Here is a 54,622-nt window from a genome sequence, read left to right on the forward strand (position 1 = left end):
TGGGGATCGAGTCAAAACCCCTGGTAGGTGCCCTGACCGGGAAGCCAGCTGCGACCTCCAGGTTCCTAGGTCAATGCTCACCCGCTGAGGCCCCGGGCCGGGCCTGAGGGGCCTGTGAGGGGAGGCCTGCAGGGAAGAGCCGAGGGTCACTCCGGGCAAAGCCACCGCCGTCCAGGCCACGCGCCGGGCGGGGGGGCCGTGCTGGGCCCGCGGTGGCTGCGCAGGTGGACGGCTCATGCGTGGGACGTGCCTGGCGCGGGCAGTGGGCGCGGTGCTGAAGCGCGGCTCCCACCGCCTCCCGTCAGAGAGGTCCGGAGGCCGCCAGCTCGCTCTCCCCTATCCCGGCCCCCCACTCCCGTGACCTTGGGTGGGTGGCTTCCCTCTTTCTGGTTCCACATCTGGTCCCATCAACACCCCCCCCACACACACATCCCTGCTCGAGTCCAAAGAGCTGGTCAGGAGCGGCACAGCCGGCCCAGGCCTGGAGGTGGGAAGGGAGGGCGGCTGGGCCCGGCAGCTGGCTGAGTGGCACAAGTATTTATGGAGCTCAGGCCGTGCCAGGCACGGTGCTGGGTGTGGCCAGATAAGGCCCAGGACTTGGCCTCGGAGGCTGGATTCCGAGCCTCCCTCCCAGGAGCCCGGGAGGAGGGGGGCTGGCGCCCTGGGCTCTGCAGGGGACGTCCGTGGGCAGGCGGCCGCCCCTGGGGGCCTCAGAGCCCCTCGCAAATGGAGGTGGGCGCCCGCCCGGCCTGGCTCAGTAGTTGAGCGTCAACCTAGGAACCAGGAGGTCATGGTTCGCTTCCCGGTCAGGGCACACGCCCGGGTTGTGGGCTCCATCCCCAGGGTGGGGCGTGCAGGAGGCAGCCGATCTGTGATTCTCTCTCATCATTGATGTTTCTCTCTCTCGCCTGCTCCCTTCCTCTCTGACATCAATAAGAATACATTTAATAAAATAACAGGCCCTGCCAGGTAGCTCAGCTAGTTAGAGCACCGCCTCATTACGCCAGGGCTGTGGGTTCAATCCCGCCAGGGCGGACGTCCCGGCCTGCGCCGTGGGGCGTGGGGGACCCCGGCCGGATCCCGGAGCAGAACACCAGCGTCGGGGGAAGTGAGTGAAGTCCGAGCGCAGGATGCACCTGGGGGTGGCCCTCTGCCAGGGTCGGCTTCTTGGTTTGGCCAGGCGGGCACCTAACGGAGCCGGTGACGTTAGGGGGCCCTGGATGAGGGGTTCACGGGTCCATTGGAACCTCTTTATAAATCTAAGTGATTCTAAAAGGAAGGGGTTAGCCGAAACCGGTTTGGCTCAGTGGATGGAGCGTCGGCCTGTGGACTGAAGGGTCCCAGGTTCGATTCCGGTCAAGGGCGTGTACCTTGGTTGCGGGCACATCCCCAGTAGGGGGTGTGCAGGAGGCAGCTGATCGATGTTTCTCTCTCATCGATGTTTCTAACTCTCTATCCCTCTCTCTTCCTCTCTGTAAAAAAATCAATAAAAAATATTAAAAGGAAGGCGCTAAAGGGCCTGGCCTGGTGGCTCAGGGGGTCGGAGCGTCCCCCCCACACGCCAAGGCTGTGGGCTCCATCCCCGTCCGGACACAGGCAACATTCACCCAACGAATCCGTGGGACAAGCTACCAGTCCTCTCTCCTCTCTCTCTCCAGTCAGTAAGTTGTTTCTTTTAAAGGAAGGGGTTACTTAACACACAAAGCCGGGGGCGTAAGAGGACTTTGCCCTGGAGCGGGGTCCGGGTTACTCGGTGTCGGTACTTCTCGAAATGCACCAGATGGGCCCTGGCCGGTGCGGCGCGGTCGGTTGAGTGTCCTCCTGTCAGCAAAAGGTCACGGGTCCGACTCCTGGGCAGGTCACGTACCCAGGTTGTGGGTTCGATCCCAGCTTGGGGCGCATAAGGGAGGTGATGTTTTTCTCTCCCTCTCCCTCACTCCTCCTCTCGTTCTAAAATCAATAAAAACATATTTTTAAAAAATGTGTTAGCCTTAGCCGGTGTGGCTCAGTAGATAGAGTGTCGGCCTGCAGACTGAAGGGTCCCAGGTTGATTCTGGTCAAGGGCACAAGCCCGGGTTGTGGGCTCCATTCCCAGTAGGGGGCGTGCAGGAGGCAGCTGATCAATGATTCTCTCTCATCATTGATGTTTCTATCGCTCTCTCCCTCTCTCTTCCTCTCTGAAATCAATAAAAGAAGATATATTTTTATTTTTATTTTTTTGTTAAAAATATTCTATTGATTTTTTACAGAGAGGAAGGGAGAGGGATAGAGAGTTAGAAACTTCAATGAGAGAGAAACATCCATCAGCTGCCTCCTGCACACCCCCTACTGGGGATGTGCCCACAACCAAGGTACATGCCCTTGACCGGAATCGAACTTGGGACCCTTAAGTCCACAGGCTGACGCTCTATCCACTGAGCCAAACCAGTCAGGGCAAAAATATATTTAAAATAAAAATAAAAATAAAAACAATGAGGCAATGCCCTAGCCAGTTTGGCTCAGTGGATAGAGTGCCGGCTTGCGGACCCAAGGGTCCCAGGTTCGATTCCGGTCAAGGGCACATGCCAGGGTTGTGGGCTCCGTCCAACGTGCAGGAGGCAGCTGATCAATGATTCCCTCTCATCATTGATGTTTCTATCTCTCTCTTCCTCTGTGAGGTCAATAAAAATGGATTAAAAAAATTAAAAAAAAGAACGAGGCAACAATAGCAATGCCCTCCTCCCAGAGTATTCTCCCCTCTTCTCGAAGTAACTCATTCATTTATTATCCATTTATTATTATTTGTTAATCCTCACCTGAGGACATGTTTCCATTGATTTCTAGAGAGAGTGGAAGAGAGAGGGAAAGACAGAGAGAAACATCCATTTGAGAGAAACACATCGATTGGTTGCCTCCTGCACGAGCGCCAACCAGGGCCGGGCGGGGGGAGGAGCCTGCAACCGTGGTACATGCCCTTGACTGGAATCGAACCCGGGACCCTTGGGTCCGCAGGCCGACACTCTATCCACTGAGCCACACCGGCCAGGGCCCGAAGCAACTGGTTTAATCCGAGAGGCTCAATGGATGGCGGTGGCTACAGGACCAGTGGCTCTGAGCTGGAGCCCTCAGTGTGCCCGTCCTATCCGTGGGGCCATGACTGCCCCCCTCGACGGCTCTGCGCTTGGGATCGTCTGAATGGCTGGCCGGCCCGGTGGGTGTGCACTAACTGGGCCCACATTTGCACGTGGCAACAGGGAGCCGCTGAGGGGTCTTGGGGGGGAGGTGGCTTTGAGGTCACGAAAGCATAACTGGGCCCCAGGCGGAGCTCCGGCTTCCTGTAGGGGGGACCCGGTCTCGGTGGGCACCCCTCGTTTCTGTGTGCCCGGATTTTATTATGTCCCAGCTCCTCTGCTGGTCTGGCAGCTCCCGGAGTGGCGGGGGGGGGGGGTGCCCAGCTGGCCTTACTGCCACTGCCCCCACCTCATCCCTGGGTGAGGATGAGGAGGATGATGGCCCGCGTGCTGAGAGCTCCCTGCGTGCCGGGCACCGCGCCCAGAGCTCAGCGGGATTCTGAGCGGCTCAGGGTGATCACCCCCCTCCCCACTCCCCTCCGCCACCTTCCCGCTTCCCTCCCTCCCTCCGCTGCCCCCAGGGACGCCGCCCCTCCCGGAGCCTGGAAACAGGCTGCTCCGGCCCTCTGCCCCGCCTGACGGCTGACAAGGTGGAGAGAGAGCCGGCCGGGCGCTGGGGAGGCAGGGGTCTGCGCAGGAGGCATGAGAGGGGTTTCGGGAAGACGGGCCACAGCCTTCTCCTCTCCAGTTCTGGGGCACACACACACACAGACACACTCACACACAGACACACACACACCACCCACACACCATACACACACACACACACCACATACATACACACACACATACACACACACACACACCCCACACCCCATACACACACACACACACACACACATACATACATACACCACACACACTCACACACACACACACACACACACTCACCACATAGTCACACACACACCCTATACACCACACACACACACCACATACATACATACACCACACACACACACACACACACACACACACACACACACACCCACACCACACAACACACACACACACACACACACACACACACCACCACCACCACCCGGTCGGCATGGCTCAGTGGTTGAGCGTAGACCCATAAACCAGGAGGTCACAGTTGGATTCCCCGTCAGGGCACCTGCCTGGGTTGCAGGCTCCATCCCCCCAGTAGGGGGCGTGCAGGAGGCAGCCAATTGAGGATGTTTCTCTTTCATCAATGTTTCTATCTCTCTCCCTTCCGCTCTCTAAAAATCAATCAAAACATAAAAATATATATATATTAAAAAAAAACACCACCCAGCCCTGGCCAGGTAGCTCCGTTGCTTAGCATCACCCCGATACGCCAAGGTTGCAGGTTCGATCCCCGGTCAGGGCTCACACAAGAATCAGCCAATGAATGCATCCATGAGTGGAACAAGTCAATCTCTCTCTCTCTCTCTCTCTCTCTCTCTCAAATCAATAAATAAAAATTTAAAACATAAACACTCAGAGGATTTGTAGAAAATGACCGTCTCCACCCCAATTGCTTTCTTTCTCTAACATACAGAGCCCGCCCCCTCACGGCCTTCACCCAGGCTGCCCGCCCCCCCACATTCAGGTCAGAAACTGACCTCAGCAAGCCCCGCCCCGTTTGTCCGCGCCCAGCCCTGCAGGGTCCTGGGAGCCCCGGTCCGCACCTGAGGCTGGACGGCCCATCGGTGGCCATCTCAGCCGCCTTGTCCTGGATGACGGAACGTTCTGAATCCGGGCTGTCCAACAGCGTGGCCCCGGCCACGGGGGCTACTGGCGCTCGCAATAATGCGGCTGGGGACCTTTCCATCTTACTCCGTTTTATTTTAAACTTGTTACCCGGCATTGGAATGGAGACAGCCACCTGCGGCTCGTGGCTACACCGTCCCGGACAGAGATCTCGGCTTCCGGCTCCACCCTGGCCGGGTAACTCAGGTGGTTAGAGCATCATCTCTCTTTTTTAAAAAAAAAAAATATATTTTTATTGATTTCAGAGAGGAAGGGAGAGGGAGAGAGAGATAGAAACATCAATGATGAGAGAGAGCCATTGATCGGCTGCCTCCTGCATACCCTCTACTGAGGATCAAGCCCACAACCCGAGCATGTGCCCTTGACCGGAATCGAACCTGGGACCCTTCAGTCCACAGGCCAACGCTCTATCCACTGAGCCACACCAGCCAGGGCTAGAGCATCATCCTGATACACCCAGGTTGCAGGTTCGATCCCCGGTCAGGGCACAGACAAGTCAATCAATGAATGCATCAGTACGTGGAATAAGGGGATGTCTCTCTCTCTCTCAATCAATAAGTTTTTTAAAATTAGAATTCCAGCCCCGGCCGGTGTGTCGGTTGGCTGAAAGGGTGCCAGTTCAATTTCTGGTCAGGGCGCATGCCCAGGCCTCCAGCTCGATCCCCAGGCAGGGTGCATGTGGGAGGCAGCCAACTGATGTTTCTCTCTCTCTCTCAATCAATAAAAAGATATTTTAAAAATATTTTTAAAAAACACAATTCCAGCTCCTCTGAGAGGGTGGTGGCTTCGTCTGGGCATCCTCCGAGCTCAGCACTGGGCCGGGTTTGCTGAAGGAGAGCACATGCCGGATTCCAGGGGGGCGGGGGGCTCCCCGCAGCTGCCTCCGGGCGATGGTAGCCGTCTTCACCCACTCCCGCGTCTCCTTTGGCCAAACTCTGCATCCTTCCCGCGGGAAAGCCACGTCCACAGACTGTGGGCCGGACCCTGGCTCCCCCAGCCCCTCCCCCCACGCGCCCCCCCCCCCCCCACAGACAGCCTCACTCTCCTTCAGGAACTCACATTTATTCACAGACAGACAGAGGGACAGGGGCGGACCTTTGCTCTCTGGGGACCCCCAAGGCCTGGCAGTTCCAAAGAGGTGACGGTGTCCAGTGTGTACAAACGGCGCGGCGGGCGGGGGTCCCCCGGTCTCCATCCTTCTGGCCAGTGTCCTGCCCCTCCTTTTCCAAGGGGCCCCGCCTCCGACGCGAGCTGGGCGAGCAGTTCCCAACCGGCAAAGGGGACCTGGGGGCGGGGGAGGGCGAGGGAGGGGCGCGCGCGGCCCCCCCTTAGTGTCAGGGCTGGGAGGGGCGGTGGGCGGGTGGAGGAGGGACCCCCTCCTTCAACTTCTCTCCTCCATATTGCAAACGGGGGGCCAGCCGGAGGGCGAGGGCGCGGCGAGGGTCAGGAGGCCAGGCCGCCCAAGCCGCGCAGGTGCGCCTTGCTGTCAGTCTCGTCCTCCTCCATCTCGAAGGCGGAGTGGTCTTGGCTGTCGAAGCAGGAGGCGCTGAGGAAGACAGGGGGGGCCGGCGGCGACCGGGGCGGGCTCCCCGGCGAGGGCGGCTCCTCCTTGATGTGTGCGACGGGCAGGGGCAGCCCTTCCTCGCCGGGCCCGGCGGGCGCGGGCGGCGGGGGCGACGGCGGGGCCTGGGCCTGCAGCGCCTGCAGCGCGGCCGCCCTCTCCAGCTCGGCGCGGTGGCAGCGCTGGTGGCGCAGGAGGCTGTAGGCGCGCGAGAAGCGGCGCGGGCAGTGCGGGCAGGGGTGCGGGGCCGGGCCCCCCGCGTGCACCTGCGCGTGGCGCGCCAGGTCGGCCAGGCGCTTGAACTCGCGCTGGCAGCGCACGCACTGGAAGGGGCGCGCCCCCGAGTGGGTGACCCCGTGCTGCCGCAGGTGCGCGCGGCGCCGGAACCCCTTGCCGCACTCGGGGCACCAGAAGCGGGGTTCCCCCGCGGGCGGCCGGGCCGGGGCCGTGTCACCCCCGTTCTGCCCGCCTTCCCCCCCCTCCGGGCCGGCTCCCTCGCCGCCCTCGGGCCCCTTCCCCGAGTTCCGTCCGCCCGCGGCCCTGTCGTCCTTCCTGGCCGCCGAGGGCAGCGGGGCCAGCAGGCTGAGCGCGCCGTGCACGCGGCGGTGCTGGCGGAGGTAGGAGGCGAGGCGGAAGGCCAGGCCGCAGTCCGGGCACACGAAGGGGCGGTCGGTGGAGTGGACCAGCCGGTGGCGGGACAGCGACCAGGGCCGGGCGAAGGCCTTGAGGCAGATGGGGCACTGGTGGCGCTTGGGGCGCGGCGGCGGCCCGCCCTCGCCCTCCTGCTCGCCCTCGGGGCGCAGGCACGGGTGCGCCTTCAGCTCGCCCTTGGTGGCGAAGGCCTCGCGGCAGCGCAGGCACAGCAGCGTCCAGTCGGCCTGGAGCAGCACCTGCTTCTCCTCCTGCCGCCCGGCCGCCAGCGCCAGCTCGGCCCGCAGCTCGGCCGCCCCGGCCTCCGTCTCCTCCGCCTCCGACTCCGGGCGCTCGGCGCTCGCGGGGGCCACGGGCGCGGCCGGCTCCCCTGCGGCCCACGCGTCCGGCCACGCGGCCTCCTCCTCCTCCTGCTCCGGGGCGCCCGCGGCGGCGGGGCCGGGCTGCTCGGCGGCGGCGGCGTCGGCGGCCTCGTCGTCCTGCGGGGTGCAGGCGGCCCCGGCCGGCTCCTTGGCCGCCCTCTCGACGGCCAGCTCCACCTCGCCGCCCGCGTGCTCCTGGGCCAGGTGGCGCCGCAGCTGCGCGGGCTCCGGGAAGGTGCGGGGGCAGGCGGCGCAGCGCAGGGGCGGCTGCGGGCCGTGGCCGCGCAGGTGGCGGGCCAGGTGCGCGGGCCGGCGGAAGGCCTTGGGGCACAGCGGGCAGGCGTGGGGCCGGAGGCCCGAGTGGCTCAGCCAGTGGCGCGAGAGGTAGTAGGGGAAGCGGAAGAGGCGGCCGCAGGTGGGGCAGGGCAGGGGCGCCCGGGGGGCTCCAGCGGCCCCCCGGCCCCGGCCTCGGCCTCGTCCCCGGCCCCGGCCACGGCCCCGGCCCCGACCCCGGCCACGGTGAGGCGGGCTGCCCTGGGCGGGTGGAGGGGGCTGCGGATCCATGCCTGTGGGAGGAAGGAGAGAGATGGAGAGGTGGGGGCGGGGGGGTGCAGGGGGGAGGGGGGAGGGGGACGTGAGAGAGAAGTAGAGGCAGTGATGGAAGTGAAGAGGGTCAGGTATTTAGCCGGAGGGAGGAGGAGAGAGCAACAGAGGTGTGAGCCAGACAGACAGGGAAGTCGAGATGGAGAGACAGAGCAGGGGAAGCAGGAGGACAGGATGGGGGCACCCCCCCCACCCCCCAGAGCAGGACACCCCACAGGGACAGAGATGAAGAGAAAACAAAGAGGTTTAGACAGATAGAGACGTGCAAACAGGTCAGAACCATGGGGGGGGGGGGTGGGGGGCGGGGAGGGGAGACATGGAGACAGACACACAGACAGAATTGGAGACAGAAGGATACAAAGTCAGCGGCTGCTGCCTCCCCAGGGGCCCCGCCATGGGAGGGGCTGGGGGGCGGGGGTGGGAGGCAGAGCCGGGAGGCCCCGGAAACGGGGTGTGTGTGCCCAGGTGCTGGGCTGGGAGCGGCGGGAGGAGGGGAGCGCTTGGGTCTGAGCCCGGAGGGAGGGTGTTGGGGGCCTGACTCCTGGGCCTGGGAGGTGGGGCTGGGGCTGGGACCTGGGCTCCGGAGACGCCTGGAATGCAGCATCCAGCGCCCCCCCCCCCCCCCGCCCCCAGACGTGCAGGGCTCGGGGTCCTGGGCCCCAGGGGCTGGGCGGGGAGGGAGGGGGCTGGGCTCCTCCAACGGGGGAGAGGCAGGGGCTGGGGCCCAGCTGCCCGGGTTCTCCAGGGGGAGGAAGCCGAGGGCCAGGCCCCTGCACCCCGAGGGAGGCTGCCGGGGGTCCCTAACTCCCCCCCGGTGGGGGGCGATCTTCTGGCTGGGCCCAGCCTGCCGTCCCCGCAGGCATGATCTGCAGAATCCGGGCCCCGGGGGCGGCCGTGCAGACCCCTGAGCCCGGAGCCCGCCCTGGGCCCGATCGCTGGGCGCCCCGCGCTTACCTCGGCCTCCTCGGCGCCTTTCTTCCTTCCCCGCGGCCGGCCGAGTGGACGGTGGTGGCGGGGAGGGAGGGCCCGAGCGTAGCGTGGAGGGGGGCGGGTGGAGGAGGCTGGGCTCGGTGTCACCGCCTAAGCCTTCCCCCCGGAAACCCGCCTTTCCTCCCAGCCTGGGAGAGGAAAGACTGGCTGGGGAGCCGGAAGCAGGAGGAGGAGGGGACCCCGGGGGCGAGGAGGTGGGGTGGAGGGGGACTCGGGGGCCTGGCCTCTGGCCTCCCAGAGGGAGGAGCGCTCCGAGGGCCCGGGAGCCTGGGAGGCTGGGTGCAGTTCCGCTCCCCTCCAAACACATATTCATTCATTCCTTCAACAAACACACATTTATCGGGTCTGGTCTCTGCCAGGCTCTGTGCTGGGGGCGGGGGTGGCCGGGGAGGAGATGAATGAAGGAGTGACAGGCTCCAGGGGAAGTAGGGACACGCCGGACTAGAACCCGACTCCAGCCTCCCCAGCAAGTGCTTCTCTTCTGCAAGCCTCAGTTTCCCCCTGGTGATAAGCCGGGCAGGTCCACTCAGTCCTAAGTAACCCGTGTTAGCTGGCCAACTACTCTAGGCCGGCTCTGCATTTATTTTGCTACATGTATTCCCTGGACCGGAAGCCACCAGTATGGACTGAGCACCTACTGTGGGCTGGATCTGTCCTTGGTGCTGGAGCGACAGGGGCCCTGGGGCCCTGTCTGCAGGGAGCTCACGGTCTGGTGGAGGAGGCAGACACACAGCCGGTCACCCTCCCCGAGAGTGATCCCTGAGGGCTTCCTGGAGGCAGCCACCTTTCAGCTGAAACCTGCAGGGGAAACGCCGAGGGTTAGGAATAGGGAGGAGGAGCTGATGGGAACGCCCCAGCAGGGCCACATGTAGGTCCCTTACGTTGAGCAGAAAAGCCACCGTACCCCCCGCTGGACGCCTGGATTACATGCTCAGCACGATCGCTGGCAAGAGCGTGGGAAACAGGCCCTAGCTGGTGTGGCTCAGTGGATAGAGCATCAGCCTGCAGACTGAGGGGTCCCGGGTTCGATTCCAACCAAGGGCACATGCCCAGGTTGCGGGCTTAATCCCCCACTGGGGGTGTGCAGCAGGCGGCCAATCGATGATTCTCATCATTGATTGTTTCTCTCGCTCTCTCCCCCTCCCTTCTCTGAAATCAACTGAGTGGCCAGATTATTATGTGTTTAGAGATCATAATAATCTGGCCACTCGGTATATATATATATATTTGAGTCGCAGTGCATGAATTCGTGCATAGGTGGGGTCCAGCCAGCCTGGCCATGGGGAGGGGACATGGGTGGTTGGCCAGCCTGCCTGCTGGTCGAACTCCTGGTTGAGGGGACAATTTGCATATTAGCCTTTTATTCTATAGGATATACACGGAGTGGCCAGATTATTATGCGTTCAGAGATCATAATCATCTGGCCACTCAGCGTAGATATATATTAAAATAAAAAGAGCGTGGGAAGCAGGGCCTTGTTGGTGCCCGGCTTGGGGGAGTGTGATGTGGAACAGCCTTCACTAGCGAGCAGCCCCACGAGCCTGTCTGTGGGATGGACGCACTCGGAAACACGCAAACCACTCTCCGTGCCAGCTTTTCACCCGTGCAGTTTTGTGCATCCCCGCAGAAGGCCAGAAACAAGCTAAACGCCCCTGCGTGGGGATGTGGGTACCACATCGTGATCGGTCCACCCGGTGGAATGCTATGTGTCCATTCAGAAAGGATGAGGCCCTAACCGGTGTGGCTCAGTGGATAGAGCGTCGGCCTGCGGACTCAAGGTTCCCAGGTTCGATCCCGGTCAAGGGCATGCACCTTGGTTGTGGGCACATCCCCAGTGGGGGGTGTGCAGGAGGCAGCTGATCGATGTTTCTAACTCTCTATCCCTCTCCCTTCCTCTCTGTAAAAAAATCAATAAAATATATATTTTTTTAAAATAAAGGATGAGGACGCGCGCTGTGTACACACGTGGCGAGGCTCTGCGTGGTGGTGCGAAGAGGGGAGAACAGGAGGTGCCCCCCGCAGCCTGTCCGGTCCGTGCTGGTCTCGGGCTGTGTTGGAGGGCCTGGAGGAGGAGAGGGAAGTAGCGACCTTGTCTGACTCCCAGGACCAGCGCTCCCTGCGCTCCCCCTTCTGTACTCTCTGAGCTCGAGACCACGTGGAAGGGGCTCCCTGCTCCAAGTCCGGGGGAGGCCATGGTGGGTGGAGAAATAAGAGGAGAGGGAGGGGCCGCTGGTTCTGCCAGTGCCTCAGCGATGCAAGCCCCCTGTTCCTTCAGGCCGTACCAACTGGTCACGTGACCCTCCCAGCGCAGAGAGCGGGACAGTGAGGGGAGGCGCGGTAACCCAGGGTTCCCAGCCAGCCAGCCTCAGTCAGTCTGCATTTGGGTTGGGGGCTGGATCCCCAGTAGGGGGCGTGCAGGAGGCAGCCAATCTGTGTTTCACTCTCACATCAATGTTTCTTTTAAAAAAAAATCAATTAAAATATTTTTAAAGGGGGAGGTGGTAGGGGCTAGGAGCATGATATTTAAAAGCAACTGCTCGCCAAAACCGGTTTGGCTCAGTGGGTAGAGCGTCGGCCTGTGGACTGAAGGGTCCCAGGTTCGATTCCGGTCAAGGGCATGTGCCTTGGTTGCGGGCACATCCCCAGTGGGGGGTGTGCAGGAGGCAGCTGATCGATGTTTCTCTCTCATCGATGTTTCTAACTCTCTATCCCTCTCCCTTCCTCTCTGTAAAAAATCAATAAAAAATATATTTTTAAAAAGCACCTGCTCAATAATACTATTTTCAATTTTTATATTTCTATTGATTTCAGAGAGGAAGGAACGGGGGGGGGGGAGGGCAGTTCGCCAAGGGGGAGGCGATGGGGAAAGGGACAGGCTTGTTTCCTAGAGAGAGCCGTGCTCCCAGCGGAAGGCTCCTCAGCTCCCAGCTGTGTCCTATCAGGGTGGGTCTCTATTGATTAGGCCCCAGGGCTGGGGGTCATTAGTGAACGCAGCTGGTCCTGAGGCAGCCATGGCGTCGCTGCCGGGTTTTGCTGTTTCTCTGTGCCGGGAGCTGAAACACACGAAGGCCTAGCCGTACTGGATGCAGGTCAGAATGTCACTTTTGTCCTGGCCCAGTGGTTGAGCGTCGACCTGTGAACCAGGAGGTCACGGGTTCAATTCCCGGTCAAGGGCACAGGCCCGGGTTGTGGGCTCAATTCCCCAGTGGGGGGTATGCAGGAGGCAGCCGATCCATGATTGATCCATGATTCTCTCTCATCGTGGATGTTTCTGTCTCTCTCTCCCTCCCCCTTCCTCTCTGAAATCAATAAAAACATATTTTAAGCCCTAGCCGGTTTGGCTCAGTGGATTAGAGCGTCGGCCTGTGGACTCAAGGGTCCCAGGTTCCATTCCGGTCAAGGGCATGCACCTTGGTTGTGGTGCATGGGCCATGGGCCAGGTACTGAAGGTCAGCAAGGCAGAAGCCCTGGGTACCTAGCAACGGGCAAAACAAGAACCTTGCCCCCAGCGTGACCTTTCCTCCCCCGCATATCGCTCGCCTGTAGTCCAAACCCTCCCTGCCCTTCCTCCCCTGGCATGTGGCTACTGTGTAGGTTTGATCCCCCAGATGGGAAATGAATGGGGGGGGGGGCGCTGGAGAACAGTCCTTAAGCGTTGAGCCCCCAGAACAATGAGGTTCTTTCTTTAAAAATTTTTTTAAATATATTATTTATTTATTTTTAAAATATGTTTTAAAAAATATTTTTATTGATTTCAGAGAGGAAGGAAGAGGAGAGAGAGATAGAAACATCAATGATGAGAGAGAACCATGGATCAGCTGCCTCCTGCACGCCCCCTACTGGGGATCGAGCCCACAACACAGGCATGTGCCCTTGGCGGGAATCGAACCTGGGACCCCTCAGTCCACAGGCCGACTCTCTATCCACTGAGCCAAAGTGGCTAGGGCTCATCCCTCTTTTTTGGGCTGAATATTATTCCATTACTATTCCGATACTATTCCATTACTATTCCAATACTATTCCATTACTATTCCATTACTATTCCATTACTATTCCAATACTATTCCATTACTATTATTCCAATACTATTCCATTACTATTCCAATACTATTCCATTACTATTCCATTACTATTCCATTACTATTCCTATTCCATTACTATTCCAATACTATTCCATTACTATTCCAATACTATTCCATTACTATTCCATTACTATTCCAATACTATTCCATTGGGGCGAGCTACGAGCTATCTGTTCATTGGTTGGTGGGCATTGGGTTGTTTCTACCTTTTGGCCATTGTGAATAGCGCTGTTGTGGTTTCCGTCCTTACGTTTTTGTTTGAAGGCAGTTTTATTTTAAAAAATATATATTTTATTGATTTTGTACAGAGAGGAAAGGAGGGGATAGAGAGATAGAAACATCGATGAGAGAGAAATATTGACCAGCTGCCTCCTGTACACCCCCTACTGGGGATGTGACCGCAACCAAGGTACATGCCCTTGACAGGAATCGAACCTGGGACCCTTCAGTCCACAGGCCGACGCTCTATCCACTGAGCCAAACCAGGTAGGGCTGTTATTTTGTCATCCTATTTATTTTATTTTGTTTTATTGTTAATCCTCACCCGAGGATATTTTTCCATTTATTTTTTTAAAAATATTTTTATTGATTTTAGGGAGGCAGGGAGAGGGATAGAGAGATAGAAACATCAATGATGAGAGAGAATCATTGATTGGCTGCCTCCTGCATGCTCCCCACTGGGGGGATCAAGCCTGCAACCCAGGAATGTGCCCTTGGCTGGAATTGAACCTGGGACCCTTTGGTCCACAGGCCAACGCTCTATCCACTGAGCCACACCGGCTAGCTCTGTCATCCAGTTTTTAAAGGCTTACCTATGTTGGGAAACGAATTCAGGAGTGGAGGTGGCGGGGAAAGGGAATGCCAGGCATGGTGTGTGTGTGTGTGTGTGTGTGTGTGTGTGTGTGTGTGTGTGTGTGTGTGTGTGCTGGGGGATCCCAGGGCCCTGGGGTTGGGGCGGCAAAGGCGGCCAGAGCGGCCGAGAGGCCAGAGCTGCGGCTGTGCGGGCCTCCTGGTCCAGGCTGACTGCGGGGCGCATTCCTGGCGCACTGAGAAGCTATTGAAAAGGTTTAAAGCTGGGGAGTCACATGAGCCATTAATGCGCTGGAGGAATTCCTGTGGGACCCACGGGGCGGCCCGGCCGGATGCTGGGGAGACCGGGGAGGGAGCAGGGAGGAGGCGGGGCGCGAGTCCAGGTGAGCGAGGGGCCTGGGCGGGGCTGGCCTGGGCTGGGAACCAGGCTCCCGGGCAGGGGGGCGGGACCTGGCGCTGATTGGCTGAGACGGGTGCCAGTCCCACTGAAACTGCCTCCTCATTGGCTCCCTTGTTCCCCGTGCATTCAGAGGCGCCCAGAGATCTCACCTCCTCACTCTTGCCTGGACACGGGGAGGGGGGCGTCCACTCGTCTTCCTCTCCTTTCCTCTCTGCCCAAAAGGCTCTACCCGCCTGGCTCCTGGGGCCTCCCTCGCAGCTGCCTCTCTCCCTCTGCCTCTTTCTGCTCCAGCCACACCGCCCTCTTTGTTCTTTCTGGCCGCAGGGCCTTCGCACGGGCCATTCCATCTGCCTGGAGTGCCCTTCCCATCTTCCCTTACTCCCTTGCCCGGCTGGTGTGGCTCAGTGGTTGAGCATCGACTTACGAACCTGGAGGTCAAAGTTCGATTTCTGGTCCGGGCACATGCTTGTGTTGCAGCCTTGATCCCAGTGGGGGGCGAGTGGGAGGCAGCCAATCCGTGATTCTCTCTCATCAGTGCTGTTTCTCTCTCTTCTTTCCTCTCTGAAATCAATCAAAATGTATTTAAAAACAAACAACACTTAAAAAACAAGTAAATAAAATAGCCTCCCTGTCGCCCTCTCGTATACTCTGCCTTTGTTTTCAATCTTGTATTTATGGCCAACCCACTCATTGCGGAGCTGCCCTCCCATTGGACTATGAACTCCTGGGGGCGGGGCTTGCTGTGCCTGCCAATGAAGGGTCCCGCCCTCGGGGGAAGGATTCAGGTGGAGGTGTGGTGGGTGGAGGCCTCCGCCTCCTGAGGTCCCTGTTCTTGACTCCATAGCCCGAGGCCGTCTCCATGACAACCCTGGCTCTTTTCCAGGGGCTCACTCTCCTGGCCCAGGGAGCCAGCCTGGAGAGGGCGGGTCTGGTCCTTGTGCCAAGCCTGCATCTCAGGGGGCTGGTCTTCTTTCTCCAAGGCAGGTGGTTTTTTGTTTTGTTAAATATACTTTTATTTATTTCAGAGAGGGAGAGGGAAAGAGAGACAGAAACATCAGCGTTGAGAGAAAAATCATTGACCGGCTGCTGCTGGCTGCCTCCTGCACGCCCCACGCTGGGGACCGAGCCCGCAACCCCGGGCATGTGCCCTGAGCGGGAATCGACCGTGACCTCCTGGTTCATAGCTCAACACTCAGCCACTGAGCCAAGTCAGCCGGGCTAGCTAGCGTTGTTGATGGATGTCTTGGTCTGTGTGGGCAGCTGCAACAAAATCCACGGACCAGGTGGCTTGTAAACAACAGACATGTATGGCTCACAGTTCTGGAGGCTGGGACTCCAGGACCAAGACTCCACCATGGGCCTGGCTTCATTGGGTTGAGCTTGGTCCCATACATTGCCAGGTCGCTGGTTCGATTCCAGGTCAGGACACATGCCCTGGTGGTGAGCTCGATCCCCAGTAGGGGGCGTGCAGGAGGCAGCTGATTAATGATTCTCATCATTGATGTTTCTATCTCTCCCTCTCTTCCTCTCTGAAATCAATAAAAATATATTTTTTAAAAAAGTGCAGGAGTGGTCACTTAGCATCTTGCTCACCATCGTCCAGGAAGAACAGTCATATGCCCACCTTTGCCCACCAGCCTCTGAATGACTGGACCCCGGTTACCTCCTCACCTTGTCTCCCCCCTCCCTCCTCTGGACTCAGGCCCCTCCTGGGCCCAACCAGCATCCTCCTGGCCGCTCCCTCCTCACCTTCCGGCCTCAGCTCAAATGCCACCTCTGTGGGAAGCCCGCCCAGGCCACCCTCAGAGCGCTCACAGCCCTCTGAACTTGCCTTCCTCCTTTCCTGCTCTTTCCTACACCCGCCGCGCACTAGCCCAGTGGTCAGCAAACTCATGAGTCAACAGAGCCAAATACCAACAGTACAACGACTGAAATTTCTTTTGAGAGCCACATTTTTTAAACTTAAACTTCTTCTAACGCCACTTCTTCAACATAGACTCGCCCAGGCCGTGGTATTTTGTGGAAGAGCCACACTCAAGGGGCCAAAGAGCCGCAGTCTGCCGACCACTGCACTAGACCATCAACCCCACGGGTTGTTTAGTTCACTGTTGGGTCCCCGGAGAGGTCAGAGCCTGGCACGCAGTGGGCGCCCGGGACAGGAATGTAGCACCCTCACCCCCAGGAGGCAGTCCCAAGGGCCGCCCGTTCCGAGTGGTGGGTCCTCACCTGAGGTGGAGGTAGCCTCTGAGAGCTAACGGGGTGGCCCAGGAAGTAGAGTGTAAGGGTTGGGGGCCTGGAACGCACCCCTAAGGTGACGGTTTGGGTTTCAGGGGTCATGCCCTATGGGACTGATGGCTTCAAAGGGCCTGTCTGGCCCTAGCCGGTTTGGCTCAGTGGAGAGAGCGTCAGCCTGCAGCCTACTGAAAGGTCCCGGGTTCGATTCCAGTCAAGGGCACATGCCTGGGTTGCAGGCTCAACCCCCGATCATGCAGGAGGCAGCCGATCAATGATTCTCTCTCATCATTGATGTTTCTCTCTCTCTCTCCCTCTCTGAAATCAATAAAAATATATTTTAAAGCGGGGGGGGGGGTGTCCATCTGTGGAGACACATTGTGTTTAAGGGGTAGGGTTCCATGTAGTTGATAGAATCAAGCACCATCTCAAGGACTCCCAATCCCTTCGCTCTGAGGGGGCCTGGTCTAGTCAGGAGGGAGGAACCCCCACGCCCTGGAGCCCAGGTTCAGACAACGAAGCGGCGTTGACACGGACAGGATGAGGTTTATTGGGGTCTCGGAGACACCGGGGACTGGGACGAGGGGGTGAGGTCGAGGCTCATGGGGAGAACCCCCTGGCCAGCCCCCCCTTTCCCTTGGGGTTGGGGGGAACACGGAGACAGACAAACCGACGGAGATGGGAAGACCAACAGGGGCTAGAACAGAGTGGGCGGAGACCCCAGTGTTCCCCAGCTCCCACTCGGGTGAGCTCGCGGGTTGGGAATGACGCAGAAGAGGAGGGCCGTGCCTGCGGGGCTCACTGTGAAGAGGGGGCGGCGCGGGCCACAGCAGGCCCAGCCCATTCCAGTGGACAGGAGGCTGCGCATCCGGGCCAGTCCATCCTACCGGGCGGGGGGTGCCCAGCGGCCTAGGCTAGTGTTCGGGGCCAGGGGAGACCCCTGGGGTTGGCCCATCCCGCAGGAGGGGGGGGGGGGCGGCCTGGCTGGGGAGTGGGTTGAGGGCAGGGGGCTCTACCCTGGTCCTCCTTCAGCACGGGGAATGGCAGATCCTGGCTCTGTCCGTCACCTAGGGGCACCAGGGATTGTGGGGGGTGCATTTGGAGGGGGCATGGTCCCCCCACACTCTCCAGACCAGGTCGTTGGGAATGATGGCTCTCAGGGAGGGGGCAGGCTTCCCTTGGGGAGGGGTGCCCGTCTCTTATTCGGGCCCTCGAGGTGACCAGTATTGTGGAGGCCCATTTCTCGGTCTCCCCAGCGGAGGGACCGGTTGATTTGGGGGTGCCCAGCTCGGATGCCAGGGAGGCCCCAAGCTCAGGAGTCCCCAAAGAGCCCCCAGCTCGGGGCCTATATGGGGTTCTGGTGGCTCCATCTCTCCAGCCGGGGCGCCCTCCTCTCAGGGCCCCCGCCTGGGTTTGGGCGGCCCCCGGGGGACCCCGAGTCCGGCCCGGCGGGCGGGGCGCGGTCAGTCCATGCCGCGGTGCAGCTTGAGGTGGCGGGAGAGGTTGCTGAGCGTGATGAAGCCCTTGCCGCAGACGTGGCAGGGGAAGGGCCGCTCGGCGCCGTGCAGCAGCCGGTGGCGCTTGAGGTAGCACTCGTGGCGGAAGAACTTGCCGCACTCGAGGCACGGGAACGGCTTCTCGCCCGTGTGCACCAGCACGTGGCGCTCCAGGTCCCGCGGGGAGCGGAAGAGCTTCTCGCACTCGGAGCAGCCGAAGATCTTCTTGCTGCGGCCCGCGCTGGCCGCCGGCTCCCCGGCCGCGGGCTCCCCCTCGGAGGCCGCCGCCTCCGCGCCGCCGCCCTCGCCGTGGCTGGCCCGTCGGTGCTCCTCCAGGGCCGCCAGCGCCGCGTACAGCGCCCCGCAGTGGCCGCAGCCGTAGGTGGCCGGCCCCGAGTGCGCCTCCAGGTGGCCGGCCAGCGCCGCGGCCGAGGCGAAGAAGGTCCCGCAGTCGCACTGGTACAGGGTGTCCTCCGAGGGCTCCGCCGCGGCCGCCGGCGGGGGGGCCTCGCCGCCGCCCCCGGGGAGCAGTCCCCCCAGCCCGGGCACGCCGCCGCCCCCCCCGCGCGGCCCAGGAGCAGCCCGCCGTCCCAGGCCGGCCGGGCCTCCTCCGCGGCGCCGCCCGCGCCAGCGGTCTCGGGCCCCGCACAGGCCCCCGCGGCCCAGGCCTGCGCGGGGGGCGCGCCCGGGCCCGGCAGGTCGTGCGTCAGCTTGTGCCGCTCCAGCAGCGCCGGGGCGTTGAAGTCGCGCTCGCAGCGCGGGCACTTGAAGGGCTTCACGTCGGTGTGCGCGGCCCAGTGGGCCGCCAGCTCCCGGCCGTGGTCGAAGCGCCGCGCGCACGCGCCGCACGCGAACGGGGGCAGCGAGGCCGCCGCGGCCGCCGCCGCCTCCGCCAGCCCCCAGCCGCCCGGGCCCGCCCCCTCGGGGGCCTCGCCGCCGCCGGCCCCCGCCCCCCCGCACACGGAGCAGGGCCCCACGTTGCAGCAGGCGGAGCAGGGCGCGCTCAGGGCGGGCAGGCCGGCGCCCGGCTGCAGCGGGGGCGGGAGCACCCCGCGGTGCTGGCGCTTGAGGTGGCGGCCCAGGCTGGAGCGCGAGGAGAAGCGGAGCTCGCAGACCAGGCAGCAGTAGGGCTTCTCTCCGGTGTGGACGACCTGCCGGGCGGAGGGGCGCAGGGTCAGGGCCGAGGGTCTGGCCGGCGGGGCAGACCCTGGGCCCGGAGGGAGGTGGCCCCTGCCTCCCACCGCGTCCCCGAGGCCATGGCCGGGCTTCCCTCGCCTCTGTCCCTCCAGCCTGTGGGTGAAAAAGGGCCGCATGCTAACCAGACAAGGCCGCCCGCCCGGGAAAGGCCTGCGTGGTGGCCGCACGCACTGAGATGAAAGCAGCCACAAAGGGAGGGCGGTCTGCAGTGAAAACCTCTTCATTAAAAGCCCTTATGGTGGGTAGTCCTGCCCTAAGCTATAGGCTAGACTTTTCCCTGACAAAAGCCAGTCTTTACCTTTACAAGCCTGTCCATTGTCTTTTGCATACAGTGGTCGGCAAACTCATTAGTCAACAGAGCCAAATATCAACAGTACAAGGATTGAAATTTCTTTGGAGAGCCAATTTTTTTAAACTTCAACTTCTTTTAACGCCACTTCTTCAACATAGACTCGCCCAGGCCGTGGTATGTTGTGGAAGAGCCACACTCAAGGGGCCAAAGAGCCGCGGTTTGCCGAACCCGGATCTAGGATAACCTCCGCCTTCGGAAGGTCAGGGTAACTCCCCCCTTTTCCGGACCCCTCAGGGTACCACCGACTGTGAACTACCTGTACCCACCTGTGTAAACGAACCATGTGTCTATCATTTTACTTTTTACCCAATCCCAGAGGTCTGTCTCCGCCCCCTTGCTTTCTCCCGCCTCCCTCATCTATCACCAATGGATTTCATGTACCCCACTACTGCCTTCTCGCTCTCTTTTTAAAAAATATTTTATTGATTTTTTACAGAGAGGAAGGGAGAGGGAGAGAGAGAGAGATAGAAACATCGATGATGAGAGAGAAGCATCAATCAGCTGCCTCCTGCACACTCCCCACTGGGGATGTGCCCGAAACCAAGGTACATGCCCTTGACCCGGAATCGAACCTGGGACCCTTGAGTCCGAAGGCGGATGCTCTATCCACTGAGCCAAACCGGCTAGGGCCTGCCTTCTCTTGTGATTGTAACGTATAAACAAGATGTGAAACTGCCGCTCTCTGGAGCATCCTCTCAGCCCGCGGAGATTTTGCTTCCCGGTAATGGCCGACAGTTGGCTTAAACAAACTCAGAAACCTTCTCTACAGGTTTGAATGTTTCTCGGGTGGACAAGCCCCCGGACCTCTGCCCGTGCTGCTCCCTGAGGCTGGGGAACGCCCCTTCCCAAGGCCCCGCCTCTTACTCAGTTCCTCCGAGCCCTCCCATCCTGGGAGAGGCTAGGCACCCACCGGGAAGCTGAGCACTGCCGGGTCTGGGTTCAAATCCCAGCTCCGCCTTCCACGCTGAAAACGTGCACAAGCGACGGCCTCTGAACCAACTTCCCACGAACTACTTCTATCCCCTAAACCAGTGGATTGGGGGAGAGGGGGGCTTCCTAGCCTCCGGGGGTAAGAGGTGGCTCTTTTCCTGTAAATGCTCTAGGACAAGCATGTCAAACTCACGGCCTGTGGGCCGCATGCAGCCCACAGCCAATGTTTTTGTGGCCCAGCCAATATAAAGGCATGTCAGACACATTTCAATAGAAATTTTGGCCCTAACCAGTTTGGGTCAGTGGGTAGAGCGTTGGCCTGTGGACTGAAGGGTCCCAGGTTTGATTCTGGCCAAGGGCACATGCCCGGGTTGTGGGCTCGATCCCCAGTAGGGGGCGTGCAGGAGGCAGCCGATTAATGGTTCTCTCTCATCATTGATGTTTCTCTCTCTCCCTCTCCCTTCCTCTCTGAAATCAATGGGGAAATATTTTTTTTTAAATTTCACAACTTAATTTTTACAATATCCTGTTATACATCATCCTATAAAATAAAAGGCTAATATGCAAATCGACCAAACAGCGGAACAACTGGTCGCTATGACATGCACTGACCACCAGGGGGGCAGACACTCAACACAGGAGCTGCCCCCTGGTGCTCAGTGTGCTCCCACAGGGAGAGCGCTGCTCAGCCAGAAGCTGGGCTCACAGCTGATGAGCACAGCGGTGGTGGCGGGAGCCTCTCCCACCTCCGCAGTAGGGCTAAGGATGTCCAACTGCCAGCTTAGGCCCAGGAGCAGGCCTAAACCATCAGTCGGACATCCCCTGAGGGCTCCCAGATTGCGAGAGGGTGCAGGCCAGGCTGAGGGACAACCCCCTCCGAGGGCACAAATTTCGTGCACCGGGCCTCTAGTTATTAATAACGAACTACAATGCTCGCTAATGACTGATGACTATCGTGTGGCATTCATGTCCCTTACGCACAGGTGCACCATCTCTCTCCACTAACACCAGCAGTGAATGTTCTAGCAGCCGATGGCCACGTCCTTAGTCTTGGACTGACTTGTTGGGTGTGCGCAACAGGAAATACTTCGTTTTTGGAGAACAAGAAAAATAGGTTTATTTGCATGACGCTTATGAATTGGTGCCGTTATTCAGTGTCTGGTGAGTTCATGTTCAAGAAAAAATTCATTTTTATTAAAATGTTCTATTATTTTGTTAACGATGACTCATTTATTTCAGCCCTTTGCACTCAGCACGTCGCTGTCCACATAAACCTACATTTCTATGAAAATGGAAGCTTTTGTTTTTTTGCGGCCACATAAGCTTAAACCTTGTTTATCTGGCCATGGCAGCCTGTGAGTGTGACACGCTTGCTTTAGGGCTTTTTAGAGCAGAACCGTCCAGTAAGACGGCTGCAGTGATGGGAACGCTCTCGATCTGTGCTGTCCGACGTGGTGGCCGCCAGCCATGTGCGGCTCGGAGCACTGGGAATGTGGCTAGGTGGCTGCGTGAGACCATGCCTCACACAGGGCTCTACTGACATGGCCCTTGAGGTTGTTTTGTTGTTGTTAATCCTCACCTGAGAATATTTTTCCATTGATGTTTAGGGAGAGTGGAAGAGAGAGGGAAAGACAGAGAGAGACATCGATGTGAGAGAAACACATCCATTGGCTGCCTCCTGCAGGAGCCCCAACCAGGGCCCGGGCCTGGGAGGTGCCTGCAACCAAGGTCCGTGCCCTTGACCGGAGTCGAACCCGGGACCCTTTGGTCCACCGGCCGACGCTCTATCCATTGAGCCACACCGGCTGGGGCCCTTGTGGTTTACTTAGGAGTCCTGGAATAACAGACGCAGGTTTCGAGTCTAGAGCCCTATGGATTGGTCGGGTCTGCCTGGAGAGCCATGGGGAGGACTCCCAGGCTGGGTAAGAGTGCGGTGCTGGATTAATCGTGTCTGCCAGGAGCATGGGGCCTAAGGAAGTGGGAGTGCTACCCCAGAGAAACCACCCCTGGCCCCATCCCTGACCCCGACCACTTCAGGGCTCTTGGATTAGCCTCAGACCACGGGAACCCTCTGTGCTCTCGTCTCAGCTGCGAGCTGACGTTTATCGACCTGGCTGTTCGGTGACTGGACTCCTGACTTGGGAGGCCACGGAGGGCTGGGCTGTTTCCGTGTTGTCTCTCTCATCCCCCCAAGGAGCCTGCGTACTGTAGGTGCTCGTGAAATGCTCAGCTGAATTATAACCGACAAGTGGGCAGGGGTGAGACCTCAGATGGCTGTGAATGTCACATCAAGTTAAGGGTCAGGGATTTTAATGGGGGGTTGGGGGTGAAGAGGAGGTTCCAGGTCACAGGGGCTGGGCGTGATGGGGAGACAGGAGGTAGTAAGACCACTGAGAAAGTTGGGATCGCCTTAGCCGGCTTGGCTCAGTGGATAGAGCCTGCGGATTGAAGGGTCCCAGGTTCAATTCCGGCCAAGGGCACATGCCTGGGTTGTGGGCTTGATCCCCAGTAGGGGGCGTGTAGGAGGCAGCCCATCAATGATTCTCTCTCATCATAGATGTTTCTATCTCTCGCTCCTTCCTCCTTCCTCCCTGAAATCAATAAAGAAATATATTATATATAAAAAAAAGAAAGTTGGGATCGCAGCCAGAATGAAGTCTGAAGCCAAGGCAGATAGCATGGGACAGGAGGGGACACAGTGAAAGGCCAGTGATGCGTCTGGTTTTCCTTAACCTTGCAGTGTGAGTGTCTAGCCCTCAGAATCAAACCCCACTCCTCCCAACAGCGAGGTGTACACGCCTCCCCCGCTGCCTGCCCTCCCCCGCACCTCCTCTGCTCTGACCCAGGCTGGCTCCCCCCAACCACAAGGTCTCCCATCCCTTTCTTGTCCACACCAAGCTCTCCATCCCCATCTCGACTTCTGCATTTGCTGTTCCCTCTGCCTGGAATGCTGTTCCCTCTGCCTGGAATGCTGTTCCCACGTGGGTGCCTGCTAACACTCAGGTCTCAGCTCCAACATCACCGTGCCCTGCCCGGGCGCACCTGGCCTGGCGGGCCACCACTCTCCCCTCTTCACTCCTGCACATTACTCTCCTCCCCAACACTCCTCCCCTTTCAGGACGTGCTGGCCTGTGCGTTCGCTTTCTTGTCGATGGTCTACCCCCAATGGGATCTAAGTTCTCCAAACGCTCCGACTTTGTTGATTTCCCTTAGGGGACCCCAGTGCTGGGCGCAGGGAAGGCTCTCAATAGATGATCGCCGAATGAAAGAGCTAAGTACATACGTGGTAAATCTGTTTTTTTAAACGGCAAGGGAGCCCTAGCTGGTGTGGCTCGGTGGCTAGATCGTCAGCCTGGGGACTAAAGGGTCCCGGGTTCGATTCCGGTCCAGGGCACATGCCTGGGGTTGCAGGCTCGATCCCCAGTGGGGGGCGTGCAGGAGGCAGCCAATCGATGATTCTCTCTCATCATCGATGTTTCTATCTCTCTCCTTCTCCCTTCCTCTCTGAAATCGATAAAAACATATTTAAAAACAAACACACAAAAAATGGCAAGGGAACCATAAATACAAGATTGCAGGTGCTGGTGTGCGGGAGCGGGTGGAGGTGGGGGTGGGGGTGGGGGTGGGGAGGATGGCCAGCGGATGGATGAGAAGAGGAAGCTATAGGTGGGGCAAATGTACCATGAATGTTTGCCTCCAATCCATAAGCAGGTGGGGACTGAAAGAGAAACCCCAGGGCGCTCTGACCAGAAGGGAGGGAGAAAGAGGAGTTTTCTCTGGTGCCCAGAGTGGGGCTGGGGCTCCAAGGCCAGGTCCAGCCCCGGGAGGGAGGCAGCCGGGCCAGCCCGCAGGACTCACCTGGTGGTGCAACAGGCCGGTGGAGTCCCGGAAGCCCTTGGGGCAGGCGGAGCAGCGGTAAGGCCGCTCGCCCGTGTGCGAGCGCAGGTGGTTGGCCAGGTTGAAGCTGTGCTTGAAGCCCTTGCCGCAGCGCGGACACGCGTGGGGCTTGAGAGCAGTGTGGCGCGCGAAGTGGCGCCGCAGGTCCGAGCGGTAGCGGAAGCTCTTGCCACACTCGCTGCAGTGAAACGGCACGCGGGGGGCGGCGGCAGCGGGCGGCGCCGGGGCCGGGGCCGGGGCAGGGACAGGGGGCGCTGGCAGCGGGGCGTCATCCATGGCGGTGAGGCGTGAGGGCAGTGGCGCGTGGGGGCTCTCTGGAGCAGGGGAGACATGGAGGGTGGGTGAGTGAGGCACCTCCCCATTAGTCCTCCCCTAGCGGGCGCTAGAGACTCACAGACCAGTCACCGTCCCCAGGGAGCCACGCCCACCTGGGCCACGCCCACTCTCTCTAAGCTCCGCCCACTCCCCTAGAAACCCTTCTCCCACTCATCTGCCAATCTTCCTAGTCATTCCAAGTAGCCTCTACCCCACTGAGTGTTTTTAAGTCTCACCCCCTCTTTGCAAACACTCCTATCCTCTCTAAGCCCCGCCCGATGTGGATAAGCCCCGCCCACCAGTGCTCAAGCACCGCCCACTCCCTCATAGTCCCTCCCACTGTTCCAGGATCCTCTTCCATTCCTTGACAAGCCCCGCCCACTCCCTGTGAGCTCCTCCCACTCTTCTTTGAAGAATAGTCCTGGGACCTCGGATAAAACCAACTGAAACTCTTTTTGCTTGCTATCTCCACGAAGGCTCTCCAAATGGCACTCCTAAACCCCACTTTCTCTAAGACACACCCCGGGGCAAACTCCACCCACCTCCACAGCGATCCTCATTTCCCACTCAGTCCCATTAGGACCCTCCAACCAGCCCCACGAAACCACGCCCCTTTATAAGACCCACCCCTTTACAGGAGCCCCTCCCACCCACAACCCAGCTCCCTCCACCAAGCCCCGCCCAGTCGCGCTATAAGCCCCGCCCACAGGACACCTCCCGGTCATTGCTCCGCCCCCACCGCCATCAAGCCCCGCCCCTCCCCACCCAGTCGCCTGCGGGGCCGGCCCCCCTCCCCAGTCCCCTCCAAGACCCAGGCCCACAGAACTGGTCTTTGTGCCCCTCCCCCCCGCCCCCAAAAGGTGCGGGCCCGGGGCGCCCGGGGCGGGGGCAAGTCCGGGGGGACCCACGGCCGGGTGAGTGCACCTCGCAGGTACGGCGCGGGGGTTCGGGAGCCCTGGGGCGGCCCCGGGAGGCCGGGAAAGTCCGTCGGCTTTCCTCTTTAATTACTTACACCTCCCTCTGGGCGCCGACATTTTGGGCAGCGGGGGCAGCGTCACTTCCACCCGGGGGGCCCCTCGACTTCCGCCTCGGCTCCCTTCTCCCCCGCACTCCCGCCTTCCCGGCCTCCCCCTCCCAGCCGCCCGCCCCTCTCCCTCTTTCCCGTCCCTTTCCCGGCGCCAGCAGTTAGAGAAGCCAGGTAGGCGCCATCTTGGGTGAGGGCAGGAGGAGGGGCGGGATTCGGGGTGACCCTGCGCCATTCAGACTAAGGGCAACGCGCTGGGCGTGCGGCTCCCTGCGCCGTGTCGCCGCCGGCGGTGACCGCGCAGACGAGGGCCGGTCTGAGCCCGTGTTTGCAGCCCCAGGCCCCGCCTGGCAACATGTCAGGGGTGCATCAGGGGAAACCAGGCTTCCCAGTCCGCCGGCCGCGGAGGAGAGGGAGGAGGCGAGAGCGGTCCCCTCTAGCCCTCAGCCCTCCGGGCGGCTTTGAAGCTGACCAGGCGCCATGTTAGTTACGGGAAGGAGCAGCCATTTTCCCGCTCCTCATCCTTTCGGTCCCCGTGTTTCACGGGGCCCCCGCCTGGGCACGGTGTGGGAGGGAAGGCGTCTCTACCTGGCTGTCATGTGTGCGCGGGTTACTTCCCGCTCGGGGCCAGCGAGGGCGCGGGGAGGGCAGGCGCGGACGTGAGCGACCCTTTGTTCCCAGCGGCCGCGGGTCCGACCGGGTGGGGGGAGTGGGCGGGGCCGCTCCGTGGGGCGGGGCCGCCGCGCGCGCGCGCGCCGTCCGGGGACGGGCCCCCTCGCCCCCGCCCCTTCCCACGCGTCGGCCTGGTCGCCCCCCGCGCGCGCACACTCGCGAGCCCCGGGCGGCATGCAAATGAGGTACCCGAGAGGAGGGGTCCGGGCGGGGGGCGGGGAGCGGAGGGAGGGGAGGAGGGGGCCGCGCGCGCCGGGAGCGCGCCCCCCACACCTGCTCCCGCGCTCGGGGCGGCGTGCGCTCGCCGACCTCGCGCGCCCGGTGGAGCCAGCCGGGCGCGCGCGCGCAGACCCCCTTCCTGGCGGCCTCGCCGTCCGCGTCCCGGCGCCGCTCATTGGCCGGCCCCGCAGGGCTCGCCCGCCTCCCCCCTCCCCGCGCGCTCGGGGCTGGCGGTGGGCGAGGGTCGGGACACCACCCCACCCCAAAGGCAGTGGTTGACCTCCAGTCAGCCCCCCTCACCTGAGCGCACCGTGTGATTCTGGAGAAGCGGTTGCCCCGCCATCTGTGCGCCTGTTCCCAGGGGTCGAGGTGACACCTGCAGCCCCTGCTCCTAACTGCACCTGTGCTCCCCCCGCCCTCCTCTTCGGGACACCCCAGCTCTGCTGCTGCTGCTGCTGCTGCTGGCGGCCGTAGCCTATTGTGTCCTTACTGTGTGTCAGCGGACTGCCCTGGTGTAACCACTTCCCAGGACCACGGACCCCATGATGTCCCCTCGGCCCCGAGTCCCTTTCTTCTCACTCCCGGGCTGGGCCATTGTGTCCGAATCCTTGGCCCGGCCACTTCCTAGCAGAGGGAGCTTGAGCAGCTGACGTGGCTCTCCCGTGCCCGGGTTTCCCCATTTGCCAAGCGAGGGTGATGGTGACCTTCTCAGAGGGCTAATGTCTCCCGGTGCTCGGTGTCCTGAGCCGTTGCTGTGACTCGTCCCCATGGCATGCCCCCGGGAGGCGGTGGGACTCCGTCCTCTTTTGCAGAAGGCCTCACTGAGGCCCAGAGCCACGCAGAGTGACAGACTCGGGAATCCGACCCAGAACGTCAGCCTCCGGAGACTAGACTCCAGTGTATTTCCTCACCCGCTGCTCGAGGTCAGCCATCACCTGGGAGCACGGCCTTCCTTCCGGTCCTGCCCTGGCCCTCCCGCGTCTCCGGTCAAGAGCTCGCACAAAAACATCCCCGAGGCCTCTGTAGCCCTGGCGTTTGCGGGGCGCTCTGCTTTGAGGATCACAGTCCTGGCCTGTGCCCTCAGTTGGACTCTCTCCTCCCTTGAAGATTTTTCTTTATTTTGGCTCAAATTGATCTTGAACTTCGTGACCCGTGGCAGGGGTTAGGGAGGCCTGGGGCACAGGTATGGGGCTCGGGGCAGTGCCTGTTTACCCGCTGGCACAGGATTACCCTGTCCTTCTCCTCCCCAGCGTGGCGACCGTTGTGCATCCCGGTGAATGTCAGCCATGCCCAGGTCGCGAGAACCAGACAGAGGGATGGGCGAGGTCTCAGGGAACGGGGCGCTCCAGGCCTACCCTGCACTGACGGCTGCCCCTTTCTCCCCGTAGCCCGGCTCCAGTACCCAGGCCCAGGTCCTCCACTGCTGAATGGACACCCCCAGCCCAGACCCGTTGCCTTCGCCTTTGCCCGGGGAGGAAGAGAAACCTCTGGCCTTACCTTCTGTCCCCCGGGGCCGCCCGGGTGAGCGTCCGGGAGGGGCCACCTCCTCCAGTCAGAGGCTCAAGGCCTGCCCCCCTCGCAAGCGGGGCCGCCCCCCCAAGTCAGGGCAGGAGCCCCCGCTGGCGCCCGGGGTGACAGCCCCGGCGGGCGGCGGCCGCGATGGCAGCGGCCTCCTGCTGATCGATGACCAGGGTGTGCCCTATACCGTCTCGGAAGGGGCCGTGGCCGACGGCCCCGAGGGCCCGGGCCCCAGGAAGACCCCGCACTTCTGCCCCGTGTGCCTGCGGGCCTTCCCCTACCTCTCGGACCTGGAGCGCCACAGCATCTCGCACTCGGAGCTGAAGCCACACGAGTGCAAGGACTGCGGCAAGACCTTCAAGCGGTCCAGCCACCTGCGGCGGCACTGCAACATCCACACCGGCCTGCGGCCCTTCCGCTGCCAGCTCTGCCCGCGCCGCTTCCGCGAGGCCGGCGAGCTGGCGCACCACCACCGCGTGCACTCCGGGGAGCGCCCCTACCAGTGCCCCATCTGCCGCATGCGCTTCACAGAGGCCAACTCGCTCCGGCGCCATGCCAAACGCAAGCACCCCGAGACCATGGGGGCCCCCGCGTGCCCCCCCGAACCAGGGCCTGAGCTACCGTGGGACCACGAGGGCCTCCTGGCCACCGAAGGGGCCGAGGAAGAGGAGGAGGGGCCGGAGGGAAAGGAGCTGGCCTGACCCGCACCCCCGGCCAGGGTTAGAGCTGGGGGTCCAGCCGGTGCTGCGCCTGGGCAGTGGAGCCCAGCCACCCTCCTGTCTGCTGGGATTCTTGTTGCGGGCGGGCGGGGGTTGCGGGCGAGGACCTCAACTTCCGGTGGGCGCTGCCGCCTTCTGCCGCCTTCTCCCGGACTTGCAGGCCCTTGGACGCAGGGGCCACAGAAATAAATCACTGCCTCCAGGCTCCCCTGTGTGTTCAGTGATGGTGCGAGGCCCGGCCTTCCCCACTTCTCTGTTCCTGTTAGAGGAAGGGAGAGGGGAGAAACAGGATCCGCTGCCTCCTTCACGCCCCCTGCTGGGATCAAGCCCCACACCCAGGCAGGTGACCTGACCGGAAATTGAACCAGCGACCTCTGGGTGCAGGGAGCGACACTCAGCCAACTGAGCCACACTGGCCAGGGCTGCTGCTCCTCTTCAAATGCCCTCTGCCCCTGCGCCGCCCAGGGGAGTGCATGGGGTTTGGGAGCGCTCCGTGTCACGCGCCTTTAACTTGGTGATAAAGAAGGGGCTTGGCCGCAGCCTTCGTCCCCTCTCCCACCGCCAGCAGACCCCAACGCACCCCCTAAATATCCACTCAGTAAAACATTGAGCCTTCTGTGCAGGCGGGGCTCCAGGCCACCCACCCCCAGTCCAGCCGATTCCTGGAAACTCGGCAGCCACCACTTTGCCCCATCTCTCTTCCCTGACCACGTTTGGAAGGAAAAACTGAGTTGATAGCAGTGGTTAGAACTGACACCTGCTAGGGCTTAGGTAGGTAAGGGGTGTGGCCCGGAGGGGTGGGGACTGAGCAAGTAGGCTCACTGGGCAGGCAGGTGAGAACTGGGTGGGGCTTAGGAGACATGAGCTGGAGTGGTGCTTAGGCTGTCGGCAGAGTGAGAGGGATCTAGAGCTAGGGACAGGGTTTAGCTGAGAGGGGGGGCTTCAAGGGGAAACTAGGGGAGCAAGGTGTGTGTGTGTGTGTGGGGGGGGGGCATGACTGCTGTTCAGGCCAAGGGGAGAGGGGGAGCTTAGCAGGACGGGCCCAATAGAACTGGGCGTGGCTTCGGGGGCAGGGCCGAGTCAGGGGCGAGGTTTGCAGAAATAAGTGCGGTAAAGCTGTGGTCCTGACTTCAGCCTGCATCAGAACTACCTGAAGGGTGTTTCATTTTATTTTTTAGTAGAATCATAGTTGACATACACTCAGTGTCAGGTCCATAACAGCGGTGCGGTATTTCTATACATTATGAAGCGATCATGATAAGTAGTTACCATCTGGCACCATACAAAGCTATCACGGTATTATTGACTGTATTCCCTATTCTGTACCTGACCTCGCTGTGACTTACGTATTTTATAACGAAGTTCCCACGCCCAGGGTTTCTGGTTCAGAGCTTCTGGAGCAGGGGACCTGAGAATTTCCGTTTCTGACCATTTCCCGGGTGATGCCGCTGCTGCTGGTCTTTGGACCAGCGCTTGAGAACCACTGATTTAAGGGAATGCTTTCAAAGATCACATTGAAATTGTGTGAGAGGTGGAGTTTATATGCTAGCGGGTGGAGGGCGGGGCTTAAGTAAGGGCGTGATTTGGCCTGAGAAGCCGTGAGGGCGGAGCTTAAGAGGAAGAGGTGGGCTCCTAGAGAGGAGGGTCTTGGAGGGGGGATGAGCTGGAGAAAATTAGGGGCACCAAGGCAAGGAGGACCCATTTTGAGACGTTGGGGGCTTATTGTAATTAAGCTCTGAAAAAAAAGATTGAGCTAGGGGGCGGGGCTTAAGCGTGAGACTTGCGCGGTGGGCGTGGTTTAACCCAATGACCGGAGAGGTGGGCGGTGCCCTAAGGAGCGGGCGCTCACGGCGCAGGCGCACTTGCTCAGGTCGCTCACCGGAAGTGGGCTAGGCGTCCCCGGCCTGCGCCCCCTCCGCCCCCAGGCCCGCGCGCAAGCGCACTTCCCTCTCCCGGCCGCCGCCGCCGCCGCCGCCTCTTTTAGCTCCTCCACGCCGGCGCCTCCGAGACGAACGCGACTTCCGTTTCCGGGCGGACGGGCAGGCGGGCGGCGCGGGGCTGCCGGGGAGGGGGAGGAGGCGGCACTTCCGGTCAGGCCCTCGGGTCTCCCCAGAGCAGCGGCGCCTCCTCCGCCTCCTCGGCCTCCTCCCGGCGGAGACCCCCGGCGCCGGTGAGTGACGGGGCGCGTGGCCTGGAGGCCCGGGGACAGCGGGGGCGGGGGGCCCCGCCCAGGCCCGTTCTGGTCCTCAGGACGTCCCCATCAGTGCCGCTCGCGCGGGGCCCTCGCCAGGGTCCCCCCTCAGAGCACCCAGATGTCTGCCTCCTTGACGCTCCTACGTAGGACGGCGGCCAAAGCGCCCTCTTTCGTGTCGCTCCCCAAACTGCTGCTCACAGGATTCCTTCTGCGTAGCCCCCCGGCATTGCCTCCCCCAGGACAGCCCCCCAAATGCCACCAGTGCTGCCTCCCCGCGCAGACCGGCTGCCCCTGAACCCTCCTTTAGAAGACCCTATAGGTTGCCACCCAAGGGGGTTGCATTTGTGCTTCATAACGGAATGCCCCCCATTATCTCCGCCCCCACACACAGCTCCCAAAACTCCTAACCACCCCCGCCCAGCGCCCCCTTCGCGGGTGTAAAAATACCTTCTCTTCTGGTCAGCAGCCAAGAATGCTTTTTTTATCTTTTGCACCGCCCTCCTCCCCAGTAATTCCCCGGGAAAATACCCCTTTCAACACCCCCAGACCCTCCCGCATTGAACAGCTCCCTCTAGAGGTGAGCTCTCACCCCACAGCCCCGTCTTCAGGTGGGCAGAGCCCGGCTCACACCCATCCCTCTCCAGGTCGGGTCTGGGGTCGGTCCTTGTCCCGCAGGGCAGCGCCCCACCGAGAGCCTCGTCCTAACGTGTCCCCTCAGCCGGCTCCTACTCCATCCTCCTGGACCCCCTGGGGGAGGCCCCGTCTCCCCGGGCGGGAGCTCCTCTCCCCAGCCATCCGTTCAGTCATCTCCCTTGGACGGATGTGCTGGTTCTGGGTCCCATACAGCTGCGGAGGGGGGTGCAGCCCTCCTTTCTGTCGGCTTTACTGTCCAGTTGAGACAGATCAAAATCAAGTAAGGAGCGTGATCAGTTGTTCAGCTGTGCTCTCTGAGAGCCTGGTGGCTCCTTGCGAGCGGCAGCCTGAATGAGCGGAGCTCACTGCCGTGCAAAGCTTTGGGGGGTGGTTGTAGGCAGAGGGAAGAGAAGCCGAAGGGCCTGAGCGGGTGTGATTGTGGGGAGTGGGGGAGCGGCCGGAGAGGATGTGTGGTCTTAGAGGGCCATGGAGGCGAGGGCATTGTGATCCCTTGTTTGGCCTTCGTCCGCTCTACCAAGCCCAGAATGCATTTCAGTGGTTTGTTCAACCGCTGTTTAATGAGCACCTACTGCATGCACACGGGGTATGCAACAGAACAAACTAGACAGGACCCCTTGTCCTCATGGGGTGCGTGTGCTGGTTCATGGGGTAGGCCAGTGGACGGCAAACTCATTAGTCCACAGAGCCAAATATCAACAGCACAACGACTGAAATTTCTTTGGAGAGCCAAATTTTTTAAACTTAAACTATATAGGTAGGTACATTGTTATTAACTTAATTAGGGTCCTCCTAAGCTGGCCTTTGCTGAAAACTCAAGGGGCCAAAGAGCCGCATGTGGCTCGCGAGCCGCAGTTTGCCGACCACTGGGGTAGGCGGTTATAAAACAGCTGTGTGGAGGGAATACAGCAGGATCAGGGCGTGGTTACAGGGACTGCGGGGTTAGAGGGTGGTAAGAAGGCCTCTTTCAGAAATGTCCTGTCATCGGCTTGTCCTTCCAAAAAGTTGCTGCTCCTCCAGGACCACCGGCCACCCGGCCATTGCGCTGAGCTCCTCCCCCGAGGACGCACGGTTCACAGGCTGAACTCTGGGTGCCGCTGGTGTTCACGTGGCTGAGCGTTTAACCGCTCCCTCCTCTTCCAGCCCCGTTCTCACTCATTTAACAAGTATTTCGGAGACAGGCGCTGTGCTGGGTCCTGGGGATAGAGCAGTGACCAGAACACGGTAAACATCCTGTGTGCATGGAGCCCCCCTTCTAGAGGGGAGGCCACCCCAAGACAGACAAGCAGTGTGCACGGTTATTAGTGTGTGGCGGGGAGAGGAGTGCAGCGGGAGAGCGGGGCTGCTGGCTCGAGTGACAAGTCCCAGGGGTCATGGGGAGGCTCCCTGGGAGATGACATTTGAGCGAAGATGTGCAGGTGGTTGGGGAGTGAGTCAGAGCGTTCCGGGCAGGAGCGGCAGCCAGTGCAAAGGCCCGGGGCGGGCATGCGGCTGGCACACGGCAGGAGCAGCGGAGGCTGGGGGCTGGGGCTGTGCAGGTCACCCAGGGCCTGTGAGTGACATGGGGTCCCTGCAGGGGTTCGGCAGAGGAGGGACGTGGTTTGGCTTTGGTGCTGCTGCCTACAAATGACCTTGTGAGTGTCCTGAAGTTCAGTTGAGAGCCACACAAGACACGTCCAGCGCTTGGCATTGGGTAAACGCCGGTGGCTGGTCCGGGCAGTGTCGGGGAGTGGGTGAGCCTCAGAGTATTTGCGTGTAGGGTGGAGTGGGACCTTCTCTGGAGGCAGTACTGAATGGCAGCCCGTCGTGGGGAAGAGCCCAGCCTGGAGCCGCTGCCTGCCTGTCCCCTGGCCCTGCGGCCTGAGTGGTGTGACGTCAGGAGACCGTGGACCTCTCTAGCCCCGGCCTCCCCGCTGTGAGACAGTTCATAGTTGGAACCATTGCTGGGATTATCAGGAAGACTCATTGAGTGGACGCTCTAAAGGACTTAGGCGTGTACTTGGTGTGTAGAGAGCTCTCCTTCAGTGTCTCATGCTACTAGATGTTACCATTATCATTATTAACAAACTAGAGGCCCGGTGCACGAAGACTCGTGCCAGAATGGGCCTTCCTTCCCCTGGCTGCCGGCAGCGCCTTCCCGCTCCAGCCCGGAGCCAAGCCACCTTTCCACCTTCGGTCGCTGCCCAGAAGCCCGAAGCGGCTGGGGTGGTGTGGAACGCCTGCGTCACCATGGCAACGACGCAAGCATCCCGCCCTGCCCCCAGCTGCTGGGCACCTGTGGATGCAAATTAACCCACCATCTTTGTTGGGTTATTTTGCATACTCACTCCTGATTGGCTGGTGGGCGTCATGAAGGTACGGTCAGTTAGCATGTTACTCTTATATTAGGTAGACTAGTATGTTGTCCTAAGGCAGCTTGTGGCAGGGGAGTGGCCCACAGGTTTTGGCATCAATGAGACTTGGAATCCACACCTGGTTTCCTCTTTACTGGCTATCTGACCATGGAACACAACCGCCCCTTTCCTCAGTTTCCCCACTTATAGAGTGGGACCAGTAATGGCACGGGACTGTGGTGATCTATCCAGGTGATGGTTCCTATACAATAAACATGAGCTGTGTGACTGTGACTGTGGTTGCCATGGAACTACTGCCGCTTGAGTGAGACCCTTCCCTCCTCATCCCTCTGCAGGAAACCCTCCCCTGATACATCTCCCCTCAGAAAGTCACCAACGTGCCCTAGCCAGTTTGGCTCAGTGGGTAGAGTGTCAGCCGCAGACTCAAGGGTCCCGGGTTCAGTTCTGGGCAAGGGCGTGTACTTCGGTTGTAGGCTGGATCCTCGGTCCTGGTCAGGAGAATGAAGGAGGCAACCAATCGATGTGTTCCTCTCACATTGATATTTCTCTCTGTGTCTCTCCCCCTCCCTTCCACTCTCTGTAAAAATTGATGGAAAAATATCCTTGGGTGAGGATTAACAAAATAAACAAGGCTCCATGGAAAGGAAGGAAGGAAGGAAAGTAACTCTTGGATGCCCTGAAAGTGGAAATGTCTCTTATTTCCCAGTGGAATAATCATGAGCCTCGTCAGTTCTGTCCCCCAGAACACCCCCTGCTCCTTTCTGACCCACAGCCCTTCAGCATCTGCCCAGTTGCCCTCAGAACATCACCATCCCTTGATTCCTTCTCCTGGGGACCCACCTCAATGTCAGCTCAGATGCTGCTAAATATTCCCCTCCCTTTATGAGGGAATTCTGGTCACCTTAGTCTCATCCTTTCACTCATTCAACAAATACGTATCAATATAGGCATTTACAGCTATAAATTTACCTCTGAGCACTGCTTTAGCTGCATCCCCTGAGTATGTTGTGTTTCCATGCATCTAACCTCCCTAGTGATTTCTTCATGGGCCCACTGGTGACTTAGGAGGGTGCTGTTTCATTCCCACATACCAGCAGATATTTATGGAGCGCCCACACTGTGCTAGGTGCCGGGGCACAGCGGCGAACAAGGCAGGCCAGTCTTTGCTGTTAGGTGTGAAGGCCAGACAGGAAACACGGCAAATGAAGTAGGCACAGTAAATGGGTGGCAATGACCACGATGATAAAATGCAGCGGGACAAGGGGCTAGAAAGCAGGTGCTGAGGTGGAGGTGACATCAGAGCAGAGACCTGACGGAGGCAGGAGAGAGTCTTGAGATACAGGGCAGAGAGCACAGGCTCACCACATCACTGTTCTGTCTGCTCACGCTGGCGCCCACCTCCCTCTCCCAGGTAATCCAGAGAACACCCCCAAATAAGGGCTCTCCCCCCACCCCCGTTCCACCCCTAACTTCCTCCACCTCAGGAACCAACCCTACTGGAGGAGGGAGTGGGTCGAGTCACAGACTCACTCCGTGACCTTGGACAAGCCATTTGACCTCTCTAGGCCTTGTCTTCTCATTTGTCCGGTGGGGACAGCCGTGGTCCCTGTGCCATAGTCCTGTAGAGTGTGGGGGTTCCGTGAGTTCCCCTGCACCACCGGCTCAGAAGGGCGGGGGCCTGAGGAAGTGCCCAGTCAGCGTAGCTGTTCGTCAGGCACTCTGATGGAGGTGAGCCCGGCAGGCTTCTTCCCCAAGACCCCTCCCCTCTCCCCCCCCCTGCACCCCTCTCCCCCCTGCTTCCTCCGTGCCCACCTGCCACTCCAGCCCCGTCTCCCCACTGAGGTCCGCCCCAGGCTTCCGCTCCCACGCCAGCCACGCCTTTGCTCCTCCCGGGATGAGCCGAGCCAGCAGAGGGTGTGAAGGACATGGATGCTGGGTCTCCTCCAGGGACACCCGGAGCTGGCGGCTAAAAATACCACCTCCGGGGGTGGGGGTGGGGGGGCGGGGGGAAGGTACTCACCTTTCACCTGAGGGGGAGGGCCGGCGGATGGATGGATGGTCAGGCCCTGCCCTTGGTGGGCCCACTGACTCCTGCCTCGGGCTAAGGCTCAGAGCCAGGCCCCAGCGCAGGTCGGTGGCCGAGAAGCTGGGAGGTACCCAGAGAATGGCCGCCTCCTGGAGGGGCAGGAAGGGGTTCTCTGAGCGGCTGCCGCAGGCTCCGCCCAGGTGAGGGACTTCACTGACGTACAAACAGCTCTGGGGCCTAGGGCGCCTGCCAATCAGTGCTGTCAGCCCCCTGACGCCCCCTGCGCTCTAGGGGCTCAGCCCCTTCAGAAGTGGGGAGAGTGGGGAGGAGACGGGAGCTGAACCCTCCTGCTGTGTTTCCCGGGCCAGGCCGCCCTCCCTCTCTGCCAGCCCCGTGTCCCTGCTGTCCCGACACTGGCTCCATCCAGTTCCCTGCCTTGTGCCGACTCTGTCCCGCCAGTAGCCACAGCGATGACAGCACTGCCTCCCAGTTACCGAGCTTGGGAGCCGGGACCAGCCATGAGCGCTTGTGGCTGTTAGTTCCTGGGTGCTCCCCGCAGCCCCGGGAAGTGGGGCTGTGCTTTGTCACCTGCACGTGTGGGTGAGGAAATCCAGGCACAGAGAGGTCCGGGAACGGCCCGGGGTCACACAGCTTAGGTTCAAGTCTGGCCCCAGAGGCACCCCCTTAACCACTCTGATAGTAACGACTGTTATGATTGGTCAGAACCTGGGGGACTGAGGACAGAGGACTGGCCCGGCGTGCGGGGTGGGGCGGGCTGCGACAGAGCAGAGGCCTGCGTGTTTGCAAAGGGGATTGAGGCCAGAGGGGCTGGGAGGGTCAGGGTCTGGGCAGTACTGGGGGTACAGGGTGTGGGGGACGGAGAGGGGTGTGAGGTCGCGGAGAAGAGGGGGTGGGTGCGAGCCTCAGTGCACACACCCCTTTGCGGGCGGAGACCCCGCGCCTGCCTGCTTGCTCAGTGCACCCTTCTCTCCGCAAGGTCTCGCACCCCCACCGGCTGAGATGGAGGCGAACGCGGCCGGCAGCGGCGCGGGGGGCGGCCTCGGGGGCGAGGACGGGGTGCACTTCCAGAGCTACCCCTTCGACTTCCTGGAGTTCCTCAACCACCAGCGCTTCGAGCCCATGGAGCTGTACGGGGAGCACGCCAAGGCGGTGGCCGCCCTGCCCTGCACCCCCGGGCCCCCGCCGCAGCCCCCGCCGCAGCCCCCGCCGCCCCAGTACGACTACCCGCCCCAGGCCGCCTTCAAGCCCAAGGCCGAGACGCCTTCTTCGTCCTCCTCCTCTTCCTCCTCCTCTTCCTCCTCCTCGACCTCCTCCCAAGCCAAGAAGCCTGACCCACCCCTGCCGCCCGCCTTCGGGGCGCCCCCGCCCCCCCTCTTTGACGCCGCCTTCCCCGCCCCGCAGTGGGGCATCGTGGACCTCTCGGGACACCAGCACCTGTTTGGGAACCTGAAGCGGGGAGGACCCGCATCGGGGCCAGGGGTGACGCCCGGGTTGGCCACCGCCGCCGGGACCCCCGGGCCGCTCCCCGCCCCCGCACAGACGCCGCCGGGACCCGTGGCGGGGGCGCCCTGCGACCCCACCAAGGACGACAAGGGCTACTTCCGGAGGCTGAAGTACCTGATGGAGCGGCGCTTCCCGTGCGGCGTGTGCCAGAAGTCCTTCAAGCAGTCCTCGCACCTGGTGCAGCACATGCTGGTCCACTCGGGCGAGCGGCCCTACGAGTGCGGCGTCTGCGGCCGCACCTACAACCACGTCTCCAGCCTCATCCGCCACCGCCGCTGCCACAAGGACGCCCCGCCCGCCACCGGGGTCCCGCCGCAGCCGGCTGTGGCCCTCCCGCCGCTGGGTCTGCCGGCTCCCCCCGCCGCCGGCGTCCCCCCCTCCATCCCGGCGGGCCCTCCGCCCACCACGCCCGCCGCCCCCGCCGCCGCCGCCGCGGCCCCCTCCGTGGACGGAAACGCAGTCCCTGGCGCACCGGCCAGCGTGGGGGCGCCCCCTCCCCCTGCGGCGGCGGGTGGCGGCGAGGGCCCCTTCGCCTGCCCGCTCTGCTGGAAAGTCTTCAAGAAGCCCAGCCACCTGCACCAGCACCAGATCATCCACACCGGGGAGAAGCCCTTCTCGTGCTCCGTGTGCAGCAAGAGCTTCAACCGCAGGGAGAGCCTCAAGCGCCACGTGAAGACGCACTCGGCCGACCTGCTGCGCCTGCCCTGCGGGGTGTGCGGCAAGGCCTTCCGCGACGCCGCCTACCTGCTCAAGCACCAGGCGGCGCACGCGGGCGCGGCGGGGCCCCGGCCCGTGTACCCCTGCGACCTGTGCGGCAAGTCCTATTCGGCGCCGCAGAGCCTGCTCCGCCACAAGGCCGCGCACGCACCGCCCGTCGCCCCCGGCGGGGTGGCCGAGGCGCCCAAGGATGCGGCGGCGGCGGCTGTCCCGCAGCCCGCGCCCGCCTTCCCCCCGGGCCCCTACCTGCTGCCGCCCGACGCCCCCGCCACAGACACCGAGAAGGCGGCGGCGGCCGCGGCGGCCGTGGTGTACGGGGCCGTGCCCATGCCGCTCCTGGGCGCGCACCCGCTGCTGCTCGGCGCGGGGACCAGCGGGGCGGCTGGCACGGCCGCCGGTGGCCCCGGGAAGACCTTCTGCTGCGGCATCTGCGGGCGTGGCTTCGGGCGCCGCGAGACCCTGAAGCGCCACGAGCGCATCCACACGGGCGAGAAGCCGCACCAGTGCCCGGTGTGCGGGAAGCGCTTCCGCGAGTCCTTCCACCTGAGCAAGCACCACGTGGTGCACACCCGCGAGCGCCCCTACAAGTGCGAGCTGTGCGGCAAGGTCTTCGGCTACCCGCAGAGCCTGACGCGCCACCGCCAAGTGCACCGGCTGCAGCTGCCCTGCGCCCTGGCCGGGGCCGCCGGCCTCCCCGCCACCCAGGGCGCGCCCGGGGCCTGTGGGCCGGGCTCTGCGGCCGCGGCCGCGGGGGCCGCCGAGGGCCTGAGCTACGCCTGCTCGGACTGCGGCGAGCACTTCCCCGACCTCTTCCACGTCATGAGCCACAAGGAAGCCCACATGACGGAGAAGCCCTACGGCTGCGACGCCTGCGGCAAGACCTTCGGCTTCATCGAGAACCTCATGTGGCACAAGCTGGTGCACCAGGCCGCCCCCGAGCGCCTGCTCCCGCCGGCGGCCGGCGGCCAGCAGCCCGCCGACGGCTCTGGCGGCGCCGTCGAGGCAGCCAGCATGCTGGACAACGGGCTGGCCGGGGAGGTGGGGGCGGCCGTGGCGGCGCTGGCAGGGGTGTCCGGGGGCGATGACGCTGGCAGCACGGCGGGGGCCGGGGGCGCGGGGGGCGCCAGCTCCGGCCCCGAGCGCTTCAGCTGCGCCACTTGCGGCCAGAGCTTCAAGCACTTCCTGGGCCTGGTCACTCACAAGTACGTGCACCTGGTGCGGCGGACCCTGGGCTGCGGGCTCTGCGGCCAGAGCTTCGCCGGCGCCTACGACCTGCTCCTGCACCGGCGCAGCCACCGGCAGAAGCGCGGCTTCCGCTGCCCGGTGTGCGGCAAGCGCTTCTGGGAGGCGGCCCTGCTCATGCGCCACCAGCGCTGCCACACGGAGCAGCGGCCCTACCGGTGCGGCGTGTGCGGCCGCGGCTTCCTGCGCTCCTGGTACCTGCGGCAGCACCGCGTGGTGCACACCGGCGAGCGGGCCTTCAAGTGCGGCGTGTGCGCCAAGCGCTTCGCGCAGTCGTCCAGCCTGGCGGAGCACCGGCGGCTGCACGCGGTGGCGCGGCCGCAGCGCTGCGGGGCCTGCGGCAAGACCTTCCGCTACCGCTCCAACCTGCTGGAGCACCAGCGGCTGCACCTGGGCGAGCGCGCCTACCGCTGCGAGCACTGCGGCAAGGGCTTCTTCTACCTGAGCTCCGTGCTGCGCCACCAGCGGGCGCACGAGCCCCCGCGGCCCGAGCTGCGCTGCCCCGCCTGCCTCAAGGCCTTCAAGGATCCCGGCTACTTCCGCAAGCACCTGGCGGCCCACCAGGGCGGCAGGCCCTTCCGCTGCTCCTCCTGCGGCGAGGGCTTCTCCAACACCTACGGCCTCAAGAAACACCGCCTGGCGCACAAGGCCGAGGGCCTGGCGGGGCCCGGAGCAGGGGCCGGCACCCTGGCCGGGAAGGAGGCCTGACCTGGGCGGCTCCCCAGGTGCCATTGCACTCAGATGTCCCTGTCCCGACGCGCCCCGCCCCGGCCGCGGGTCAGACTGCCGCCTCCGCGCTGTGTCCCTCCATCCTCCAGAACTTCAGGCAGCCCGGCCTCCTCCCGGCCCCGGCTGTGCAAACCCCAGGCTGAGTCACTCCCACCCGGACCCCTCCGGCCCTCCTCCCATCCCGTCTGACACTGAACTTGATCCTCCGTCTGACCCCGTTTTGTAACCCCCATCAGCCCGCCCAGCAGCGCTCGGTCCCCCACGAGCTCCGGTGGAGACGGGCAGGAGCTGCCCGTCCCCCTCCCTGGGTTTCCGGCTGGACAGCGGGATTTGAGCGGAGTGGGGAGGGCGCCGGGGGGGCCCTTTCGGGTTGTGGGGTGGGGGGCGGGGGGCAGACGCGGCTTGTACAGAGCAGAGACAATAAACGTATCGCCAGGGCAGCGGAGTCCTTCCTCACCTCCGGGAGCCGGGTCCGGTGCTGGCGAAGGGAGGGTGAGCACACTCGCCTCCCCGGGGCTTTGATTCTCCCACACCCTTCACCTCACGCCCTGGGATTACCGAGGGATCCCCACACCCGAGACAGGTAAGTCGCTCTCGGGAAGAGACAGCCCGCCCAGGCTCCTTCCCCTTCCAGGGGCCATGGCATCTGCTCACAGCCAGCAGTGCCCGAAGCCCCGTCCGTCCGCCGCTTTGCCGGGCGCCGGGAAACGGCCCCCCGTCCCCGGGAGAGACGGGAGAGAAGTCCTGGCCCCGTGTGGAGTCGCAGGTTGCTCACGGCGCCTGCCTCTCCGGGGTAATTTGGGGGCGTTCGTTCCAAAGCCCTTCACAGCCCTTGTTTGGGTTCTCGGGATAGTGAGAGACCTGCATGTGGTTGCCCCTTTGTCAGGAGGCGGCTGAGGCCCTGGAGGAGGGGGCTCCAAGGATATACCTGGCGGGGTCGGGCCCAGCTGGCCTTGCAGCCCCACGAGCCGCCGTGTGGGACGGAGACAAAGCCGGTGGGGGCACTGCCTGCCAGGCGAGTCTAGTTTGACCCCCCCCCCCACCCACACACACACACACTGGAAGGGGCCAGCGTGCGGTCATGCCAAAGACCCAGTGTCCCGGGCTCAGCAGTCACCGATGTGGAGCAGCACATGAAACACACGGGCTGAGGGAGCACCCACGAGTCACCTGACCAGACTTAAGGGCCGAACCAGCTTCCGGGCGGAGACAGCGACTCCTGAGCCATGACAGGAGGCCAGGTGCCGCGGGCCAAGGATGCCAGGGGCGGGGTTAGCGTGTCTGGCCAAACCTCGCCATCCTGGAGAGTTTCAAATAGATTATGTCATGTGGGAGGGGTGGGGTGTGGGAAGGTGATCCCGAAGGAGCTCTGGAAGCTGGCCAATGCCAGCCTGGTCCACGCCCTGACACATTCTGATTAGCCTATGCATGGAAACAAAACCAAAGGCAGCCCCACGGCGTGGCTCAGTGCTGAGCGTCCACTGGGCATCAGGAGGCCACAGTTCGGTTCCTGGTCAGGGCACCTGCCTGGGTTGTGGACTCGGTCCAGGAGGCAGCCAATCAATGACTCTCATCATCGATGTTTCTCCCTCTCCCTCTCCCTTCCTCTCTGAAATCAGTAAAAATAGACTGAAAACAAAGAAACACACACCCAAGAATGCGGACTTGGTTACCAGCATTTGAAAATCAGAACATTTTACATCATATGAGCTGCTGGGAAACGTAGACGCTGCCAGCCCAGCCCGCCTCCTTCAGAGCGCAGGAGCCATGCCCATGGGGCACCAGTTCTCCAATCTGTCACCGGGCTCCACCCCCTCAACCCCAACCCCGAGCCCCCCCAGCCTCCATACTCCCCTGGAACCCGCCGCCCGCCTCATTTCCCTCCGCCCAGCAGGCACCCAGGCTGGCGACCCCTTCTCAGAGCCGCGAGGCGCTGCGGGTTGGAGACGGGCGGATCTGTGGTTCTGCAGGAGGCACGCGGCCGGGGGATGGAGAATGGAGGCCGGGCAGCTGCTGGGTTATCCCCAGGCGAGGCCTCACTGGCTGGGTCTGCGAGCAGTGATGGTGCCAAGGAGCATTCGGGTCCCGAAGGAATGGCACTGGGCCGGGAGCAGGGCGTCGGAAAGGGATTAGATAGCGGATGAGGGCGAAGACTCAAGCGACAGGCCCAGGCTCCCACCCAGGTGTCGGGAGAGGACACGCCGGCATCGCTTTGGGGGAAAGAAAGGGGGGTTCACGTTATGACGGCCACCTCCTCTCCTGGGGAGCAGGAGTGTGAGCGAACCCGGGCTCTCCTTCCTTCACACTGATCACAGGGGTCCCTTCCCATGGCTGCACCCACACCGCTCTGCGCAGCCCGACGCCGTCCACCCCGCCCTGAGGAGGTTTGGGGAAAGGTGCGCTGCGGTCCCCTGCTGGTGGCCCCTTGACCCGCAGCCCCCCTCCAGGCGCAGACAACCCAAACACAAGACCGACCTGGAGCGACCCTTCCGAAAGCCCTTTAATAGGATCGGACTGGAGGCCGCCCACCTCCCGCTCCCAAGTCCTCCCCTCGCCCCGCTCCCAGGGCTCAGCTGCCATCCGCGGGCCTTGGGGCAGCCGGGGGGGGGGGGTGTGGGGGGGGGCAGGCAGTGAGCTGTTGGCTTCAGATCGGGGGCGGCGATTAGAGAACCCTGAGGCGTCCGGAGAGCTGGGTGGGGGTGGGCTGAGACCAAGGCTCTAGGAGCTGGGCGGGAGGGGGCGTTTGCTGCCTGGATTTCAGTTGCCCCGAAGAGGAGTCTGGTGGGTTAAGTGGGGAGCAACCATGGGGCAGGGACAGCAGCTCTTGGAGCCGAGATCCTCACGGTCGGTCTGGCTGAATTCTGGAGGCTCAAGTGCTCTAGTCAATGACTTGGGGCCCCCTGGCTTGAGGTGATGGGTTTCCAGTCTCTTTATGGAGGACCTGGCTGGCGGCTCTTTATGGCGGCTCCCATGTTCAGTGCAACCAGTGAGGTAGGCAAAGGGTTCCATCCTGGCCCACCCTCGGCCCCAAGACAGTTCAGGGTTCAGCGATGAAGGGCTGGCCAGGGACACTGGGATGGACCCCGCATCTGCCCGTCCCCTCAGCCCTGGCTCCCCCTGCGGAGGGCGCAGGCTCTGTCCCGCACAAACTCCACCCAACAGGCAGGCGGAGGGCCAGGCGGTCAGCCGTGCTCCTGGCATTTAGCTGGACATCCAGTGGGCTGCCCCGCGGGCTTGTGGGAGCCCTGGACGTGGCTGTCCCTCTGCCCTCCCCCAGTCTCCCCTCTCCTGTCACCTGCCTCCCGGTCCCATCCGACCCCTCCCCCTGCGGCCCGCCCCCCACCGCCCACGGTGACCAGCCTACTGGTCGACCTCCGCCTTCATGGTCGCCGTCTCCCCACGCCCCTCTTCCCGCGTGTTTCCCGCCCCACGCCCCCTCCCGGGCCCCTCGGCCCCCGCCGCCGGCTGGCTCCCGGCGTCCCTGGGCCCGGGCCCCGGGCCGTGGAAGTGCGTGCGCTGGTGCTTGCGGAAGTTGGAGGAGTTGTTGAAGGTGCGGTCGCAGAGCGCGCAGCGGAAGGGGCGCTCGCCGGTGTGGATGCGGGCGTGGCCGCTCAGCACCGAGGACTGCGTGAAGCCCTTGCCGCAGACGCCGCAGTGGTAGGGCCGCTCGCCCGTGTGCACCCGCTCGTGGTCGCGCATGTCCGAGGAGCGGCGGAACGGCTTGGCGCAGAACCGGCAGGCGAACGGCTTCCCCGCGGCCGCGCCCGCCGCCGCCGCCGCCTCGGAGCGCTCCGGGGGCACCCCGGGGGGCCCCTGTCCCCGAGTGGCCACCGCTGCCGCCTCGGGGGGCCTCCGAGAGGCTCCCGGCGCCGCCCCGTGCCGGAGCTGGTGCCGCAGCAGGGCCGCCAGCGCCCGGAAGGCGCGGGGGCAGAGCGGGCAGCGGTGCGGGCGCTCGCCCGTGTGCAGGCTGTAGTGCGCGCGGAGGCTGGCGGGGCCCGGGCAGCTGTGGCCGCACACGTGGCACCGGCCGGGGTCCGCGCCCCGCCCGCCGCCCTCGGCCCCGGCCAGGTGGCCATGTTCGTGGAACAGCAGCTCGGAGACCAGACGGAAGGCGGCGGGGCACAAGGCACAGTGGAGGGAGCCCGGCTCCGGGGGCTCCGGCAGCGGGGTGGTGTCCGTCACCTTCACCACCTGGATCTCAATGAGGGCGGGCGGGGGCGTGGCGGGGCTGCCGTCCTCGGGCACCAGGACCTGGGGTGGGGGCGGGGGGAGAAGAGAGGAGCCTGTGGACCCTGCCTCAAGGCCCCCCTCAACACGCCCCACTTCTTGAAAGCCTCCTCTCCTTTGTACCCCTCCATTCTAGGTCCTGCTCTAGCCCCATCAAGCCTTCCCCTCCCACCCGGCCAGACTAGGAGCCAGCCATGCCTCTCCGCCCCCCCTCCCCCCCCCCCCCCCCCCAGTTAACCGCAGCCCTGCCCGGCCTCCACTGAAAAGGGCTCCTGAGCGGGCCCTCTGTGCTTGGCCCGCTCCTCGTAGCCCATCTCGCCAACAGCCCGAATGATCTTTTGAACATGGAAACCGGATCAAGTCAGTTCCCGCTCAAAACGCTCCGTGTGGCTCCAACTGCGCTTAAACCCCCAGACCGCCTAGGCACACCCGCCGCCACCTGCTCCTGCTTATCTCGCGGGCCCGGTGTAAACAGAGGCCGGCACGCAGCTGACTGCTCGCGTCTAAATTTAGCTCCCCCACCCCCACCCCGTCTTGATTTCCTTTCTGGAACTCGGCGCAATCCATCTCCTCCTCGCCTCTCTCCCCCTCCAGGCTGCAAGCTGCAGGCGAGCAGTCCTCAGCTGCCTCCCTCATCTACCCATCTATGAACCCCAAGCAAACAGCTCAGCAAATGTGTGTTGAAAGAATGAATGAATGAATGAATGTCCTCACTCTCCAGTCCGAGTGCGGGGACCTGAGGGTGGTCTCGAAGCCGCCTGGAGCAGTGATTTCTCCATCACCCAGGCCCTTACAGAGAATCACACCCCCACGCCAACGTGGGTGCCCCAAGATCACCTTCCCAGCCCTCCACCCCGGCCCACGAGCCCCAGTCTCGTGGAGGCCCCGCCCCTCTGAAGGCTCCGCCCCCTAATTTGACAAATTCAATACCTGGACCCATTCCCCCGCCCAGATGTGCTCCAGGCCCCGCCCCTCTAAGCCCCGCCCCAACGCCACCATAGGCTCCGCCACAGGCCACGCCCCCAGCGCAATCCTAGAAGCCCCGCCCCCAGGCCTCGGCTCTAAATCCCTCCCCCGCCCAGCCTCAGAGGCCCCGCCCCGGCCCCGCCCCCGGCTCCGCGGCCTCCTCCCGCCGGGAGCCGCTCGCCCAGGTCCCCTTCTCGTCCGCACCAGGTCTGGCAGCTCCGGGGAGCGCGGCTCCCGGGCCGCCGAGCTCGGACTCTGGGGCTCCAGGCGCTCCGCGGCCATCTTGTGCCCAGGCCCCGCCCCCTTGGCCTGCGGTCGCCCTGGAAGGGGGCGTGGCTCGCGTTGGCGTCATAGCCACCGCGCAGGCGCACTGCGGTGGGCGGGGCTTTCAGGTAGCCTGCGTAGTCCCACCTGTCACCTACCCCCCACCCCCAAACACACACACACACACACACACACACACACACACACACAGGAGACAGCCAGCGTGGGACGCTGGGGGACTGCCAATTTCTCTCTTTTTTAAAAATATATTTTATTGTTTTTTTACAGAGAGGAAGGGAGAAGGATAGAGAGAAACATCGATGAGAAACATCCATCAGCTGCCTCCTGCACACCCCTATCCCCCCCCCCCCCCCACTGGGGATGTGCCTGCAACCAAGGTACATGCCCTTGACCGGAATCGAACCTGGAACCCTTCAGTCCTCAGGCTGATGCTCTATCCACTGAACCAAACCGGTTAGGGCTGCCAATTTCTCTTTAAAAAAATATTTTTATTGATTTCAGAGGAAGGGAGAGGGAGAGAGAGAGAAACATCAGTGATGAGAGAATCATGGATCGGCCACCTCCTGCACGCCCCACACTGGGGATCGCGCCACAACCCGGGCATGTGTCCTGACCAGGAATCCAACCATGACCTCCTGGTTCCTAGGTCCATGCTCAACCACTGAGCCACACCGGCCAGGCTAGGAGTTCTTTTCACCAGCTTAATAGGCTCTGGCTGTCAGCTGACCCTCGCCAGAATTGAATTACCTTTGCTGGTGCTCCCATGGCATGTTTTTGTCGCCTGCTCCAGTGGTCGGCAAACCGCAGCTCGCGAGCCACATGCGGCTCTTTGGCCCCTGGAGTGTGGCTCTTCCACAAAATACCACGGCCTGGGTGAGTCTATTTTGAAGAAGTGGAGTTAGAAGAAGTTTAAGTTTAAAAAATTTGGCTCTCAAAAGAAATTTCAATCGTTGTGCTGTTGATATTTGGCTCTGTTGACTAATGAGTTTGCCAACCACTGGCCTGCTCTGCGTGGCTCGGGGTCACGCAGTGAAGCTAAATTTACAAACGGAAGGATTTTCACGTCCGTTTCCAGAAAGAGATTCCGCAAACACCAGCACTGGTGGGCGGGGCTGTAGCTCAGAGCCGCGGGCTGGTGTGACATCCGGGAAGAGACAGTCGTTTCCGGCAGCACCTGGGACAGGGCCGGCCTCTAGGTCACCCACTAACTCCTCTGCGGCCTGGTTGTGACCTCGGAGAAGTTGCCACTCTCCTCCGGCCCACGTGCCCCCTGCTCGTGTGTGACAGGTCGGGTGCTGTGAGAACCCCGTGGGAAAAGAGGCGGGGACGACCTTGGGGGCACCCCTACGTGTTTTTGGTGGCAGGGCAGCGTCGCACATGCCTGAAAATGACAACCATCCCCAAATTCCCTGTTTCTCCTCGTTCTGGGAACAGGATAAGATTGCATTTTCCTGCCCTGACCGGTTTGGCTCAGTGGATAGAGAGTTGGCCTGCAGACTCAAGGGTCCCAGGTTCGATTCCGCTCAAGGGCATGTACCTTGGTTTTGGGCACATCCCCAGTAGGGGGCGTGCAGGAGGCAGCTGATGGATGTTTCTCTCTCATCGATGTTTCTAACTCTCTCTCCCTCTCCCTTCCTCTCTGTAAAAAAATCAATAATATATATATATATTTTAAAAAAAGTATTCAGCTCTAGCTGGTTTGGCTCAGCGGATAGAGCATCGGCCTGCAGACTGAAGGGTCCCAGGTTCAATTCTGGCCAAGGGCACATGCCTGGGTTTCGGGCTCAATCTTCAGTAAGGGGCGTGCAGGAGGCAGCCGATCAATGATTCTCTCTCATCATTGATGTTTCTATCTCTCTCTCCCTCTCCCTTCCTCTCTGAAATCAATAAAATATATTTTTAAGAAAAAACGTATTCAGAATAAACAACTCCCTCTCCTCACTAATAACCTTAAAATATACAGCATTGTAGATGCAATCTAAGCCCACAGTGTCCCCCACCCACTCTCCTCCCTCCGTCACCTGAGGTTCTCTGAGTTTGCATGTTCTGTTTCTCTTTCCCACGCATGACTTTCTTATTTTGCTACATTTATCACGTGATAGGGCATTGGTCACTGTCTCCAGTGCTTTCATGGGCCCTGGCAGTTCTGCCCTCATAGGCTGGGCTCTTTATTTCCTAAAGATATATTTAAAAGCATAGTTTATGCCCTGACTGGTTTGGCTCAGTGGATAGAGCGTCGGCCTGCGGACTGAAGGGTCCCAGGTTCGATTCCGGTCAAGGGCATGCACCTTGGTTGCGGGCACATCCCCAGTGGGGGGTGTGCAGAAGGCAGCTGATCAATGATTCTCTCATGGATGTTTCTAATGGGCGGTTTGGCTCAGTGGATGGAATGTCAGCCTTCGGACTGAAGAGTCATGGGTTCGATTCCAGTCGGGGGCGCATGCCTGGGTTGCGGGCTCAATCCCTCATAGGGCAGGAGGGCAGGAGGCAGCCAATCGGTGATTCTCTCTCATCAGTGATGTTGCTCTCTCTCTCTCCCTCTCTCAAATCAATAAAGATATATTTTTTAAAAAAATCTCCAGGTCCATCCATGCTGTTGCAAAGGGTAAGGGATCTTCCTTCTCCCCCTCCTCCACTTCCTCCTCCTTCTCCTCAACAGCCACACCGTATCCCACTGTGCAGCTGTCCCACAGCTTTTCATCCGCTCGTCCACTGATGGGCGCTGGGCTGTGTCGGGATCTGAGCTGTTGGAAGTGCCGCTGCTGTGAACATCGGGTGCACCACTTCTTCCTGGCGGTGCTGAGCGGCGGCTGACCTTAGCTGCTCTGAGTTCCCACCCTCCTTTCCCAGGAAGGGCCTGTGCCAGTGAGGGGCCTGGGAGCCCGAGCTCCATTCGCTTCATGGGACCCAGTTGGATTGAGACACCAGAGGGCCTTCCCCTTTGGATCCGACCTGTACAACATTCTCCCGTGATGCAGGACGCGTCCCCGCCGTCCCGAATTTCAGCCTTCCAGCTGCGTCCTCCCACCGGTTCCTACCAGGGGCTCTGGCGGTGACGCTTCCGCACACATTTCGGTCTCTGTCGCCCCCAGGAGGCCTAGGCGAGCTCCTCGTTGCAGCACGTGCCCAGTAAAAATACGACCCGCCGCTTCTAAGGGGGAGGAAGGCAGCGGCGACTTGGGTCTGGTTCGCCCCAGAAGCTGGCGTAGAGGAGACACCGAAGGAGTATCTGTTGCACAGAACGACTGAGGTGCAGGCCTGCGGAACTGGAAGGTCTCGGAACTGTTCCTTCAAGCGTGTGTTTCCGGCCGAAGGGCTTTCACCTGAACACCTTCCGTCTTCTTGCGGGTCGGAGCCCGAGGGCCCAGAAGGCTCGGTCCCACCGCTTCCGGCGTCCCTGGGAACAGAGTCCCGGCCGCCGCTCCGCATCCCGCACTGACGGAAAGGCTCCTGCCCCGAGCAGGTGGAGGGTCCCTCGGAGAGTTTGGAGCGACGCTCCGGTCGGCATCCAAGACCAGAGCCGACAGACCCGGGGGGCGGGGGCGGGAGGGGTACCATGGGGAGGACCGAGGAGGAGGAGCCCTCGGGAACAGAGAAGGGAGTCCTTGGTGGGTCTTGGAGAGAGAGGATGGGAGGCGATGGGCTTGGAGGGGGACGGTGGGAGGTGATGGGGGAGGTGATGGCTTGGAGGGGTTGGTGGGAGGAGATGGAGGGGGGCTGAATACAGGCTCTGAGGTGACAGGCTGCCTTCTAAGTGAATGAAACATGTACTAGTAACTAGTAACTAGCATCAGAGGACTAGCCTGAGAGGAAGAGACCTTGGCGTTGGGGAGACAGAGATACTCAGGGACTCGGGGGGCGGGGGAGCTCAGAGGGAGGAGGGCTACCCTGATGGGGTGGAATGGAGATGCAGGAACGAGAAGACCTGCCTGGGGTTTGAAAGAGGAGGTGGAGGGCAATGTAGCGAAGGACTATGTGAGCCTCACGGGTGCGGGGGGGGGGGGAGGAGGGGGCGGGAGTGAGAGGCCCCAGCACACCCCGCGGGAATTGGCTGACGGATGAGGACACCGGTGCCCGTCCTGGGAGCACGGGGAAGCAGTGAGGTCGAGTCTAGAGTCTGGGCACAGACAAGGCCACGGGACCCCCCAGCTGCCCGGAGAGATGAGGAGTTGAGGGAGTAGGGGAAGGAGGATGAGGTAGCTAAGCAAAGACCAGGGGGTGCAGGCAGGTCCTGTGGCCACCTCGGCCCTTGGCCCACCGCTCCCCACCTCCCTTCAGCGGCTCCTCTGGCGTAAGGGTGACCGTGACTTCCTCCTGGAGAACCAGGGTTTTCCTACCCCGGCAACTACCCCTCCCCTCCCTCTGGGCCTGCGGGCTCAGCTCCTGCCCTGAGTCAAGGCCAACTCCTGCTGGTTGGCCTCAAGAGCATAGCGCACACATACACATTCCCATGGGCGTGAGGACAGCCAGGAAGGCGGTGGCGCTGAGCCCACGGTTCCTGGCTGCCCTGGGTGCCTGCAGCCCTCCCAGCCTGCTTCCCGTCCCAAGGCCCAGGGCCTCGCTCACGCAAACACCTCGCTCCGCCTGGGCGGTCTGCGCCGAGGCCTTCAGGCAGCCCAGGAGTCTTTGCCGGCACCTGCGTACTCACCGGGCGTCCCGTACCTGCTCCTCCATCCTGGGGGTTCGGGATCACAGGGGACCCGACTCAGCGCGTCCTGGCGCTCAGGGGAGACTGAGCCCATTGCAGATCGGGGCACCGAACGGACAACTTTAGCAAGCGGTCCGGCGGGAAACATCCATGATGAGAGAGAATCATGGACCAGCTGCCTCCTGCACACCCCACCCTGGGGATCGAGCCTGCAACCTGGGCGTGTGCCCTGACTGGGAATCCAACACGGGACCTCCTAGTTCCTGGGTCGATGCTCAACCACTAGGCCACACCGGCTGGGCTCATTTCTGTTTTACAGACGGGATATGGAGGCCAGAGAGCGGACACCCCGGTCTCCAGTTCCCAGCCGGGGGGTGGGGGGTGGGGGGGGGAGGGGTTGTCACGTGCAGAACGAGGCCGTGCTCCTCAGCACAAGGCGGCACCCATTTCTGGGCCACTCTACCCAGGACGCAGTGACCTCCACTGCAGGACGTGCGGGAGGTCTGGGCAGAGCAGGAGACCTTTTCTCACTTCCCAGGGCGATCTCTCCTCGTCCCCTTTAGTCTCACCCAAGAGGCAAGGGCCCCGGGTGTTTTGTTTGTTTTGTTAAGCCTCCCCTGAGGACATGTTTCCATTCATTTTTTACAGAGAGGAAGGGAGACGGAGAGAGTTAGAAACATCGATGAGAGAGAAACATCGATCAGCTGCCTCCTGCACACCTCCTACTGGGGATGTGCCCGCAACCAAGGTACATGCCCTTGACCGGAATCGAACCTGGGATCCTTCCATCTGCAGGCCGACGCTCTATCCACTGAGCCAAACTGGTTAGGGCTTAAAAGGAAATTCTTAAAAAATAAAACAAAACAGGGATAAATGACCTCCTCCCTGTCAGCAGCCACATGGTAGTGATTTGCCAAAATGCGAAGGCATCCATGTTCTTGCCTGTTCTTTGTTCCTCCCACGTCACCCATGTGGCCCTCACTGTGCCCCCGAGCTCAAGCGGTCACTCACACTGACCGCCACGGGCTGCCCTGCCGTCCTGTGGCTGGAGAAGCAGCTCAGGATAATGCCAGGCAGGTGGGCCAGCGCCCGCCAGGCCTCCCGTCCTGTGCGCTCGGACCCCTGCGGGCGCCTCGTGCAGCCTGCGGCTCACACTCGGACCTCTGCTCCTCAGGGCATGGCCCTGGGGAAAGGCCTTCAGGTGCTCCAGCAATCCCTGCCACTTCCACCCACGCCTGACCTTCCGGGCGCTGGCCCACCTGTCCCTGGGTACCCGTCAGGGAGGGGATTCCTTCCCGGCTGGCTGTGGAGAGGACAGAGGCCAGAGGGTCAGGTGCAGCCTCGATCTGCTGGTCACTTCCCTCCAGCACCCAGCGCTGTGGAGCCACTGGCGTCATGCCAGCCGCCCTGACCGGCTGTGCGACTCGGGGCCAGTGGCTACCCCTCGCCAGCCTCGGCTCGTGAGAATGATGAGACTTGACCGTCTTCTTGCCTTGTAATTCGCTCAGTGTCAGGTCTGGGTTTCCTCAGGTGTCCCACGGACTGCACAATCCTGGGCCTGTTAGGGGCAGAAACAGAATATTGGAGACTAGCTATTAGCTATAATTATAAAAAATACAAATCATGCTCTGTTCACCGTGGTCGTTTTGTTCTGAGTAAAGAAAGCACAGTCTAACCTGGCTGGGAGTTGTGTGGGGGATCTGGGAGCTCCCCTGCAAATTCGGCCCACCCTCCCCATCTGGGAGCTGCCTATCCTAAATAATAAAAGTGTCCAGTCAGCCGTTAAACCAATCAAAGTGTAATCTATAATAATAAAAGGGTAATATGCTTATTAGACCAGACGTCCTTCCTGATGAAGCCAGGGCTGGAGGGAAGCCAGCTGGGTCCCAGGTGCCTGCGGACAGCCCGAGGGAAGACAGCCCGGGTCCCGGGTGCCTGCCGGCAACCTGAGGAGGGTGCTGGAAGGAAGCCAGTGCCAGCTGCAGGGGGAAGGAAGGCCTACTCTTGCACGAATTTTCGTGCATAGGGCCTCTAGTCTGCTAATGATATGCTAAGGCTGCTCAACTGCTCGCTATGACATTCACTGGCCACCAGGGGGCAGACAGTCGATCGGTTGACCAGTTGCTATGATGTGCACTGACCACTAGGGGCAGACGCTCCAACTGGTAGGTTAGTTTGCTGCTGGGGTCCAGCCCATTGGGACTGAGAGAGACAGGCGGGACACACCCTGAAGCCCTCCCACAGTCCCTCCCTGGCTGGCCAACCTCCTGCGTCTCTTCCCCGGACCAGATCTTGCACTGGTGGGGTCCCTCGGCCTGGCCTGCACCCTCTCGCACTCCCAGACCCCTCAGGGGATGTCAGAGAGCCAGTTTCGCCCTGATCCCGCAGGCCAGGCCGAGGGACTCTGCTGGTGCACGAGTTCATGCACTGGGCCTCCAGTTACCAAGAAAGATGAACAACCTTGTGGAGGATAAAGGCAATAATGGGGTCCCGGATGCCCCCTGCCCTTTGCAAACCCCCAGCTCACATTGCCTATAATCTGTAACCATTTACCCATTCTTACTCCTTTGCCCACTTCCCCATGGAGTATTTGTCCTTGCACCCCCAACAGGCAGATGGCTGATGGCGGGGTGCAGAGCAGATTTTCATGGGTGACCCGCCGCTCTCCCACGCTGCGGGCAGGATTGGAATAAAGGCTCATATAGGATTCAACCCTGTCTCTCTTAATTGGCTCAAATAGTGACAGGCAGCCCGGACCCACTGGTTGTCTGGTTTCAGGCCCCTGTGGCCCTTTGTGGTTCTGGTTCCTATTTGAAGCTACATTTTTTTCTTTTGTAGAAAATCTTTCCTTGTGCATAGTCGTATTTATTGCAGAAAGACTGACTCCTGGGGCCCGGAAGGACGAAGTGACTTTTCGGAGAAAAGCCACCCCTTATGTCTTCCCTCCCTCTGCGTCAATCATGTCCCCAAATAGTGACTTTATATCCACCAATTTTATCTTGGTTTTCCCTGTTACTGAGAGGCGAGGCTCGCAGTCACCCGGAACCACTGTTTGCGGTGCTTGTTTCCCGTCCGGGCGGATTTCTGGGGCCACATCTGGCCGCAATGGCGGCGGGAGCGGGAGTGGGAGTAGTAGCCGGGCTGTGGGCTGTCCAGATAGCGCGGGGCCGTCTCTTGACTTGGTTCCCGCCGCGTTCAGACCCGAGAGGCCACCGCACCGCGAGCTGCCGCCGGGACGTCGCCACTGAGCCGCGGGCGCCGGGCAAAGCCGGGAGGGAAGTGCTTGGACCATAGAGACGCGGGGCTAGAGGAGCGAGGGCAGCGGAGACGCCTCTGGGCGGCTAGAGAGGCCCTAAGCGGTGCGTCCGCCGGGTCGCCGGGTCCGGTAGGGGGCGCAAGTGGCTAGGGATGCGGATGGAGATGCCCAGAGCTGGTGAGATGGGGGAAGAGCTTCACTTCCGTCTGTCCTCCCTCCCGGCTCAGGGTCCCAGAGCTGACCTTGCCCCCAATTCTTTTGGAGGCGCTCCCTGCCCTCCCTTGTGGCGCCGTCCCCGAACTGGCCTCCCCGTCTTCCTCCACCCCCGCCTACTGACCTAATGGCGATCCCTGCCTGTGCACACGGAGGACGTGCCCTTGTCGGACCCCGCCCCCCCCTCAGGGCCTCCAGTTCCTGCAGGTCTTCCAGAGCTGCCGCCCGAGGGGCCCTCGTCCCCGCTCAGAGCTCCCGCCCAGCGGCTGCAGCCAGGCCCGGAGTTCCCCTGGCACATTGGGGGCCACTAGGCGGGAGGGGTGTTCTGGGCGGCGGGGAGGCCCCAGGGGCCCCAGAGCTTGCACAGCCGTGAAGGTCTGGCCTCGCTGCCTGCTGTGCGGCCTGAGGCAACTGGACTGCCTCTCTGGGCCTCAGGTGCGCCCTTCCCCCAAAAGGGGGTGTTCTGTGCTCGCCAGGCTCCCTGGTCAGGGTGAGAGGCCGCTTTGACGGCTGCAGGCCCTGTCTATGAGGAGATGGAAGGGAGCTACATAGATAGGGATGGGACAGGGAGGGAAGGAAAACAAGGAAGCCCAAGAATAGCAGGATGCAGCTTGCTGACTAGTTGCTAAGGCAACCTGGCTGGGCGAAAACCCAGCTAGGAGGGAGTTGCTGGGGCAACCCCACTGGGGAGGGAAGAACCAACACCCTTAGAG

The 54,622-nt window shown here is 61.8% G+C and overlaps 5 protein-coding genes across 9 annotated transcripts; 2 read left to right on the forward strand and 3 right to left on the reverse strand.

Annotated features, from left to right (window-relative positions):
• Positions 1-5,907: 5,907 nt before the first annotated feature.
• Positions 5,908-9,039, reverse strand: ZNF579 (zinc finger protein 579). The gene is made up of 2 exons (XM_054710612.1): positions 8,979-9,039; positions 5,908-7,987 (listed from the first exon to the last, which is right to left on the reverse strand). Exon 2 carries the CDS (start codon positions 7,983-7,985, stop codon positions 6,291-6,293), a length of 1,695 nt encoding a protein of 564 aa, XP_054566587.1. The 5' UTR covers positions 7,986-7,987; positions 8,979-9,039; the 3' UTR covers positions 5,908-6,290.
• An 8,025-nt stretch (positions 9,040-17,064) lies between these two features.
• On the reverse strand, positions 17,065-25,816 carry LOC114229504 (flt3-interacting zinc finger protein 1). The gene is given in 4 exon segments (XM_054710809.1): positions 17,065-18,592; positions 18,595-19,185; positions 24,372-24,724; positions 25,738-25,816. Coding segments are annotated over 3 exon segments (1,497 nt in total). The 5' UTR covers positions 24,687-24,724; positions 25,738-25,816; the 3' UTR covers positions 17,065-18,001.
• Positions 25,536-29,082, forward strand: ZNF524 (zinc finger protein 524). 5 transcript variants are annotated; one of them, XM_008161145.3, is made up of 2 exons: positions 25,536-25,656; positions 28,029-29,082. In XM_008161145.3, exon 2 carries the CDS (start codon positions 28,068-28,070, stop codon positions 28,857-28,859), a length of 792 nt encoding a protein of 263 aa, XP_008159367.1. In that variant the 5' UTR covers positions 25,536-25,656; positions 28,029-28,067; the 3' UTR covers positions 28,860-29,082. The 5 variants fall into 5 exon arrangements, with proteins under 5 accessions (XP_008159367.1, XP_027994214.1, XP_054566788.1 ...); XM_028138413.2 differs by having other exon boundaries at positions 25,536-25,639; XM_054710813.1 differs by lacking the exon at positions 25,536-25,656 and adding an exon at positions 25,885-25,923.
• A 1,872-nt stretch (positions 29,083-30,954) lies between these two features.
• Positions 30,955-40,667, forward strand: ZNF865 (zinc finger protein 865). The gene is made up of 2 exons (XM_054710966.1): positions 30,955-31,047; positions 37,100-40,667. Exon 2 carries the CDS (start codon positions 37,123-37,125, stop codon positions 40,291-40,293), a length of 3,171 nt encoding a protein of 1,056 aa, XP_054566941.1. The 5' UTR covers positions 30,955-31,047; positions 37,100-37,122; the 3' UTR covers positions 40,294-40,667.
• A 3,007-nt stretch (positions 40,668-43,674) lies between these two features.
• ZNF784 (zinc finger protein 784) lies at positions 43,675-45,789 on the reverse strand. Its single transcript, XM_054710967.1, has 2 exons — positions 45,712-45,789; positions 43,675-44,565 (listed from the first exon to the last, which is right to left on the reverse strand). Exons 1-2 carry the CDS (start codon positions 45,787-45,789, stop codon positions 43,675-43,677), a joined length of 969 nt encoding a protein of 322 aa, XP_054566942.1.
• Between the last annotated feature and the right edge of the window lie 8,833 nt (positions 45,790-54,622).

The sequence above is a fragment of the Eptesicus fuscus genome, chromosome 21 (genome assembly GCF_027574615.1).
Source record: "Eptesicus fuscus isolate TK198812 chromosome 21, DD_ASM_mEF_20220401, whole genome shotgun sequence".
Lineage (NCBI taxonomy): Eukaryota > Metazoa > Chordata > Mammalia > Chiroptera > Vespertilionidae > Eptesicus > Eptesicus fuscus.

Bases quoted from the DNA above. Each gene is read 5' to 3' on its own strand.
- ZNF579 (XM_054710612.1), bottom strand. From the start codon at position 7,985: ATGGATCCGCAGCCCCCTCCACCCGCCCAGGGCAGCCCGCCTCACCGT.
- ZNF524 (XM_008161145.3), top strand. From the start codon at position 28,068: ATGGACACCCCCAGCCCAGACCCGTTGCCTTCGCCTTTGCCCGGGGAG.
- ZNF865 (XM_054710966.1), top strand. From the start codon at position 37,123: ATGGAGGCGAACGCGGCCGGCAGCGGCGCGGGGGGCGGCCTCGGGGGC.
- ZNF784 (XM_054710967.1), bottom strand. From the start codon at position 45,789: ATGGCCGCGGAGCGCCTGGAGCCCCAGAGTCCGAGCTCGGCGGCCCGG. The intron at 44,566-45,711 runs GTGCGGACGAGA...CCCCCACCCCAG, and splicing joins CCCCGGAGCTGCCAGACCTG to GTCCTGGTGCCCGAGGACGG.